Source organism: Eulemur rufifrons, chromosome 2 (genome assembly GCF_041146395.1).
Source record: "Eulemur rufifrons isolate Redbay chromosome 2, OSU_ERuf_1, whole genome shotgun sequence".
NCBI lineage: Eukaryota > Metazoa > Chordata > Mammalia > Primates > Lemuridae > Eulemur > Eulemur rufifrons.
The window spans coordinates 86,763,732-86,835,820 of NC_090984.1; the positions used below are offsets into that span (position 1 = coordinate 86,763,732).

The 72,089-nt window shown below is 42.2% G+C and overlaps 1 protein-coding gene across 5 annotated transcripts; it reads right to left on the bottom strand.

Annotated features, from left to right (window-relative positions):
* Window positions 1–16,567: 16,567 nt before the first annotated feature.
* OTX2 (orthodenticle homeobox 2) lies at window positions 16,568–29,361 on the bottom strand. Of its 5 annotated transcripts, none has more exons than XM_069487252.1 (5): window positions 29,105–29,361; window positions 28,886–28,952; window positions 24,037–24,252; window positions 22,834–22,985; window positions 16,568–20,969 (listed from the first exon to the last, which is right to left on the bottom strand). In XM_069487252.1, exons 3-5 carry the CDS (start codon window positions 24,131–24,133, stop codon window positions 20,349–20,351), a joined length of 870 nt encoding a protein of 289 aa, XP_069343353.1. In that variant the 5' UTR covers window positions 24,134–24,252; window positions 28,886–28,952; window positions 29,105–29,361; the 3' UTR covers window positions 16,568–20,348. The 5 variants fall into 5 exon arrangements, with proteins under 5 accessions (XP_069343353.1, XP_069343350.1, XP_069343354.1 ...); XM_069487249.1 differs by having other exon boundaries at window positions 22,834–23,009; XM_069487253.1 differs by having other exon boundaries at window positions 28,886–29,361.
* Window positions 29,362–72,089: the final 42,728 nt, after the last annotated feature.

Here is a 72,089-nt window from a genome sequence, read left to right on the forward strand (position 1 = left end):
AGCACCATTAAAATGACAAATTTCCAGCTTAGAGTGATCAAAATACCATCTGTGCCTCCAAGCTTTGGATTGCCTATCTGTTCAAAGTCAATAAAGATATATGCTAGGTTTGGGTTTAAACTGTATAATTTGTTAGCATTTGAATCAGTCAAAGTACACAGAGGTTGGTGAGTTTGATGACTCTTTCCATATATCAGTGTATAATATAGGAAGATAAGGATACTTCCCGATTTGCCATCATATGACAACTCCAGGCACAGATCCCTTTGTACTCCTCAGTATAGTGTCACTAACCATCACAAGGTGTCTCTTCCTCCTGAGGACAGTTACAGAATTTCTCCCAATTGCTAAGACTTTTACATGCCCTTTAGAATCCTCCAGGTGTGCTTTCTGCATCATCTTCTGAAAATCTCTAGGTTCACCCACCATAGGAAGAGCTTCTTACCTGGTGCATGGATCCAAATACTACCAAGTTTCTCCTCTTCCTCCTCCTCCTCTTCCCCTTTATTATACTCCTTCATTACATACCCCTTGCTACTGACATTTTGGCATTTCTGTGCATGCGACAATTTTTTCCACCTGACTAATTTCCACCTAGTCAACCTGAGTATTACAAAATCTCCAAAAAGGCAGACAAGGCTCTTTTCCCTAGAACATGGATTTTTAACCTGAAGTCCACAGGGCTACTCCCAACGCATACCTATCAAAGGTGTTCACACATAGAATTCTGGGGGTCCATGAACTCGGTTGGAAAGAAAAATGACATCTCTAATTGCATTAACTTCTTATGGAAATTTAGCATTTTCTTCCACTGTCAATACAGGCAACAAACTACAGTACTTAATACTTGTGATTTTTTTCTTGAATAGAGAGATCACAGATGTTTTCATCATATTTTAGTAGTTGCATATATCTCAAAATATTTTTTAGGCTCACCAATACTTCAAAATTAAGGTAGTTATTAAACTCATTACTAGAGCTTGTTATTTAAAGCATTAATAAAAATCATGTATTACTATATCATAACTTTTTCATACTATTTTGATAACTGTTATGAATTTCAATACAATTGGTTTCCTTTGTAATTCAATTTTTGGGTGGTTTTTTTTTTTTTTTTTTTTTTGCATTTAAAAACATAATTCTAACAAGGAGTCTATAAGCATCCCCAGACTGCCAAAGGAGTCCAAAGTGCAGAAAAGGTTTAGTGCCTGCTCTGGAGGGAGTCCCTGCTGCATTTAGAGCATATGTAAGTTCAAGTGCAATACCCTTGACAGGAAGACAAACTCAGCAGATCCCTTAGAACAAGGACCATTCTTCCAGCAGCAAAAAAATGGCTAAGAGCATGAGCAGGATCCAAGAGTGAGGTTTTAAATCCCAACTCTATCATTTTCTGGGACTATAACATTGGACCTGTCCCCTGAACTCTGTGCTATGTTGTTATCTAAAAAATAGGTTATTATAAAAATTGAATGAAGTTTTATATCTAAGTAATTAGCATAAGCACCTATTAGATAGTAAGCATTCAATAGATAAATAACAGTGATTATTAACAATAATTATGGTTAGTTATCATAGTCAATATTAATATTATAATAACAACTATGATCCTTTGTAACTTCCTCCTCAACTCTCTCAAAATATGTTTAAAAAATTTTTTTTGATAGACTTTATTTTTTAGAGCCTTTTTAGGTTCACAGCAAAATTGAGCAGAAGGTACAGATTTCCCTCAAGAAATGTTTTTGTCTAAAAACATTCATCATTAGAAGTATTCTGCAAAACAGTGATAATGACAAATTCAGTTCAATTCAATTCAACCAATATTTATTAAGGCACTCTTGTAGGCTGGGCTATATACTGGGTGCTGAGATTGTAAGATGGATAAGGCCTGGCCCCTGCCCTGGGAAGCTCATGGTCTAGCTGGAAAGATAATCATGTAAACAAACAATTATGATAACTTGTAATAAGTGCTAAAGAACAGTACTTGCAAAGTGTTGTGAGAACTTAGTAGACAGAAGGATTAGTTGGCCAAGGAGGGGGCGGCTGAGCTGGAAGGCTTCACAGAGATGGTGACATCTGAGCTGTCTGGAAGGATGAGTAATGGTTTAGCAGGCAGAAAGAATATAACATGAATCAGGGCACAAGTCAGAGAATTGCCAGGGAATGCCAAGAACAACAGTTTTGCTAGAATGTAGGGTTCAGGGTGGGGAGTAAATAGAGATGAAACTAAAAAGACATTTAACCCCTGGGCCAGGCCAAGTGTTGTAGAAACTTGCTATTCAAAGTGTGGTTCCAGGCCGGGCGCGGTGGCTCACACCTGTAATCCTGGCACTCTGGGAGGCCGAGGCGGGTGGATCGTTTGAGCTCAGGAGTTTGAGACCAGCCTGAGCAAGAGCGAGACCCTGTCTCTACTAAAAAATAGAAAGAAATTAACCAGACAACTAAAAATATATAGAAAAATTAGCCGGGCATGGTGGCACGTGCCTGTAATCCCAGCTACTCGGGAGGCTGAGGCAGGATTGCTTAAGCCCAGGAGTTTGAGGTTGCTGTGAGCTAGGCTGACGCCACGGCACTCTAGCCCGGGCAACAGAGTGAGACTCTGTCTCAAAAAACAAACAAACAAACAAACAAAAAAAAACAACAAAGTGTGGTTCCAGGAGCAGCAGCATCTGCATCACCTGGGAGATTGTTAAAAATGCAAATTCTTGGGCTCCATCCAAAGACCTACTGGATTAGAATCTGTATTAATGAAACCCCCAGGTGATTTGTATGCACATTAAAGTTTGAAAAGCACTATTGTAAAACCCTAAATGCCAGGCTAAGATGTTAAGATTTTATTTTGTGACCCTTATGTGTTTTAGGTCTGGTTTCTAGAAAATAAATCTAATAGCAGCATAAACAAACAGATTGCAAGGTGGAGAGCAGAAAGCAGGGGGGATAGATAAGAGATGCTGCTTCCCACTATACTCTATGATAAAGTTTTTACTGGCCATCTTCCCCAGGTGAAACTGGCAACCAGTCAGTTTCATGGATGTGCTCTGCTGATCTGAGGAGATGGGAATGGATAGTGGAGGCTTAGAGCATCATCACATTAGCCATTAACCAGAGGGGAGGCAGTTTTTCCCTGATACTGCAATTACTTGCTCTGTGCCTAGAATGTTTAAACTAGATAATATTTTGTACCTATCAGTGCTATTTTTGTAAAAAAGAAAATAACAAGGAGTTCTGCAATATACTTTCTTCTCTCTCCATTAATATTAGAATTAATTTTTCAGATGTTTGATGTAAATATCAATGGCCTAATGAATTAGTAGCATTTAATACTATTTAATGATTATTCCAAATATGTTAACTTTTCTTTCTTAGCAGAATGCCTTTCTAAAATGAAAGAATATTACCTGCAAGAAGAGCCCCCTTCTTGATCAATATTGTATCCTAATGTATAGCTGCATTTCTTTCTTTATTGTTGATGTAGGCAGCAGAATGATGTCTTGGAATTATATACAACTTTACACGTTTTGTAGTAGACAAATATCAGAAGGAGCTTCCTACCTAACCTAGGAAGAGTGGGAGAATAAGGAGAATTAGAGCTTAGCTACTAAACAAGTTCTAAATATACCAACCACATTCTGCCTCTCTCTCTCTCTCTCTCTCACACACACACACACACACACACACACGAGATAGTTTAAACATCTTCAACAGTTTACCAAGCCAGCTCACTTTCAATGAATCAAGGGCCTAACGATGACCACTAAGCTTTAAAATTGAGACCTAACAACAGTACTTTTTCCAACTAACTTTTTCTAAATAGCATAAAGGCGGTCACCGTTCTGCTCCCATCCTTATCTCCCCTGCCTTGGTGACCAGGGGAAATGCCAGCCATCCTCTGGTCCTGACAGAGTAGAAGAAAGGTGGGTGAGCTACGGATGAACTGCCGAGTCCATGCCAGCTGTAGAAAGGGAAATATCAAGGCCACAGCAGCCTTTTTGAGAACCCACTGATGCCAGGCGCCACAAGAAGGAAATGTGCATTGGCAGGTTTTGTTATTTTTTAACTTGACCCTGACAATACCTGCTGGGCTACCTGTGCTTTCTGCCAAAGAAGTGTCAGATGAGGGAGGAAGTTTACACACCTGGTGAATTCAACCTCACAATACCATTGGGAGGGAAGAGAGAGAGAGAGAAAGGCAACTACAGAAAAGAACAGAGCCAAGAAATAGAAACTGGTCGGGGGAGGAGGAAAAGCAAAGAGACAAACAATTTGGAGGAATTCTTTTATGACATTTTCCAAGATCACATTACACCACAGGGACAGTAATAATTAAGGATTATAGTAGCCCCAAAGTGTGAGAATACACCATTCTGTGTCTGAATTTTTTTACCTGGAACTCAAAAGGAAACTTTGCATCAGCCACTGTGTCTATCTTAGATTCTGATGACCTATTTGGCTGGGCTGCTAGTCTGCGGAGTTTCCAACCGCATGTAATTAAGCATTAAGTGGTCTCTTAATGGACTGTCTTTTCCAAAAGAGCCTTTCTTTAATTTATAATCAGTATGCCTGTAGAAAACACTAAGCAATTGCTTTTGCCCATTCCAGTGACACTTTGGCCATTCCTTCAACAGCTCTGTTTTTTTAGGAGTCGGTCTGATTGAGGCAATTGGAGAGGGTGAGGGAGGGGGTAGTTTCAAAGACATTCAAGCCAAAGCCAAGCTTGTTAGCAGCAACTGTCACACAACAGGGCCAGGACACATGACACCATATGGAGCTTAGGCAGCCACAGACTCTGAGACCCACATGTGTTCTCAGTGTAGAGCACCTCGTGTTCTCCAACCTCCCTCCACACACCCGGGACACCCAGAGAGGAACTGGGAGACTCGGGTAAGGAGAATCACAAACTGTGCTTCCTTCCATTCATTAGAATGCTGAATTCTTTTCAAATGCGTTTTGGAAAAAAACATGTTTTCATGCATTAGAGTGCTGACCAACATTAAGCTTCTGGTGTCATTTACCTTTCCATACACCTTTAAACCCACTGGTGTTTTCTTTTTGACTCAGAAGTTTGTGGCTCCCATAATCACCATCCATCATTACGTTCTCCCTTAAAAACAAATGTGTGCTCCACGGAAGCTGAAACGTTGTGTGTTTCAGACCTTGAACGATATCTGGTACAGAGAAGACCCTCAAATATTTGCTGAATGAATAGGTACATCTTTATCATGGCCCTAGTTTTCCTAAAGTCTAAAGAAAGTTCAAGTGGAAACTTAATTGTGAATAAATCTGATGCCAGAGAAGCCTTTCCTGTAGCCATTCTAAAATATATTTCAATGTCTCTAAGGCCAGAAAAAAATTATGATTTTATTATTAACGTAATTGTTAGTAATGCAGTTAGTGTCTACTGTTTGGAGAAATTTCCAGCAGACATGAGAAGCTGGCAATGTGTTTGGTTATTCTTTCAATGTCCTGAGGAGGTCAAAGCTGAAGTGTCTTCAAGGCAAATACTGACTGTTATTAAGTAACGACATTTCCTTGTGGAACAAATGCAAATTCATATCAACCTACAGAAATCCCTGTGGCAATAACACCATTAGTGACATAACTGTCAAGAGAATTTAAAAATAAGAGTAGTGTTTAATAAGCATAGAGTTAGGTAAATTGTAGATGGAAACTCATACCTAACGGGTCAGTTAGTAGTAAGTTCATCCCTCTGCTAATGCTGGACAGTTCCCCAAGGCTTCATTCCAGGTGTTCTTCCTTCCCTAGCTTTAAATGTTCTGAACTGGGGTTTCTGCCACTTCCCCTGAGGGACTCTTCCATAGCTTGTGAGAGGTCATCGTTGAGAGATTTCTCATTTTCATCTCTTTACTCCAAATTAGCCCCTTGGATAACCCTGGACAATTCTTCTGCCTGGCTGGTGGGTGATGCCTTTTCAGACACTTGTAGGTGGCTGTCAGGTCCTTGCTCCATTGCAGGCATTACAAAGGAGGTCTCGCCGCCCTGCCTGTGTCCTGAGACACGTTTTGATTTTACAATCTTAAACAAATTGCTTGCTTGCACAGACCTGTGTGCTGAAGAACTGCTGAAGCTGATGACTAAAGAAATCTTTACTCTTTGCAAATGTGGTCCATTTTGCCTATTCAGGCTTTCTTGAGATATCGGCCCCTCTAGCCACTTACTCATTTTCTCCATAATTCCTTAGAGAGCTGAATTGCCGTCTTCAGTAAATTCATTTGAACAAATCCATTACTCTGTTCTCTTCTTCTGCCATCAACCATACTAGTTGATTTGCATAAAGTCTTTTTTATTCCCAATTATTTTCTTACTTCTTTTTTAAACCACGAGCCCAATTTACAAGTCTTCATTACTTTATTACTAAAGTGCTTTACCTCCCATTTCCTATTAAATGCCAATGTTGGGGGGAAAGTGTGAAATGTGTTGGCAGCTCTGTTTGAGCCATGTTTAAAAAGAAATTGAAACCATGTTTTGACAGTGTTTTTAGAGATGAGGAGGGTGACAAACATTGCCCACAGACTGAATTAACCTACGTTATATGGTAATAAACATACCAGTATCATTCTCAACTACAGTGAGAGCAGGTTCTTGTTCAGAGTGCATGGAACTGAAAAAGAACTACTTGCAGTGAGGGAGAAATATTTTAAATCTTAAATGGAGAGAACTGGAGGGGTGATATAAAGGCAGTAGGGTGGCTTGTTTTGTTACAATTTGACCCCTTGCCAAATTTGTCTTTTCTCTTACTTCGTTCTTTCCACATATATTTGCAGATTTCTAAATCCTTATGGTTTCTTTGATTGTTGCACAAAGAAAGACAGACTATTTGTGACAAAGGCAAACACAACACAAAATGAATTTAACCATGCAGTTATGCTACATCTATAGTTTGATATATAGTTTATGATATTATATAATCTCTCTTCTCAAATTCTTCCTATTATATCAGTGTTCCTGAATGTATTCATTTGTAGAATTAATACAGTCAGTATTGGTTCATCAAGGCTTCTGGCGCTGATTCAGTTTTGCTGGCCAGGAACTGACTACAGTGAGAATGACGATGGTGATAACACTAACAGGGAACATGAATTGAGCACTTACTACCTGCCAGACGCTGAGCTAAGTGCCTTAATCCTCACAACAATCTGAAGAGTAAGAAGTATTATTTTTCCTATTTTATAGGTGAGGACACTAGGCTCAGAGGGCTTAAATAATGTTCATAAGGACAAATATCTACCATGTTGTAGAGAAGCTTAGATTTAAACCTGGACAATCCAACTACAGAGGCTGAATGCTTAAACACTATCTTAAACTACTCCCCTGGTGAAACTAGGGGCCAATTTCTTTAAAAAAAAAATGTACTAATTTACACTTTCTAAGGCACCGGAAGTCATATCTCCTTATTAAATAATGCATATGAGGGTCTACAATGTTGAGAGACCTAGAGCTATAGTCAAAAAAAAAATCCAATTTGTATATGAGGTTGGGATAAAATGAGCCAAAGCTCAGGAAAAGCTCAAAATATTCAGAAAACATAAGCAGGATGAGCATAGATTGCATTTCTACAAGGGAAGTTACAGACTTTCTTTGGCATTAAATCTACTCAAGTTATCAATGAAATACACAAATGTTAAAGTTCCAGACCTAAAATGAAAACTAACTTCTGAAAAGTAGTAAATTTACCAGTTTGGACAGATTTTTTTTTTTTTTGAGACAGAGTCTTGCTTTGTTGCCCAGGCTAGAGTGCCGTGGCATCAGCCTAGCTCACAGCAACCTCAAACTCCTGGGCTCAAGCAATCCTTCTGCCTCAGCCTCCCGAGTAGCTGGGACTACAGGCATGCGCCACCATGCTAATTTTTTCTATATATATTTTTAGTTGTCCAGATAATTTCTTTCTATTTTTAGTAGAGACGGGGTCTCGCTCTTGCTCAGGCTGGTCTCGAACTCCCGACCTTGAGCCATCCTCCTGCCTCAGCCTCCCAGAGTGCTAGGATTACAGGCGTGAGCCACTGTGCCCAGCCTGGACAGATTTTTGAAAGGCTGAGTAAACCACCTTGTCCAATGCCCTGCTTACTAGTTTAAGATACATGCAAATCATTTCAATATGGGGCAATCCATCTTATCATCATCATCATTACCATCATGAAAATGTGACAACACTAGGCCAAGAAACAGAGGCCTGGTCTCCTCCCCTTCTAGGCCCTGGGCTCTACACAGACCACCTCTCATGGGGCAGACAGGTACTAAGGAAAGATAGTTCTGAAATTGTAATCAGTTCCAAATACTCTAACCATGATGGTTTACCTCTTATCTGCCCAGGCAAATGCTGTGATTCTCTTTATGTTGCTTGCTTTATCAGCAAGACACTGAAGTCAAAGCCAGTCTTAAGTAGTAATAATACTTCAATGTTTATTCTGTGCCCTATTTCCTCACAATCACTTAGACAATCATACAGTGTTACAAAATGCACCACTTTATCAGTCAATCACTGACTTTTTATCATAAGGGGTGTCCCTTTACCAATTGTATACAGTGCACCCATCCTGTGGCTATTCTGTTTCCTCATTACTAATTATAGCTTGTGTTTATTTAGCGTATCCTTTTTGGGAGAAGACACCAAACAATGGAGTAGGGTTTGCAAATACCAGTTAATTAAAAAGGTAGGGTAGCAAACAAAGGATCTAGGAATGAAGTTATGGAACAACATAGTGGGATGTCTCTGTGACATTATTTGCTAAGGACTGAAATTCTGCACAAGTTAGTCTTTGATCCCATCCAAAGGAACTTATTGCTAAAAATACCTAAAATAGTTTGTTTTTACCTTTACCATCAACAACCCACTTCCAACACATGGACCTTTAACAATGTATTATTAAAACGGCTGCAGTACTTTGAAACCTCTTCCATTTTTTTCTGTCAATCCTGTCTAGAGCAATCTAGAAAAATCAAATAGGAACATTACAACTAGAGTATCGGAGTAGCATGGACAGAATAATTCCACCAAGCAGTAAAAGCATGCTTCTGTGACTTTAGGCTAGAGCTGAGCACCCTGGGATCTGAGGCTGAAACTGTTCCTTCTACATATTTGAAAAGTACAAATAGTATCAGTTCCCCTACAGGCCACTTAGCCTGGTTTCCCTCTGGGCACCAACACACGAGACAGCTTTTGTTCACCAGTATACTCCTTTTATTCTCCACTGTCCCCTCACTTTCCCCTGCCCCTTCTTGCCTGAACTGATGCTAAATGCACATATGGTGATTTGTACTAACCTAGTTGATTGCAAAAAAATAAAGCCATTTTCAAAACAATAAAACCAATTCTAGATAGAACTTTGCTTTTTATTTTTATTTTTTTTTTAAGAGGAGATTGTAAGATATTTTTTTTTAATATGGGAAATATTCATGATAAATTATTAAGTGAACAGTGCAAGTTAAAAACAATAGTTTCATATTTTTTCCCCACCCCCCCTTTCCCGAGTCAGCACCTTCAAGTGTTACCACTCCCCAAACTGTGCGCAATGCACTCATTGTGTAGGCATACCCCCATCCCCTCCCCCACCCCCACCTCAGTCTGATGTCCAATTGGTGTCGTTCCCAGATTTGTATTTAGGTGATGATCAGGGATGCTTTTTATTTTTTAAGGTGTATTTTTCCTAAAAGCTTGGTGATTGTTTGGCAAAATATCCATTTCCAGAGGCTTTTTCTAGTCATAGTCACAGTGATGTTGTTCAAAGTTTATTGGGCAGGGAACCTACACAGTTACTTTTCCAACCTTTCTAATTTGTATTGGAGTCTAAGCTCCCACATTTTGGCCCTTGGGCATTTTCCTTGATAAAGCCCTCCTACCTTCTAGTTCAACAAAGACCAAAGGCTTTGGATATGAAATTTTTAAAGTAACCATCGGAGAAGAGGCTTCAATTGTATTGGCCCAACTGGCAATCTGTGGAAGGCCACATGAATTGCTTAGAGATAACACCCTTGCCTTTCACCTTGCGGTCACTAGTTTGAACCAAGCAGAGATTAATAATGTTCAAGGGCTGTTATCATCTGGTGATGGCTTGGGAGCTGATATGAAATAAATTGCTAGTATCTTGTGTCCACTTGCCTGAGGTCACCCACCCGGTTCAGACTACTTTAGGGACCAGATCCAAATCTTAGCTACAATGGTTACTCTAAACAGAAGCCTCTGCACAACGATCAAGTGCTAAATAAATCCATAGATTATGCTTTCTCTTGCACTAATGGAAAGTATCCTCTCAGACAAGGTTGGAAGTAAGCTGGGGAGTTATGGGTAGGGGAAATGGGCAAAGTCTGTATATTCTGAATGATAGGCCAACAATGGTATTTAATTTAAATTCTACCCAGGGTTTCTCACAGGTGATTTTACTATCTGATCCTCATTTCCTCACATGGATGGTATAGCCATGCTTTCCGTCTGACTCAGTCAGAAGTTCCGACTTCTCTTACCTATTGTTTCATCCACTTTTGACAATCAATCATCAAGCTTTAAGGGAAATAAAAAAAAAAACTTTTCAACAAAAACATCTGGAAACTTAGGCATCCTGGTAAATTCCCATATGTACAGAGAAAAAGAGGGAAAGAGAGACAATTCAGAATAAATTTTCTGAAATTTTTAATTAGGGCCAGATAATGGCTTTGTTATTGTTGTTTTGTTTCAAGTAAAGAGGGTTTTTGGTCTGAATCATTATTTGCTTAAATTTTCTATGTTACATTTCATAAGTAGATACCATTAAAAATCACTCTTTAGTTGTTTTATTAATTTTGAATTTGTCATACATAAATAGCCTCATGGATAAATAATTCAGATTAGGCCTAACTGGGTAGAAATTAGAAATAAAAGAGATTCTTGGGATTATTTTGTTTTAAAAAAATTTCAAGCTTCAAAAAGTTAAGGGTAGATTTAAATTTTACAGGACTTCGATCTTATCCAGTTGTTACCAAGAATAGAAAGTTTCTATCTCCAAGTTTACCCAATATATGCATCATAAAGACCATGGCTCTTAATTCTACGTGGTTAGCAATCCTTTTGTGAATTTGATGAAAACTGTGGATTTTTCTGCCCAGAAATACTATAAACTATATTGAACACACACACACACACACACACACACACACACAATTTCCATACAATTGAAAGAATTCACCCATACAACAAAACCTATCCATGGACAAATATCCCCAAAGAATGCCTGAACCATAGGTTAAGAATCTCTGAAAGGCCGGGCGCGGTGGCTCACGCCTGTAATCCTAGCACTCTGGGAGGCCGAGGTGGGTGGATCGCTCAAGGTCAGGAGTTCGAGACCAGCCTGAGCAAGAGCGAGACCCCCGTCTCTACTAAAAATAGAAAGAAATTATATGGACAACTAAAAATATATATAGAAAAATTAGCCGGGCATAGTGGCGCATGCCTGTAGTCCCAGCTACTCGGGAGGCTGAGGCAGGAGGATTGCTTGAGCCCAGGAGTTTGAGGTTGCTGTGAGCTAGGCTGACGCCACGGCACTCACTCTAGCCTGGGCAACAAAGTGAGACTCTGTCTCAAAAAAAAAAAAAAAAGAATCTCTGAAAAAGATACCAACTCAGACATCTTTTATTAAAAGTTTGTACACACTCCACAACCTTATCAATATATACGAAGGAAAAGAAAAAAGGAGACAAAGCAATGTACCCACTTAAAATGGGCAGGAATCAAGAATCCTGGTTTAATCACCTCAAATTATTTATCTTTGAAAATGGTGAATGCATGTTTGTACCAAGTTTTCCACTTCTCCACCTCTAAATCAGAGAGCCCTAGCAAATGGACAGTTTTAAGACCAATTGAAGGTAAAATGCTTTTGGTAAAAGGTAATTAGCAAATAGACTGAGCCTTGTTAGCCTTCTAAAGCTTCAAGTGGTCAATTTAGACTAGAATTAAAAATAGAATCAATTTAATCAGCCAGAAGAGCTGTCAGATGCATTTCAATTAGAGACTTGCATCAACTTAAATTTTAAAATATTTTGTGATTAAAATAAACATGATTTCTTTCCAAAATTACCTAATTTCATTTTGGATTTCAATTTAAGTATAAATATGTATTATATATATTTTATATTTATATATTTTTTTATTTTATTTTTGCCCAAACATCTGCCTCCCATGTAAGAACGTCCCCTCGCACTAAGCAATTGAAAAAAGGTTGGCTGGAAATCTCGAACCAAACATAATTCAAAGGTCATCAAACTTACTTGGATTAGTAGCCAAGAAGGACTGAGGGGCGGGAGGAAAGTTCTATATGTGCACCTATAGTGTTTAAAGGCTCTAACTCAAAATTCATTTTAGGCCAATTCGTTAAACCAACCGTCTAAACGGGCCCTGGCACTGGGTATCCGACCTTCCACACGCCAGCTGGTGAATTCTCCACTTGGAACCGGAAGTCGCCTCCAGCCGGCTGCCTAGGCCCTGGGTGCCGGGGTGGGCGCACTTCCGCGAGAGCCCAGAGACTGCGCCGGCTATGTCTTGCGGGCCCCGACACACTCAGTTCCGGGCTGCAGGCCTAACCCGGACCCAGGAGACAGGGTTACGCCAGGCCCGGGGCCTTTAGGCCAAGCCTGTCTCAGTTCCCGCGTCTTTGCACCACAAGGAGCTGGAGGGAGGAAGCTTGGACTTCGGAGCCCGCCCAGCATGGGGCCGCAGTCTCGGCGTGCGGCGGGACTAACTCCCACGTCTGTTTGACTGAGGGAAAATCGTTCCCACCTGGCGTCGTTATGCCCACACCCACCACGCTCTGATCCTAGTCAAGACCACGGAAGCGATTGGAGGAGGCCTGCCGCCATGCATCCCCGGTATTCCCCGCTAACCAGCGCGGCGGCAGTGTGTCCTGGGGCTCGAGCCTTCGCTTCCGCCAGGCCTGGGCTAACCACAGCCTGCCACTCCGCAGGGGACAACTTGGCGGTCCCGCCACGTGCGGCCGGCAGCAGGGCTCCGGGCTCCGTAGGTTCCAGGCCCGCTTCTGGGCTGGTGCCCGTCGGAGGGCGGCTTTGGGATCGTGATCCCGATGTCCCACACAGGGGCCAGAAAGCTGCCCCTGAGCCTCCCGAGTAACTCCCTGCCTCTTCCGGTACTCTCTAGACTCTCCAAATGACTTTAGCTTGGCGGCGCGTGCCCGGGAAAGGGAGCCCCCCCACCCCCGGGACGATGCAGTTGTGCGCTTTGCAGCCAGAGAAGGCCAAGCCATCAGGGACCTTCGCTTAGTTATGTTAGAGGCGGGGATGGAGAATGCTGTGCCTTTGCCAAGTTTTCTGGAGAAACCCCGGAACCGGCACTCTCCCTGGTGTCCTGGCCGCTGCCAGCGAGTTCTTAACGCTGTCGACCGCGCTCACCCGGGCCCGAAGTTTGCCCCGCCGCCAGCAGGGGAGCCCTGCTAGTTTTCCCGGACGTGGCGGGCCATGTAGACGCTAACTGAACAACCACTTCAGGGATTGCACTCGGAGATGGCTCGAGGTAGAGAGGCGCGGGAGACAATCGGAGACGCCCTAGACCTTAGGTATCCCGGGAGAGGGCCTCGATCTGTTGCAGCCACCGCCTTTCGGGCATCGCTCCCTTAAGGCCAGAGGGGAGGAGCAGTGGCCAGCGACCCACTCCCCTTACGCCTACCAGCAGGTTTTTCTGTCGTCTTTCCAGACGCTATGCAGTTGTTAAATCAGTTAAATGAAGAACGCTGAGAGTCTGGCTCTGCCGGAAAGAACGCCTCATCTTAAGAGTATTGCAGCTAAAAAGTGGGTTGGTTGTAAGCTGATAATCAGGTAGCTGTGGTCAGACACCCACTCCAGAACCCTGGTACTCAGAGACCATGTTACCACACATGACGTCCATTAGGCCCCAGTAATCCGCTATCAACGCATTTTAGAAACATTTGAATGTTAAGGAGATTTTTATTAATGGTCCGTGATTCTAAAATGTGACTATTGGTTCTAGGAACAGATTTTAACAACTCAAGGCTGCCATCAGTGATTTTCTGGTTTCAGTGTAGTCTAAGGCCTCAGGAGATTTCAGTTGGGAGACTGGGGGCAGAGCCTAAGAGAGAGTCTTCCTCCCACCCAGAACTTGTCTCTAAAAGGTGCTTTCCGGCTTTTGCCTGGGGAACCTGGGATGTAGAGGGGAGCAGGCCTGTGGCTCCCAAAGGTGACATATGCTGGCCCCTTCATGGGGAGTCCAAGGGACACAAAAAAAGCAGTTGTCAATGATATGGCTGCTAGAAATGCATCTTATTTTTAAAGAAGCCCTCCGCTGGAAATGTTTCCTAATGATGTCAAATAGACAAGAAATTCTTTCTTTTTTTTTTTTTTTTTTTTTTTTTTAGACAGAGTCTCACTCTGTTGCCCAGGCTAGAGTGAGTGCCGTGGCGTCAGCCTAGCTCACAGCAACCTCAAACTCCTGAGCTCAAGCGATCCTCCTGTCTCAGCCTCCCGAGTAGCTGGGACTACAGGCATGCGCCACCATGCCCGGCTAATTTTTTTCTATATATATTTTTAGCTGTCCATATAATTTCTTTCTATTTTTAGTAGAGATGGGGTCTCGCTCTTGCTCAGGCTGGTCTCGAACTCCTGAGCTCAAACGATCCGCCCACCTCGGCCTCCCAGAGTGCTAGGATTACAGGCGTGAGCCACCGAGCCCGGCCCAGACAAGAAATTCTTAATCAAAAGTCCCCCTTTGCATATCTGCAGTAGACAAACCAAGGCAGGGGCGTAGGGAGGATGGTGGAGAATTCCATCTGATTCTTAGACACCTTTCTTCCTCGAGGTGCTGAAACAAGTCAGTTCTCTTTACCTAGTTACCTAGTTATATTTGCTGTGGGATTCTTTCTTGTTTTGTTTTGGTTTCAAAGTACTGAGTTTCCACTAAGAATTAAAGGTAAAGGGTGGGGGAGATTAAGGAATAAAAGTGAGTCATAGACCTCATGGTGTTTGACTTTCCCTCAGGAGAAAAACAAAATTGGAAGCCACCCTCCCCCTAGCCTGGCTGCCCTGGCACCTGCAGTTATCTTTGACCAAATGGGTTGGACTTATAGAGCTCCTTTATTTGAATTTGCTTATTGTTTGTTTGCAGTCAGCAGCAGGTTGGTTTTTTAAACATAAAACACTGCTTGCAAGAGAGGAAGTCTGCCCGTTTCTCTTTAACACCGGGAGTCCTCCCTTGGTTGTGAGGACTGCTGCATAGTAGAAGGCTTGTCAAACGCATGCCTGCTTCCTCCTCTCCAGCCACTTCTGCATACAGAAGCTTCCTCCAGTTCACAATTTGGTTCCGTTTCCTTCGAATTGCTTCCATCAGAGAAACTACCCTTTCCAAATAATGTCTAGATTTTGTTTTAATCAAATTTTAAAAATCCTTATTATTATTGAAGGTCTCATGTTGCTATTAACAGTCAGTTTGGAAGAGATGCTCCAAGCAATCCTATACAACGTGTCTCAATACACCGGGGCACTACGGTTTCACATGTAATGTTAATTCTGTCCGAGACAAATCCTATAATCTGTGCAGTTTCAGAGCCTAATACCAAAAAACATCGGGATGGGTTTTGTTTGGGGTTTTGCTCTCCCCATCCCAGGGGAAATCCCAGGGGCTCCCCGTCTTTTGTATCACACTCACCCAAGGGCGCAAATGGGGCGACTAGGAGAATCGGGTTTTATCAGAACACCCTGCGCCAACAGGCTCGGGTGGTTTAGGAGAGAAAATCAGAGGTGCTCAGGGCACTGGTCGCAGATCTGGGCATGTAGATGCGTGATGGGGGCTTGGACCCTTTAGTGGTACGAAAGGGAGAGAGATCGCCGTCCTTTAAGGTTTCAAAGGAAGGCAAAAACACAGGCGGAAGTCATGGCTGAATCCGACTCTGCATCTTCCCTTTCTAGTTGTTTTCTGCGACGTCTGCTTCCATTTGAGTGGGATGCGCTGGTCTCCAGCCCGACTCCTTTGTGTTCCTCTTTTGCATGATTAAAAACACGTTCCTGTATGCAATAAACCACCACCTAGCAGTGGCACGCCTGGTTTTGGGTTACAGCTTTGTCCCGGTAACAACAGTGAGGTTCTCACCGGGTATGAGATGCGGGTTCGAACATGTGTGCGCGCGCCAGAGCTGGCCGCCGGGGCGCCCGCTTCTGGTTAAGTGGAGGCGGGCACTTGACTGCGGACCCTGCCCTGCAGGTAACCGGAATGGGCTGCTAGGCAAGTTGGCCCTGCCCGGGACGCCGAAGGGACAGCTTCCCCATTCCATAAGCGGCCTCTGGCCTTCAGGGCCGCTGAGTGCTGCGACGAGTCCGAAAAGAAAAACAGAGGGCTCTCGGTTAAAAAACGAAATACAGGGAGGTGGGAGAAGAGGGATGAGCCAAGGGTCACTTAGGTAATTCCTCAGGCTTCCCCCGAAAGCCTCAGCTCAGAGCCGGGGCGGGGAGGGAGGGCAGGGGAGGGCCGAACTCCCCCAGACCCACTAGCTGAAGCACCTGGCTTTTCTGAGGGGATACCCGGGAGCCCCAGGCAGGCCCAGCTGGGCCGGGTCTGCTCGGACCGCAGGGGGCGGCAGACGTGGCTGGAGCCCCCGGTGTGGCGGCGGCCGCAGCCTCGCCCTTCCCAGCCCGGAGGAGCGGTCCCTCCCCAGCCGTCTGCAGCGCATCCTCCCGGCAGCGGGCCGGGCCAGGCTTGCTTTCGCCCTCTGGGGGGCCGGTGGACGCAGCTCGCTGTCCTCTCAGTCGGCCTGGGCCTTAGCTCCTTCCGGTTCAGGGCGCTCGCCGCCCGGCCGGGCCATGCCCGAAGCCGACCTGACCCCTGAACTCCGCCAGGCCGAGAGGATGCCCGGCGACGGGCGCCCAGGCCGGCGGCTGACCTGGAGGCCTGACTTGAGGGCTTGCGGGTGGGCTGGGGAGGGGCGGACGGCGCGCGGGCCTCGCGGCTCTGCCTGGGACCTTCCCGCGGCCCACAGCGCCCCGGGCCTAGGCGGGAGCTGGGCCCGGCGTCCCCGAGGCCTGAGGACTAGGCCGGGTGGGGCGGGCTGCGGCTCAGGTGAGGTCCTGGGTTCCGACCCGGGCCAGAGCCAGACCAGAAAGAAGGAAACCCGGCGAGACTAGGGCCTCAATCTCACCCCTGCCTGGCCCGCAGGGCTGGGAGTGGGGCCCGGAGAGCGGCGCCAGCCCGAGAGCCGGCTCGGGCCTCTGCGCCAGCCCGGGACCCCCGGGGCAGAGATGTGAGTGCTTTTCCTGGGCAACTCCGGTTGGGCGTTAAAGATTGAGAAAACCTAGCTCCTAAGAAAGAGCGCCGTGGACTGGGCAAAGCGCGCGAGCCGCTCGGGCCACCCTGCGGCACCACGTTCCCCCTCGCGGGGCCGCCCTGGGCCTCCGGGCGTCTTCCGCCTGGGGAGGTGGCGGTGCGGGGCTGAGGTGGGGACACCCACAGGAAAGGTGAGATTAGGGAAACCGTGTGGGAGAGGAGTGGAGGAAACTGACCATTATCTAAAACCTGGAGGTTTCGAAAGCCGGAACTTAATTGACTTGATTGAATTTCTCTTCTTATCTATGAAGGAAAGAAACACTCCCAAGGTGAAATACAAAGGGCCAAGAATCTTTGTGGGAAAGATAAAGGTTTGGGGCGACAGATCTTTGTAAGCCAAACTATCCCCACCCTCGTCTCTGCCCTCCGAAACGAAGATTATATTGCCGCCTCACTTGTTAATTGCGGATATGCGGTTGAAGTAGCTCCCTGACCCCTTTGGAGGACGGCGTTATTTCAGCACCAAGTATCACCATTATTGGGCTTATTAACTTCATTAAAACCAGTCTTGACTGGGAGTGGAACTCTCTGGTTGCCTTTAAGCTAGAGCTTGCTCTCCGCCCCTTTTCCCTCCCTCCGTTGCCTTCGGTCCCGGGGAATTCATTTCTGCTTCGCCTTCCATTCAAAGGGATTTAACTGCGTGGTCGCAGTTCAACGAAGTTGTGCAAAGGTGATGGAAAAATTAGTTTCAGGGGTTGCTCAGTGCCCTTCATTCTCACCTCCTTCTTTTAAGTTTCAGGAGAGAAACTGCAAACCGCGTTATTTACTGAGTAGCCTGATGTTTGTCGTCATTATTGTTTTTAAAGAAAGGGTAATCTTTCCCGACCCTTAAAGGGCCATCCCGGGAAAAAAAGGCAGTGTGAGAAAATGGTTGTTTTGGATCTGCTTTACTGTTGCATGAGAAAAGCTGGGAGATTAAGACCCTGAATCTGGGAAAAGTTTTAAGCAAAGATTCTCTCTCAGGCCCCAATTTCACTTACGGTGTAAACCATGGTAGGATGAATATTATCCATAGGTACTGGAAAATCTTGCCATCAGATTTTTGTCTTAAGTGTTGGTTGTAAACTATTGCATCTTGTATAGCAGTAAAACAACTTACTTCTTAGGGAAGAGTACATAGAGTTCAAGAGAGCATGCATGTGCAGCCAGGGAGGGAAACATGAAGTAGCCAGAAAACAAAATGGTTGCAACTGCTAACCTTCATTTAAAAAGTTACAATCAAGAGTCACTTAATTTTGGTCCAATTTAAGAGCATAGGAAGTTTAAAATGAAATTAAATATTGCTTTTACCTGAGGAGCACCATGATCATTGGCCCATTTGTCTTTTCTGGTGACTGGTTTACAAAATGCAGGTACAACTGAAAAGGGACCCATTTTTTTCCCTCAGCACTTTCTTTAAACACACACACACACATACACACAAAACTGACCAGGGTACCTTATGTTCAACTACTGAAATTATAGGTTTTAAAACTTTTCTGAAACTCTTTTGTTCAGAAATCATTTCTGCCTGAATTGTTTTCAGATTCTGATTACACTCCCTTTCTCATGTTTACCTCAGATTTTTTGGAAGTTAAAAAAGAGTCCCCTTAACCAAATAAGAAAATAGAAACAAAAAATTCTCGTCATTCTCATTTTTCCAGAGATACTCCAGTTCTTCCCCCCACCCTTATAAAACTGATCTATTTGAAAACATACTAATAAAGTGCCTAAGAAATCGTTCAGGTTTGTGGCAGGGAGGGAAAAGCAGGGAGAACAAGATCCTAATGATTGTTAGGCTCTCTAAATTCAATCACAGCAATCCTGATAAAAGTCACAAAAGTTTACATACCACTGTCATTCATATCTAGTCCATCCATGGATTAGCCCAAAAAATAAAAATGAAGTTTGCTAATTTCCTCTCTCCCCTAAGAAAAATGTGTTTTAGAAACGAGAGGCTGAATGTCGGCTTCTCATTCACATAGATAGTCGTGTAAAATTAAACTGGACCCAATGTTGTGCTAGAACCATTTTAATATAATTATACATATCTGCCAAATCCAGGAAGAAAAGGTTTATGCATATATAACTTTTCCAGTTAACATCTGCAAGCATAAACGACAATGATCTCACTTTAATAATTCATCAGGGTCAGAGCAATTGACCAATGTCTCTTTACTGCTAGGCTTACCAACAGTAAATTACAGATGAATTAATGTCCTTTTGTTTCTCTTCTCTCACTCTCCTTGTCCAGAGACATTTTTGTTGTAAAGTTTCAGTGCAGCTCTCCTCCAGCCAAAGGTAATCTTTTTAGATCAGTACTCAGTTGCTCTGAATTTTGCTTATAATTATAACCTATTTAATCACAGAAGAACTCCTGCAGAGGTGGAGTTCAAGGTTGCATACAATAACAGGAGATCACAGTTTTGAAGTCTAGCACAGATTAAAAACCACAGATGTACCATTTATATAAGACACACACTGATTGTCTCTTAAACTACATATTGACTCCTTATGAACATTATTTTTTAAATAAAGTAGTGCATCTAGGACAATCAGTCGCACAATTCACATAGCCCTGAAAAGTTTTTTCAGTGCCAACTACCAGTTGGTCATGAAACGTGAATGAGCTTGAGACACTGTTCATTCCTAAGATTCAACCAAGGATTGGCTAAAACATTGGAACATTTCTGCTTCAGAAGGATGTGACATTCCCCCCCTTCCCTCACAACTTAAGTTTTGTTTGACTTTGTTTCTTTTTGGTGGTGTTTGGTCGCACATGGCTAGAATGCTTTTGATCACTTTGCAAATCAGGAAAACCAATGACCTAAAACTATGACAGGATCTTAAGTAGATTGGTTTGTCCATTTCAGGTTGCTGGTTGGTAGGCCCCTCTAAGGCCCTTCATTTTTCCTTCTATGCCTCCCGGAACTTTGATCAGATGAATCTGAGCATCATCCCATCTAACTCTTTTAACCAATGCCTGGCTAAAACTGGAATGTCCAGCCCAGTATATTTAAAAATCACCCACAAAAAGAGGTTCTACAGGTCTTCACAAAACCTGGAATTTCCACGAGGATGTCTGATCTTTATAATCCAAGCAGTCAGCATTGAAGTTAAGCTTCCAGGAGGCAGTTTGGTCCTTATAATCCAAGCAATCAGTAGTTGAGTTAAAACCCAAGCTTGAAGCTCCATATCCCTGGGTGGAAAGAGAAGCTGGGGACTGATTGAGATGGCTGGTGACTGCATTGGTACCCATGGGACTGAGTGTGGCCCCTGGTCCAGGAAGCTGGTGATGCATAGGGGTCAAATAAGATCCACAGTCCATGCCCCCAAAGTAGGAAGTTGAGCCAGCATATCCTTGACTATAACCTGAAGCCTGAGTATAGGTCATGGGATAGGACCTCTGCATGCAGGAAGAGGAGGTGGACAAGGGATCTGACAGTGGGGAGATGGAAGCGGGGCTCCAGATAGACACAGGAGCACTGCTGCTGGCAATGGTTGGGACTGAGGTGCTAGAGGGGGGAGTGAATTGGCCACTTGTTCCACTCTCTGAACTCACTTCCCGAGCTGGAGATGTCTTCTTCTTGGCAGGCCGCACTTTGTTTTGACCTCCATTCTGTTGTTGCTGCTGTTGTTGGCGGCACTTAGCTCTTCGATTCTTAAACCACACCTTCAAAGGGAAAGAAACATCTTTAACATGATTTCAGTAACTCCCTAGGGACAAGAGTGGCTCCCAAATTGTAAGTCTAACCTACATGGACAGATCAGCTAAGCAGACAATCTTCCCCACCACTGAAGACCTATTACATGGCACTCTCATATAGACTCCCGGAATTGTAGGAAAGTTTGGGAGACTCTGTCTAAAAGTGCTTGACCCTGCTTTATTCCTAGGCCAGAACAATAAAATTTAAGATAATCCCCTAAATCATACAGCTAAAAACTTTCCACCTCACTTTCCTATTATTTCACCTCTAATACACAGTTATAGACAGAATAGACCCAGCTATATTTTGGAACACTCTTACAGTGGAACAGAATGTATCTATATCTTTTGGAGAGAAACAGAAGTGAGGGAAAACAATTCTGTTGTTAAATGTCAACAAGAACAGCCTAAACTCAAACAGTTTACAGTCCATCTTTTAGAGAGCAACTGCTAATATGGAAGTTGGTTCCATCGCCCTACTTTTTGTCTCTCCTAGAAGACTCATAAGAGAAACCTCCAAGGAGAAGACATGAATCTGTTGAGGAAAATGGTCTGAAAGCCATTATTTCCTTCTTTGTGGTAAGTGCAGTAACTTATATGTACTCTGCTTTGAGCTCCAACATAAACCTCTCTGCTAGTCTGAGACTCAAAGAGTCTGTGCCTTCTGAGTAGTGCCACTCAATACATAGATTCAGTTTCCTGTAGTATGTTCACTGGCTTATCAACTTAATCCTCTGCCTGCAACTTTGAAAATTCTCTTTATGTTTGAAAATTCTGTTCATGTTCTGCAATGAAGGAGCTGTATTTGGTGTGTGAGGGGGCTTATTAAAGAAACTACTGGCATTTTCTGGGCTATAAGTCCTTAGCTGTCTTCTTGAATAAGCTGTCCCCGTATGGGTCTCATAATTGTGGTAAACACAGTGCCACCAAGTCCAAGCTCAACACCACCAACCATTCAGAGCCATCTGTTTTCTTTTAGTGAGGACTTTAGTTCAAGCCTCACTTAAGTGCGAAAACTTCTTCCAACCTACTTTGAAAAAGCCTGTTTCCTGATTTGCAGTTCACACTGATGTCTGGCACTTTCACAAACATATCCTAGCTGAAGGAGATTCCCAGGTGTGTTATGTGGTTCAGGTGCTAAATACTCTTTCCAGAGAGCTCTGTATGGGGCTTGCTCTCCAGGCAAGTTGGAGTTGACTTTCCCTCTCCAGTTCAGTGTCAAGAAGAATAAAACAAGGGGGGTGGTGTCACTAAGGATATTATGTAGATATTTTATCTGTTAAATTGCTCAGAGCTAGCAAATTCTGTTTATTCCTTAAGAAATCAAAGAAAACACAGTCTTATTGCATTACTTAATAAAAGCACCAGCTGCTTTACAGCCTGACTCTGCCATCAAACTTAGTTATGACCTTGAACAAGTCATTTACTCTATTTCTTCATAAGCAAAAATATTTGGACTGTCCAGGAGCTAAGCTTCTTTCACACCTAAACCTCCATGAGAATAGGGAAGGATTTGCACACAGAGAAAGGAAAGGTTAAAATACCACGTGACTACCCTTGAAATCTGCTCAAGGCTGGGTCTGTGTACCCCAGGGGTTCTAGGGCTTGGCTTTATCACCTAGGCCGGAAGACCCTTGCTTACAGGATTAAGTCGTGATGGGAGGTGAAAAGAGGTGGGAGGAGAATAGCTTCCTGGCCCCTGAATGAGCATTTAGAGCTTCAAGCCTTCCTTTGGTTCTCTCAAAGACCAGGGGCTCTCCCCATCCTCAACATACACAGTACTTGGGGGAGGGACAGTTAGGAAGTATGGCTCTGTCTTCATCTGCCCTACCTGCACCCTGGACTCAGGCAGGTTGATTTTCAGTGCCACCTCCTCCCGCATGAAGATATCTGGGTATCGAGTCTTGGCAAATAGCGCTTCCAGCACATCTAGCTGTGCCCGGGTGAACGTTGTCCTCTCCCGGCGCTGTTTCCGTGGGGTGGCTGCGGGACAAGAAGCCCAGGGCCCTTTAGGGTGGGGGAGCAGTTTCTCAGTCACAGGGCTTTCTTCGGGTCCTCCAACTCCCCTACCCTCCACCCCACAGCACTCCCCTACCCTTCACAGCCCTTCGACCCAGACAGAGCCTTCCAATGGTCTCCCCATCCCTTCCTGGCCTTGGCTCTCCAGCCCAGCCCTTGACACACACTGCCCCTTCCACAGTAGCCCCTGCTTGCTCTTTCTGGCCTCGGAGATTTCTCCAACCATAGCATCACTTGGAAAGCTAACAAGACAAATGAAATGAAAGAAAAGCAAAAAACCAAAATCCTCCAAAATCAACCCCCAAACCACAACACAAACAGAAAAGCTATTCTGTAAAGTCAAAGGATCGCTGAGGACTGGCAGCTCGGACTGATGGGTCGAATCTCCATCCCGCTCCCATGGTTTTTAGCACTCCAAGGGCCTTTGTTCCTCCATCCTTTAAAATGGGGACATAGTTCATACTTCTACTTCTAGGATAATTTTAAACAGATATGATTGGTTTTTACTTTATTAAGCATCAGCATTTGGACACAGTCACACCTCTTGAGATTAAAGGTGCAAGGCCTGGAGGTCAGAGGGGAAGCCCCAGGCATGGAGGGGAAAACTGCAAAGCCCAAGGGCACTAAGGATCTAGGGAGAGAAAATGCAGCCTCTCCAAGAGGGCACTTCTGAGGAATTGGACATGGAGGTTTGGGCAGGGGCCTCTCCCCCAAATGACAAAGGCGGTAACTTTCCTTACCCCATCCAAATGCATGTCTCCTATTTACTCAAATTAAGAATAAAAGGATGTGATTGTCTCTAACTGTTGCAGACCCACCTACTCACTTCTTCCCAACCCCTGTTCTCTCCTCAGTCAGTAAATGCCCAGGGGTTGTGCCTTCAGAAGGAAAACCCAGTGGGGACCTTGCCTGGAGCTGGGGTGGGAACAGTGTGACTGCCAGTCCGGGTGCCTGGGGGAAACAGGGTGTCACATCCCGGTGGGGCGGATGTGGGAATGCCGAAGGGCTCACTTACCCGGGTAGCCCACGGAGGGGTGCAGTAAATCCATACCCGAAGTGGTCAGACTCAGCCCATTGACTGCGTAAGGCGGTTGCTTAAGATAAGACATCATGCTAAGGTTGTTTGGAGGTGCAAAGTCGGCCCAAATTGGGGAGATCCAGCCAGAAGGTCTCGATTCACCCGGAGTGGACAGGTTCAGGATTCTCGGTGGGTGGGTTTGGAGTGGTGGAACTAAGGGCAAAGCAAACAAACAAACAGAGGTGCTGGTTTACTGCTTGGGAGGCAGCAGCTCCTCCACGTTCCACCACTAACTAAAAATGGTGGAAGGCAAGGCAGAGGCTTTTAAAGGACTTGCATACTCCCCACCCCCCGGACCCCCAGCTGCTCTGGAACTAGAGGGGATGGAAGGAGACCAGATAAACCTGTCTTCCCCACCCCCACTCTAAACTTAAAAAAAAAAAAAAAGTACCCGAAGAAAGCAATTACAATCTGCCTTCCCCAAGAACAAAACCCCACGCCTTCAAATGCACACATTGCATTCCTATCCCTACATTTGCATAGGACTCATTGGCTGGCACTAGCTAATTGTCTCAAACAAAACTTGATTGGGGCCATTTGCAGAGACAAAGAACTCTTTGGCTAAATAAATAATGCTGATAACAAAGCCTATTGGTGAGAAACAAAGAAACAATTCAAGAAATCTACCTCTCCCCAGACTGTTGCCTTTCCAAGGCAGAGATTTTAATTATCTTAGCTTTTTACCACTTTCAACTGCTGTGAACCTAAAATGTCAGTGCATTTAACATCTAAAATACCAACTTACTAAACCACAAACTTGGGAAAACTACTCAACCACTATTATTCCACATCTGAAGTCATTTCCAGTACATTTTCACCTAATTAGTAGTCTGGGTAATTAGATTTTGAGGTAAGTAACAGATTTATTAGGGTTTTGGAGAACCTTGATTATATGTGTCTAAAGTACTAAAGCTAAACAAACAAGTATTTAACTTTTAATAGACGCCCATCAAATATTTAAACATATTGCAAAAAAAAAAAAAAAATTCTCCAAGATTGGCACAGGGCTTGCCAGAAATTGTGAAGTAAAGTTAGAATCCCACCAATCAGATAATGACAGGCCCCCACATTTGCAAGTAGAATGGGTGCACATTTGTAGTGCAAGTCGCTTCCATGTTGATTTTGATGTGTGGAGGCTGCACATCCTGCGGAGGCGAATTTTCAGACATTTGGGTCCTCAGCAGCTGCAGCAGAGTTTCCTTTTAACTCTAACTGCGTTTTGCACATTTTAGTTTTGACGAAAGTAGATACACAAACACCCAAAGTTGTGAAACTAACAGAATTTCTCCCTACCTTTCAAGTTTCCTACAATCCTATAAGAAAAAGAACTCAGGAGGGAAAAGAAAGGAAGAAAAAGAAAAGTTATTTACTTGCTTCAGCTGAGTCCCCCCTCCCCCAGCAAAGAGATCCAAAATAGATGTTAATATAGGCCGGCAGTTTACAAGTCTGGCTTTTATTTTCCTAAAATGTGGCCCTTATACTGCAAGGATCCCTACTTTGAAACTTTGACACTATGTGAGATTGCTTCAAAATGGCAGATAAGAAGACTAGGAGTTCTCTCTCACTTTTACAAAGGTCTTGCAGAGTTTTAAGGACTCTGGGTCTTCATATACGCATTAAGACATCAAGGCACAAAGTTCCACAAATGGAACTCGGTAACTGCAACTTCTTCCCGATTTAAATTCAGAACACAAAAGTCATGCTTTTCTATCCTAGGATCTAATTTAATGTAATTTTAGAAATGTCCTTCTTGGAGGAGTTTGTATTATTCATCAATGAAACTAATTTAGTTGCTCCTACAACAAAGACTTTATGTTTTGTATTCTTCTGTTTTCAAGATGCTGTTATTTGGAACCTGTGAAAATAATACTGCTTTTAAAATACAGTCATTTATTTGTTTAAATAGCCTCTAAGCTGGAGGTTTTTTGTTTGATACAGTCTTACTACCTTGGAAAGTTCTGAACTACAGTACTACAGAGAAACCTAAAATCATATCAAATGTACACATGAGAAATATGGACATGTTCTTCCATGTCGAGCTCTCACTCAATTAGAAATGCCTGACACTTCATACAAGAAAGTAGCACATTCCAACATAAAAGGAAGTAAGGGACAGAAAAGCACCAGGACCTAGATTTTTCTTGGAGCTCCTTTGCCCTTACCATTGCAAAATGGCTAAAATTCTCGGGATACACTATTTTCACTTTTTACTCCATTAATAGGAAAAGAGTTACAACAAAAACAAAACTACGAGGTACTCTCAACAGCCAGCCTAGGTATTCGCTCTCCAAAAAGGGGGCCCTGGGCCCTTCCATCTAACTTTCAAAGCCGGGTAAGGAAGCCTTTCTCTTTTCCTCTCGAAGCAGAGTCCAGAAGGGGAAAAAGAAATACCTTTTCAAAAATCTAAGCCTCAATATGACTGCTCCCGAGGTGGCCTCCGGAGAACTCACTCATACCCAGGAGCAGAAGGCGGTCGCGCGGCGAGTCCCCGCAGCCGGTTGGCACTCGCACCCTCGGGCGCGAGTGGCTGGGTCCGGCGTCCCTGCCCGGCAACCCCGCAGCCCCGCAGGCCTGGCGCCCGAGGTCCCGCTCCACTGCCCGCGTCGCCCGCGCAGCCTTATATCTAACGGTCAATTCGTGCAATCTGTCGCTTCCCCCCTTAGCCCCCCCCCTTGTTTTTTTTTTTTCTTCCAAGGAGCCCATCTACCAGTTGCTGTGTCCTCGCTCAACAATAATTACCTCGTCCGAGAATTAATTATAATAAATGTTTTCTTGATAAACTAACGAGATAATCCGAGGGGCACACGTCCCTTAATTACAGGCCGCCGTGCTCAGCTCTGCTTCTCATCCGGGCTGATTAATTTTCTGCATGATAGAAAGGAAACAAAACTACGCTGACTGGCGACTGGCCTGCTGCTGGGGAGACGACGAAGAGGAGGAAAGAAAGAAAAAGGAGATAGGTGGGCACCGCGGAAAACAGCCGGCGCTGGCCTCTATCCGGCGAACTCGAGTGAAAGTTTTGGCCTCAGGGAATCAAACAACTATGCCACCCGCGAGGGAGGGAGAAAGAAACGTGCCAAAAGGGTTGGCCTTGACTATTAATTATCGTTAGGAGAAAGCCCCGGTGTTAGCTTTGCGAGAGGTCTGGGAGTCTACCTTACTTTGGGGGGGAGGAGTTTCCTCTCCAACTCCTCTCTTGCGCTAATAACTTTTGATGACTGTAAAAAGTCCCGAGTTGAGCGGGAGCAATCCTGACCCCGAAGTTCTGAGGATGCAGGGGAGAATTTCAAGGAGCGATTTCCCTGTCCCCTCCCCGCGTAATCCACCGCTGCAGGGCCAGCGCAGCGCGGCCTTCTCCGCACGCACACCACTGCTATCTGTAAAGGAGGCACGAGCCCACTCCACGGAATTCTGACGGGAGCCTGGGGTTCCCAAAAATGTGTCCTGAAACCGGACACATGATTTCAAGAATCACTTGAACACAGCAACACGAAGACTTCTTTGCGGCGCGACACATCGCCCAGGCCCGGTACTGGCAGAGACCTTCTGACGGTCCTCACTGGGCAAACCGAGAGCAGAGGCTGGGCCTTGGCGAACCCCTGGGTCCGGCCCAGCCCGGACCCACGACACCTCATTGTCCTCGAGCTTGGGAAGGGAGTGCACGAGCGCGCGGGCGGACCCTGTCGCTGCCCCACTCGGAGAACAGCTGAGGAGCGTCGGTCCCCATTGGAAGGATTCCTGTTCCCGGCCCGGCCGCGGCCTGGGGCGGCGCAGGGGCCACTCACCGCCACTTCTGCCCGCCTCAGGTGCGCGCGGAGGGCTACGTGGGGCGGACTCGGAACCATCCACGGCAAAGTCACGTTGAAAAACGATTCTTCTACAATCGCTCGGCCTGGTGGCTCCAGTCTGAGACCGTGACAACTGTGTGTGTTGGGGGCGGGGGGAGCGGTAATTGCACTCCCAGGGGTTTTTTTGTTTGGTTGGTTTTTTTTTTTTTTTTTTTTTTTTGGCTGGGTAGGGGAGTGATTAAAAAGAAAAAGGAATCCTGGAAGCTTTTGGAAGAGGCCGAGGCCGAGGACGGAGCTGGTCTTGGCTGGGGGCAAGGGGCCCGAAACCAGCGAGCGGCGAGCGCCGGGCCGGACGAGACGCCCGCGCTCCCCGCCTCCTCGGTTATCCGCTCGGGTTTCCGCTCACGTTCATTGCGGACAGGCAGAGGCTCGAGCCGCGGCCGCCGGCCTGGCCGACCCGCAAGCGAGCGGGGCTTCCGGCGCGCGGGCCCAAGGAGGCGCCTACCTTTTAAATATAGTTGTTTCAATCCATCCATCTGTCTACATCTGCATCTTTTTGTCTCGGACTTTAAAAATGTCCTTGGGATCCATCCAAACCACCCTAACCAAATCTGGAGTGGGGGGGATGCCCAAACCACAAAGATCGCGGGGAGAAGTCCAGAATGGCGTTGACATAAAAACAAAGCCACAAACAAAACCCCTCCAAAACACCCCAGCTTAGACTCGCCGGGTTTCGACGACGTTTTGCAGAAGCGGCAGCCCCCAAGAGCACGCTCTCTCCCTCTCCCACTCCCGCTTTCATCTCCAGATCATACATTTTTTTTGCAATGATCGTTATTACACACTTCAAAATTTGTAAGAGGAAAAAAATACATCAGCCTACAAAAGAACTCCACGTTCACAGGGGTCCATCGGTCGGTCTATTGGAGGTATTGGGGTAATGGCAGACAGACAGAGGGACACACAGACATGGATAGACAAGACAGACGGACACTTACCTTACAGTCGCATGGGAGGTTAGAAAAAAATCAGATTATCCTTCAAAATTCCAAATAACCAGCTATCCTAAAAGAAACCAAGAGTATTGAGTTAGAAACCTTTCAGTCTTCACCCTTCCATAAAAAGTCAAACACAACCAAAAACATTTTTTTAAAAAGAACAGAAAACGAGGAAAGGGGCTAGAGTTCAAAACACGTATGGGCCCCTCCGATACATACAAAGTAGACGTGGTGAGTGAAGGCTGCTCTAGCGATTTTTATTTTTAATCACAGTGGAGGCTGAGTTGGAGCTGAGGTCGGTCCCGCTCTCAGGGAGATTTGCTGAGAAAGCGCCTCTCTGGCAACTTTTTGACGCAAACTCTCCAACCAATGGCAGGGAGAGAATGATTGACACATCTAAGCCAGAGGGAAAATAATAAAAACACACAACAGGGGGAGGAAAACAGGCCGCTGCTGCAAGGGGGGACGAGCAAGCCACAAATCCAGGCCTCCGACATTACCAGAATGTTCTTGAAAGACACTGGACTCCGCTTAAAATATACATTATGGGCCGGAGCATGTGAACTAATTGTGTAATTAAAATGATGGACAGGAGGCCTCCCCTTACCTTCTTTTCTTCTTCCTTTACTCCTTTTCTTTTTTGTTTTTTATTTTAGGGCATGGAAGAAAGGAAACCCATCCAACGTAAGATAGGAAGATAAAAAATACTTAAGTAAAGGCTGGAGAAGGGTGGGTGTGGGGATAACAGGGTTACCGCATTCAACGCCGCGCATAAGTGTGCGGATCAGAAGCAGAAAGCAAGTCAGGTTGAAGCCCGAAACCACGACTGTGCCATCTCAAACAGGGCCAGACCACGCTGAGGGCCAGAAAGGGTAAAGGAAGGAGGCCTGGGAGGGAAATGTGGGCATGTAGGGAAGAGAGACAGATAAGTCCAAGAACAAACTATTTTTAAAAAACTCAATGTCTTGTGTATTCTTAATGCCCTTGTAAATATCCTCTGGTCCCCGAGCAAGCGACCGGGACTTTCGGTATGCGCGAAAGGTTTTTGGAGTTGAGAAGCCCAGGGCAGGCTGCAAAGAACACCAACACCCATATCTAACCCCAGGGATAGTTTGGGGGAAGCAGTGGGGACCAGGTCAGTCCTCGCTGGATGCGAGTGTGGGGTCGGCAAGTTGTAGGGGAAGGAGCGAATGAGGGAGGCCCCCGCCAGGTTGGAAAGAGGGTTTCTGTGTTAGAACCAACGCCACCAATCGCCCGACCCGGCCTGGAGCTAACTGGGCTGGCGCCGCCCGAGCCCGGGGCTGAGAGCCGGGAGGCTGGGAAGTGTAGGGATCAGGGGACCCGAGACGGAAAGAGCGACCCAGGGCCCAACTTTTCCGCTGGCACAGAGAGCGGGAACCGGAGAGCTTTCAAAAGGATCTGAGTCCCTAGAAAAGCAGAAACAGCTTAGGTGGAGTATGGGGGCGGGGGAGGGGGGGCGGCGAGTGGAACTACTGAGTGCGTGTGAACGGGGGTGGGGGTGGGGGTGGTGGGAGCAGAAGACAGCTCTTCCCACACAACTTCCAGTGCAGAAAAACAAAAAAATCTCTTCCTAACCCCCCCACCCCCAACCACCACCACCACCGTGGCAAGTGGGCCCAAAGAAACAGCTCGCTGCCTTTAATTTGGGGACCTATGTTAATGAAGTTGGTAATTAATTCGTCGCTTTGTTGTCGGTTCTTATACTGTATGTGTAATCAAATGTGGCCGTCCTTGGGATTTACAGCAATTAACGAATTACTGGAGTGCGCACGAGGCAGCAAGCCCTCGGCAGCCGGGCTGGGCTGTGGCTCGAGCTCGGCCTGGGGCTGGGGACTCAGTGGCCGAGGCTCCCCTCGCAGGTGTCTCTAGAGCTTTGGGCCCTGGCGGCCCCTCGAGCCCCAGAGCGGCCCCGGGTCCGCCCAGCTCCTTCCCGGCCCTCCGCAGCAGCTCCAGTCCGGAGACCCGCTGGCTGTCGCGTTCCCAGGAGTCGAGACTTTCTGGGGGCCCGGGCTCGGGGGGGAGGGTGAGTACGGACCTTTTTTTCTCACCCCGCCCCCACCGTACCGAAACACCTGGAGACCGCCCCTGAAGCCCTTAACTGGGGCGGAGGAGGGAGGAACTGATGCCCCAGGCGGTATGGCCGGGGTGGCGCTGGCTGTTGGAGGCACTGGTTGGGTGCGCTGGGTTTCAGTGACAATGCTTTCTATGAAGGAAGGGCAAATCCACTCCGATCGCCTGAAGCAGTCTCCTTCTTACCCTGGGAAAAGACAGTGTTTCCCCCAGTTTGATCACAATGATGTTTAAAGCATCAAAGAGCGAAAAAGAAAAACGGTTGTTGTGGATCTGGTAGAGGGGAAGGGCCGGAGGGAGGCCTTGGGGACACTTGGGGGTGGGATGGGGTGGAGAAATATCAGAACACGCGCTTGGGATCTCCACGAAGTAAGTGAAAATTTTGGACTGGGAGATCCAACTGCTGTAGTGGCCAGTGTCGGGGGAAACCCCCCAGGCCCTATGTAGAGGTTTGCGACGTCCTCCCAGATGGCGGGGGCAGCTGAATCTCCCTGAATGTTCTCGGGTTCTGTTCGACAGGGGCAGATTTGCGCGGTGGGGCGTGGGAGGGCTTTTCCCCTTCCAGCGGGCAGCAGCAGACAGCTCCTGCTTCTCCTTTGCCCTCTAGTCTAATAACTTCGCAGAAATACGGGGCCAATAAACCACGAGTTGGAAATGGACAGTGTTAAATAAACAAGGGTCTCTTTAAAATTCTCATCCACTTCAGATGTCTAAAGTAAGATTGTGATGATTTTGTCACGGTTTGGTAAATTTACCCCTTTAAGAGGCTTTCATAAATCCCAGAACACACCTTCAGCCAGATTTGAATATAGATTTAGGTTTTAAAACCCAGAAGCTGGAAACACCGCTTTATCAAAGAGAATTTCCCTTTAGCTTAGCAATGTGCTGAAGCTCTTAAAAGATTGGATCTGAGAGAGAGAGAGACAGAGAGGAGAAAGAGAACTGGAGACAGAGAGAGGCAGACGGGGGGGAAAAAAGACTTTCTTTTTCTTTCTAGAGGAATTCTGCCCAGACTCGGCAGCAGTTGGTAGCACGCAAGCTTTCTCCCGGGTGTCGCCTGGAAAAGTTGCAAAATTGCTCTTCACCTGTAAGAACATGCTCTTTATCTTCCAGTCTCTTCTTGTCAATTTGGAAATTGCAGACAGCCCGGCTCAGGTACAGTCCCCACAAACCCTATTCTAGGTCAGGACAAAAGCCACTGGCTTTTGGGGAGAGGGGGCTGGGTTGTTTTACTGAAAACCTTAGACGCTTGTTGGGAGAAAAAGACTCCTTGGATGAAAAGTCTAACTCTTGATTTTCAGTAAGTTCTTGAACTTCCAATATACTTACTATCTGTTCAGTGTTTTTCCTCTATCCATGTTTAACTTCTTTTCTGTGTCCTGTGTCTTTTAATTTTTTTTCTATGAATCCGACTTATGGTGGCACGCGTTGTTTTTAAATAATTTTCTTTACCAAGTGGATGGTTTTTAATTACCACATTTACAATTATTTTGCTATGCATATGAGATATAAGTATTTAGAAGCTAAATTAAGAAAACTGATACACAGGGAGTCAAATTATTTGTCAGAACTTGCATGCAGTTTCCAGAGTATGGCTGATGTTCATATTTTGAAATCTAGATTCATGGCTGGCACTAACTGGGCTTTCTCCACCCCACAAGCCAGGCCAGTTTAAAATATTCCAAACTTTCCTCCAAGTTTATTAACTATGGTGGGGGGGGGGCGGTGGGGGGGGAGGGAAGAGGAGAGAGATCTCTGATTCTTCCAGGCTAATTAAAATAGAAGAAGAACAAAACCCATATTCTGTGAGAACACAGCCTCTCAGGGGGAAAGGAGCCAGTTAGACTCCCTGAACACTCACTTCAGAAATATGAAGATTAATTTCCAATCTTTTCAGCGATTCAGTGGACAGTGGGGGACCACATTTTGCCTTAGAACCACCACGATATCTAGAAAGAAGTCATTTTTCATTAGGTTTTTAGATATGGCTTTATTACAAACTTCGACAAGATTAACTTTAATTGATTTTTAAACGAAGATTTAAGATTGGCAATGGAGACAGAATTTGGGGGAAAATACAAGGCAACAGATCACTTATGAATTAAGCTTGGGTCGTTCATACCCTGCATTGCAATTGCCTCAGAAAAGAGGGTAAGGGAGAAAGAAACAACTTCAAAGATAGGATTGGGCTGTCTGGATAAAAGAGTAGGAGGCAAACTCCAAATGTGAAAAAGAGGAAAAGAGGACCATGTTGTTCCGGAATGAAACGGATTAAGATTGTGTGACAAGTGCGAGATGTGGGGCTGTGAGACATTTATGGGCAGAGTGTGAGCTGGGAGCTATGCGTCTGTCCCTAAGAGTGTGGGGACCAAGGATGTGTGCAGAGCAAGGTTAGGGTGAGGGATAGGAAGGGCATGTGTGAGTGTGAGAGACAGCAATGTGAGGAGGTGTGTGTGTGTATGTGTGTTTGGAGGGTGTGGACGGGAATGTGGATGGATAGATGAAGGGTGGTGGCTGTCAGTTTACATAATTTTCATCTCCTGGTCCTGAAGTTTCCTTGAAATCAATTCTACTGCAGGCAGCAGCCTTGAGCTTACAGAGCTGATATAAAACAACCATTACAGTCCAATATCTTGCCTGTTTGCAAACTTCATTTAAAACTGGGGGAAAAAAGACCCAGGAATGGTTTTGTAAGAAAGGAAAAAAAGAAGAAAAGAAAACCACAGTGAAGCTTTAAACTAGTTTGGGTAAATCTCTAATCTTTTATTTGTAACCTTTTACAAGCTTTATTTCCCGTATATGAAAAGCTCCTTTTATATGGGCACGACAGACTTTTCCTTTGGATTTTTAATTAGAGTCCATCAATTGTAGCCATATTTAAGAATCAATATAAAGTAATCCTTCGAGATGGGATAAGGTTTTAATCGAAAATCTAATTTCTCACTCTTTGCAGATCATTTTAAGAAGCTGGTTGATTAAAAAAAAGAGTTCAATTTTTAAAAGACATAACACCTAAAACCTGGAAAAGATCATGTCTACAAGAAACCTACTGATGTTGCCTTACAAAGAAAAAGTCTGGCTGTTGTTGGGAACTTTTTTCCTACTTAGAATTATTTGACTTATTTTTTTCTCAAACACTATTCTTTAATGTCGCTCCTATGAGAGTATTCACATTGAATGGGGAAAGAAAAAGATAGAAATTGTTTGTTTGAAACTATCTCTTATGCAAAAGATAGTAACTTAAATTTTTTATTAACAAAGAAAACATGAATCTTGACAGATCTCTTTCATTACATGCTCCCAAACGCCCAAGATTAGAGAATGAATAATACACTTTTCATTTTTGTCATGAATGCAAACTTTCCACTTTCACACCCAGGGATGAATATTTCTGAACAATTTTAAAACTTCAAAATTAGAATTTTGCAATTTTAATTTGTTTGCAACAATTGAAAAGTTGCTTATTACAAAGGCATAGAATTTTAAACAGTTCTACCACACTCACTGGCTTTCAATTTGTCTTTTAGAAAAGGAAAAAAAAATGAAAGCAAGAAAGGAAAGAAACAAACAAATAAAAACTAATTGTAAGTGCATAGTCCAGACACTTTTGCTCCTGAATGATCAAGCTGAGGCATTTGTTCAAAGGCCGCACATTATCTAGATGTGCATAGTGCTTTTTCTACATTCACCGCTTAGTTTGAGATCTGCAAATCATCTATAAACTAGAGGGGACCCCAAAAAAGTTTACAGGCAAATTTTCGGATTCAATTTTTATTTTTGTGTCCATTAGATAATTCGAAAAAAATGAACTCATCATACTTGCTTCTTAAAATCTCAATGAAGTGGGTTTGAACATATTTGATACCTATGCTTTTCTTTTATCTGCAGAAATTTCAATTTATTTAAAAGCCTGGCGTTTAATGCACTACATGACCGCATGAATTTTAGAGAAACCCTCTTGTATTTCTCCGTAATCGCGTCTAATGAAAACCTGGGATTTTCCATTATTAAAAAAAGTGAAAATATAATGCATCTTCATTAGGAAAATTGACTGCTGTGCTCACGACAGTTCTTAATTGAAAAGGCAACCTATTTTAATGGTGTGGTTGAGAAGAAGATTACATACTTTATCCAAACACAAAGACAATTAATAATGAGAAGCAGGCTGCTGCCATTAACTCTAATGCAGTTGCATCAATGTCAGTGAAAAGTGCTCATACCTGAGATACACGTTGCAAACTCCCCCGGCTCCCTCCTTCCCCAATTCACCCACTCTTTAATTTGAGTTTCTTAATGTGCAAGCGCCAGGGCCGGCTGTGGTCAGGCGGGCTATTTTCTGGCAAGTGCGGCGCGGGGCCAGGCGTCCCTGCCCGCGGGTCGCTGGGTCCCAGGCTGCACCGCCCCGCCGGAGGCGCCGGGGCTCCGGGCTCTCTGCGTAAACCTCGCGCCCTCCCATTTGCGCGCGCGGAGCCAGTGAGGGCGGCCGCGGCCCCCGCGCGGTGGAGGATTTGGAGGCTCAGAGCCACCTGGTACATATTGAGAAGTTTAACAAACCGGACTTGGCTGCCTCGGAAACTGCGTTCTGTTCTGATACATTTACGGGAAAGTTACAGGAAAAAAATCTTGTAAAATTTAAGGGTATGTTTGGTGGGGACAGTCTTGAGCGCACATGGTCATCCCGCGGATCAACCAAGTTTTCCAAAGCGCCCTCTCTCCACCTCTCGGGCCAGGGGAGCAAAGCGTGCATGTGTGCGTGTGCGCGCGCGCGTGTGCCTCTCTGTGTCTGCGTGTGTGCTCGCGAGCGCGTGTGCTCAGGAAGGGGGGCATCCCGACCTTTCCCAGACCCTAGCAGGTCCCGATTCCAGGCTGGGAGAACAGGTCAGCAGTCTCTGGTCTTTTCCCCTTGTGGGCGAGGTGCGGCCAGCTGAGACCTCGCGCCGGCCACCTCGGACCCGGGGCGGCGAGCTGGGGGAGCCAGCGTGGGAAGGGAAGTCCCGGGGCTCCCACCCTTGGCGCAGGACGAACGGCGGCGCTTGGTGCCGGGCCCGTTCCTGCGGCCGCCCGCGCTCTAGGGCGCAAGGACTGGAAGGCGCGATCTGCCCTGGCAGACCCCAGCCCCCCGGGGCGGGTGCAGCTTGGGGAAGGGGCAAACTCTCAATCTGGGTCTTTACGAGATGCTTGGGTGCTCGCGAAGGGCTAGGCCCCTTTTGCTTGGCGTCGTACTGCCCTCGGAACCGGCTCTACTCGTCCTTCCCCAGCGCAGTCTCCAAGCCGAGGCTCAGGAAGCTGGGGAAGGGGGCGCTCCCCAACAATATCATCTTCCTCCTCCGCCCCAGTGTGATCCAGCGCCCGACTGCAGGCTAACAGGCGCACCCAAGCCAGGCCATCACTTCCCTTCACCAAAGGGCAGGTAGTGAGCGGGCACCTTCCAGGAGTTTTCCAGATTTCTCACTTTCACCGCCAGCCATGCTGCGCAGTGCCAGGGAGACATATATTGCTGGGGTCTGAGCCTATGCAAGTTGTCTGGGAGAGAAGAAAGAAGAGAAAGTAGTCAGATTTCTGATGCTGCCCCGTGGACGCGAACAAACATCCAGCCTCCTGAAGGAGGAAGACGCAAGGACTCCATCCTCCAAGGCCCAACTGCATAGATACTCCTCACTTGAGGGATAGACTGACAGGAAAGCTCCTTCCGCAAATGCAATGCACCGCTGCTTCCCTCTGCAGCCCTCAGTGTCTTGGGGCCGGCTCCGTTGTCCCTCAATCAACCGTACCCCACTTTCCTCCCTGCTTCCATCTATTCATTTACAGACTTCCTGCAGTCTTGCCAATTCTGTGATTCTGCCCACAGGTTGCGGAGCCTCTCGAAGGCTCTGAAGATAAGCAGAATTGGAGTATTCCCCAGGAGCCCCAGGCTCCTCTTCTCCTTCCCTTGGGGCAGGTGGGTCTCTGGAGCACAGTAACCTCCCTTTGGTGAAAGCCAGCTAACTGCTACTTGTCCTGGTCTAGGAATCTTCTCCCCTCCTTTCCGACCTCAGTCTATGACCAGCCTCCCGGAAGGATGTATCTAGAGCGTTTGCTGTTGCTTTCAAATACCTTTTTCAGATTGCAAAAGTTGAGGTACTCCGGTTACTGTTTATCAACCAAGCCCTGGTTTCTGCTTTGAGGAGGCCATGTGTGTCAGCTGGGTGTTAAGGAAGGAACCAGGTCTCCTGGACCAGTAAGAAGTGATTCTCTTTTTGGGATAGCTTGAACCCTACATATCTTACTTGCCCAACAACATAAGAGCAAACACAGACTCCCTTTATTTGTGAATCTGTTTCTCGGCATTTAACTTATGGATGCTTGGAGGCATCTTCATTAGCACATGTCTGACTTTGGATAGCCACTCAATAATGACATTCCTAATCATTTATTGAATACCATTTAAGCTAGTTCAGCAACAGACAGTAACTCTTAGCCTAAACAGCAGTTTTCTGGCAGCTTATTCAGCTAATGAACAAGCAAAAAGTGAAAGATATAATTGCTTCCAATACTTAGCTCCTGAATATGACAATGAAAGTCATCACTTAAGGGACACACAGACCACACCAAATATAGATCAAATGTTCTGGGTTACTTTTGAAAAGCAGGGTTTTTTATTTGTTTGTTGTTTGTTTTTTTGGTTGTGTTCCCTTGTGTTTAATAGACAAAATATGTCACAGAAACACGGAAGAAACAGGCATGGTCTATAGGTGTTGAGTGTCAACAGAATCATGGGCTTGAGTTTATTCTGACCTTTTCCTACTGTTTCAACCAAAAAACAGAAGTAGCAAAGGCCTGGATGAAGGTTTTCTCTAACAAAAAGATACTCTATAAACACTACATAGTCACTAAAGAATAGGTCACCTCAAGTAAACCTTTTTCTATGACAAACAATTGGAGGAAAATCAAACAATTCTATTATCAAAAAATATTTTTGAATGTCCTGGTAGTTAGTATTGGTAGATATAACTTTGGTCAACTCTAGAGTCCTAATGAAGATATTCCAATAAAAGCAAAAAAGATTTTACATTAGACCACATATTCTTAAATCTGATTACACATTTGGATCAGTTTGGTCTATTAACCAATTTGTGCATACATGGTAGAATGGATAAATTCATTTTTCTTATGCAAAAATTTTTATTGAAACTAATTTATCTAAAGATGTGTGATTATCAATCCAAGAAGTCTCCAGAACACAAGTACTTTTTAAGAAGTGGATTGAAACATGAACTCACACTCACTCATTCATTCATGTGTTCATTCTACAAGCATATTTGGGGGCCTACTATGTATTAGGCCATTGTCAGGTGCTGATATGTCTAGAGACTCATGCTCTTTACTGGAAACTAAGTTTTATTTTTCTGATTTCAAAGAATCAAATAGTTATAATAAACATTTGATTTAAAAGTTTATATTACCCACTCTCTTCCAGACACAAATTTAACCTGAAGAGATCTGTCAGTTGCTCAAGGTTGTAAGTACTCATTTTGATCATCCATAGTAGTGTTCCTAGGGAAAGCTGTAGGAGTTGTTTGCATGAACTGACAAAAGTAAATGACTCTTAATATTCAAATTTGATTTGTTTCTAAAAACTCCCTTTCTTGAGCCAGGCATGGTAGAACATGTCTATAGTCTCAGCTACTCAGGAGGCTGAGGCAAAAGGATCTCTGGAGCCCAGGAATTTGAGGCCAGCAAGACCCCAACCTCTAAAAAGAAAAAAAAAAAAAATAATAATAATAATGTAAAACCCTTTCTGGGTTAGAAATAGTTATTGTTTATTTATTTGTTGTTTTTGGCCATTTTAGCTTCAGCTAGTTGACAGTCCTTGAAGTTGATGGATTTTATTTTCCTTCAAATTTAGGATTACCCAAGTAACAACTTACGCTCAAATACAGACTTTCTTATAAAGATTGTCTCTCCCCTCCCTTTTTCAATGCTTCCCATCTATAAAACAGACATCACCATGAAATTTTCCATAGATCATGGATAGAGTTATTGAATATGGTGATCAAATAACAGATTAGAACTGAGTCTCTATAGAAGTGGCTAGTGTATAAAGCCTCCTCTTTCTGATGAACTCTGACAGGAGGAATTAGATGCTACCTCTTAAAAATCAGTCTTACTGACCTATGTCTGCTTGGATACACTAGAGTCTTTGAGCTATGTCTTCACCGATAATATTTTATCTTTTGAGTATGATTTCTGGGTCATGGCACCCATACATATCCTGTGGTCTATAGAGAGGCCATATTGATTAATAGTCTTCATTGCAAATTATTCAGAAGGTTGGGTTTTTTTAATCCTAAAAACCTCCAAAACCTCATTCTTTATGTTCCAAATATGGTCTTGTTAATTTCCTTCACAGCTAAGAAGATATGAGAGCCCCTTTGTTCTGGAGCTGCTGATTCTGGTATTCAAGGTGTTTGTTCCAGGGATTGCACTTATGATTTTAAAGTGCCATAAATTCTTCAAACTAAGCCCCTATAGTCCTTATACGACCTTATAGGCTTAGATTGTTCAATCTTAAGAATGAAAAAAAAAAAATTTCCATGAGATTAGGTAGCTATTCATATTATAAATATGAATTTATTAAATTTAACTGGCAAAGAGATCTGTTGCAAGTAAAGAAGGTGAAAATACAGGCTTAAAATATTCAGGGCTGAGAATAGAACATTTAATTTCTGATTCTCTCTGCAGGTGGGGTATGAAATCGAATGCTAGCATTGCTGATGCCAGAATGCTTGCCTATTTTTACACTTCCGTAAGAGATGTGCGTAATAGAAAGGGATACTTATTGAAGTACAACAGGGTTTATGTAAAAATCCATTAGGCTTAAGGAGGGCAGTATTTGCCTTATGGAAGAGAATGGATCTCTTCATGCCCAAAAGGTATATGTGAAAGATGGTGAAATGAAAAGGAGATGAGAGTCCAGACACTCCATCAGCAGCCTTACCCTGTGACAGACCCAGAGGCAACTCCAAAGCCACCAGGACAACTGCCTGTTCAGTTTGCCAAAGAGCCAGATGCTGTTGCTTGGAAGAATCTCTTCCACAGCTTGATGTCTGGGTCCTGTGATTGCCATCCAAAGAACAGTGGTGGGGCATGCTGGGATGAATGCAATCCCGGCATCCCACTACAGTGTTTTCTTTTTAAAAAAGAGTCATTTTAAATCAAATAAGTTTTAAAAGTCACATATTATTTTTGAAAATTTAAAAAGGAAATTGGAGGATAAATAGTACAAATCAAGGCTCTATATTTGAAAAAAAGCCTCTTCAAACTCAATTTTGCTTATGGGTCATATTTAATTATCCCAGGAGGATTGGGACATTTAGATGAGACAAAAGACCATCCACCATTCACAGTAATGAAATAAAAATCAACACAATCTAGAAGAATGATGATAGGTAATGTTTATTATTTATGCTATAGCTATGATTATTTACAATATTTATTTAAATGAAATAAAAGATATTCAATGTTAGTTTTGTAATAAGATTTTGATTGTGGGTGACACTGAACATGTATTTAAATAAAAAAGGCAATAAGGAAAATGATTAGTGATTTTTAAGGGGAAAAATCATGCCTAACAGAATATCTGATGAGTCATTAATATCTCTTCTTAAATATTATCAGTATTGTCACATGAAGCAACATCCCTCCTTTTCAAAATATGTGTTAACATTTGCTGTGTTGTAGCTAAGTGAGTAATAGCTGCTGTATGTCTTTGAGTCATTCAGACTACTTCAACAAATGAATGTAATTTGACCTAGTGTACAACCAAAATCTTTGCTCTTTTTGTGTAATCTTTTATATTTTGTAATTATAGGAATTTTTCCCCTTAATAGTCCCAGATTTTGTCTAATAGCCTGATCATAAGTGCCTGAGTACCATAGTAAATCTACAATTTCCTTAATCATTGTGATCAATTTAATCATGGCATGATTAATGCGGCCAGGGTAATAGGTAACAGTTAAAAAGATAATCAAAATATTTGGATAGTAATAACTTACTATCGAGCAATGTTTCTCAACCAGGGGTGATTTTGCCCCCCAGGGGACATTTGGTAATGTCTGGAGACATTTTTGGTTGTCACAACTGTCATCTACTGCGTAGAGACCAAGAAAGTTGCTAAACATCTTGCAATGCAGAAAATAGCCTCCACAGCAAAGAATCATCTGGCCCAAAATGTCAGTAAGGCCAAGGTTGAAAAATCCTGATGCAGAGAAATGGATAACATGTATGATAACATTGACGTTTAAACCTTTGGTGACTACCAAAACATAAATAGCTATATAGTATTACTTATCTAGATAAAAAGTCAAAAACAAACAAACAAAAAAAAACACAAAAAACTCAGTCACTCAAATATCTTCATGTTTAGTATCATATAGACAGGGTATAAAGCATAACATTATTGTCTCTTTCTGTAAAATGTATATCTCATTCTCACTTCAATTACTATTTAAGCACATCTTGATAAAATCAACAGTACCTTGAGTTATCGTGTTTCAGTTTCATAAACAGGATGTTGACTCAATGGGAAAAAATATACATTAAACATTTTTAGCTTTTAATCTTTTTTCAATTCTAAAAGTTCTTTGCAAAAAAATTGGAAAATATATAAACTTATAAAGAGGAAAATGAAAGGAATCTTTAATCTTACCATCTTAAGTTTTTAGTTTCTTTGAACTCAAACTTATACATATGGGCATTGATTTCTTTTTTTTTTTTTTTGAGACAGAGTCTCACTCTGTTGCCCGGGCTAGAGTGAGTGCCATGGCGTCAGCCTAGCTCACAGCAACCTCAGACTCCTGGGCTCAAGCGATCCTCCTGTCTCAGCCTCCCGAGTAGCTGGGACTACAGGCATGCGCCACCATGCCCGGCTAACTTTTTGTATATATATATTTTAGTTGTCCATATAATTTCTTTCTATTTTTAGTAGAGACGGGGTCTCACTCTTGCTCAGGCTAGTCTCGAACTCCTGACCTCGAGCGATCCACCCGCCTCGGCCTCCCAGAGTGCTAGGATTACAGGCGTGAGCCACCACGCCCGGCCTGATTTCTTAATATAGGAAAAATACTGTTCAACAAAATATTTCATTTTAGTTACATTTTCATGATATTAACTCCTCTGTTGAGCGCAATTTTGAGTAGTTTTCATAATTTTTCTGTCAATACCAGTTTGCCTCCCCCCCATCTTTTTTTTGAGTGTGGATTTATTGGAATATTTCTTTTTTCATTTCCTTTTCTTTTTTGTAGTAATATGTTCAGTAATACTCAATGGAAGGCATCTCCCCATAGAGAAACTTGCTTGAACCTCATACCATCATCCTGCCTTATCTGTTTGTATCTCACAGGGCTAGTATTCTTTAACACTATGTATGACTTGTCTGCTAGTAATCTTTTCTTAATTCAGATGTTTATGCTGCAGAGCTAAAGTTGTTTAACAGGTAATACATTTGCCTCACTTAAATCTATGAGTAAAGATACAGTTATAAGGCAAGACTAGGGTGGTAGTTACAGTTACCAGTGGTCTGGGCAAGGAAACACAGGCACAGGGAATGAAGCCCAGACAGAAGGTAGGGGAGTCCAATATAGACAAATTACAGAAGCAAGAGGACAAATGGAAGTTAATGGAATAAAGTACAGTCTTTAAATAACAAATTGAGCAACAATAAGTTTGTATTAGCATTTGGGCCATGCTATGCTCTAAATGTTTGTGTCCCCCTGAAACTCATAAGTTAAAATCCTAACCCCTAACATGATGGTATTAAGAGGAGGGGACTTTGGGTCCCCACATCTTAATTAGATCACCTCTTACACCTCTTAATTAGGTCATGAGGGGGAAGTCCTCATGAATGGGATTAGTGCCCTTATGAAAGAGATCCCAGAGAGACCCTTGCTCCTTCCATCTTGCTTTGAGCACACAGCAAAGAGGTGCTCTCCATAAGCTAGAAAGCAGATCATCACCAGACACCCAATCTGCCTTGATCTCGGACTGCCCAGCCTCCAGAATGGTGAGAAATAAATTTCCATTGTTTTTAAGATACCCAGTTTATGGTATTTTGTAGCCCCTGTGGACTAGGATAGGCAGTTACATAAGACAAAACCTTTGCTTTATTTAAACCATTAATCTTTGGTTTCCTCCTCAGACCCACATTAATTTTTGTACCTTTTGTTAGGGAAGCAGAGAAAAGATTGGAAGTGGCCCATAATTTTCAGAATTAATTTTTCCAGAATTGTTTTTTTTAATAAAAATAGAGGCTGTGTTGCCCAGGCTGGAGTGCAGCAGCTATTCACAGGTGTGAGCCCACTACTGATCAGCATAGGAGTTTTGACCTGCTCCATTTCCAACCTGGGCTGGTTCACCCCTCCTTAGACAACCTGGTGGACCCTATGTTCCTGGGAGGTCACCGTATTGATGCTGACCTTAGTGCGGGCACCCGCACAGCGCACTGCAGCTTACAACTCTTCGGCTAAGTGATCCTGCCGCCTCAGCCTCTCAGGCCCAGGCCACCACACCTGCCTGTGCCAAGATTTTAAAACCAGGGTTAGCTTTCAAGCTACCTCAAGTTCTGTCTTGCACAGTTGATAATGACAATTTTATGGAACGCCCTCACCCTTTGATATAAAACAAAAGCTTCACTGGACAGTCTTTAGAGCAGACCGTCTTTCCTTTTTCACTAAATAGGTCTCGTTCTTGGGTAATTAATAGGTGGCATATTCAAACAGTAACAGGCCTATCTGGGGATGATGCCTCTTATTATTGTTTGTTTGTTTTTTCTTTTTACATACTCTGAGCAACAGGATTTAGAAAAAGCCTACCCTCTTGTGTCTGCAAGTTCAGGCACAGGAAAGCTAACATAAAATAGGGGGGGGGGGTTTGTTGTTTTGTTTTGTTTTGTTGTGGTCTTTGTTTTTTTAGCAAAGACCAAGTTCGGAGTGCATAAAGTGGATTTTTTTAAAGGTTGCAAAAGGTTCAGTTGAAAGAGAAATGAAACATACTGTGGAATGAAGAATATGTCCAGTTAGTAAAAAATAATATAAAGGTGCAATGGGAGTGTGGACCTTTCTCATGGTAACGAATGGACAAATCCTTTTGTCAGTAAGGATACAGAATTATTAGTTCTGGTTGTGTTTGGGGTCTTCCTCCTCATCATCTGATTAGGGTCTCTGCTGGGCCTCCTCTAGGTCTTGTCCTGGCCATATTGACAGCTGGCCCATGGTAGCCTGGCCACTTCTTGGAATCAGGGCTGATTTAGGAGTTACAGAGAAATCCCAGTCTCTGGGTATTACTCAAAGTTTGAAATTTAATGCCAAGTGTCTTCATCAACTTTTTATCTACATTTCTGGCTATTTCTGTTCCTATTTATTATGCAAAGATCAGGGATAGCTGCTTATCTAATTCTGTCATTGTCTTTAAATTTCTATGACTGCCAATTATAAAACTCATTTAGTTTTGTTCTGCTGCTATGGAGGAAGGGGTCTATACATCCACCCCAATGTTGATAAGAATAGAATGGTAGCTACTATGAGCACCAACTGTAGTTTTGCATTTCACATGAGACCCATTTGTGTGTGTTTTGTATACATAATATCTAAATTCTTCCCAAAATATTTTTAAAAAGAAAAAAAAAAAAAAAGAAAAGAAAGAAACACAGCATTCATGGACCCAGGAGGCACTCTACTCTCAGGACTGAGTTTTTTTTTCTGAGACAGGGTCTTGCTCTGTCACCCCAGCTGGAATACAGTGGCATCATCATAGCTCACTGCAGCCTCCAACTCCTGGGCTAAGGAGATCCTCCTGCTTCAGTCCCCAAGCAGCTGGGATTACAGGGCACACCACCATGCCCGGCTAACTTTAAAAAAAAAAACTTTTGTACAGATGGGGTCTCGCTATTGCCCAGGCTGGTCTTGAAGTTCTGGCCTCAAATGATCCTCCCACCTCGGCTCTCAAAGTGTTAAGAGTACAGGACCTATCTCGGTCACAGTTCTTTAAAATACAAAGAATGTGAAGACCCCAAAGTAAACAGAAAAAGCTATTATGTTAGAAATGGTTTATGGACATCCCTATGAGCATAGCACATAGTTAAGGGACAGGTTTGTTAAACTTGAAGAATGGCTAAATTGATGGTCCAATTAATGTCTTGAAAAGCTTGGATGTTTTCTAGAAGAGGAATTGGATAGTAGTTTTCCATAACTAGAGATATCAAAGATGATGAAAGAACTCAGCACAGGAGCAATTTAAGCTGAGCACACAGACACCCCCCCCCCCCGACTTAACCATTCCACTGGTAAAACACAGATATATGTTTATTGGCAAATTTATGTGGAATCCTGTTTGGAGATCTCTAAGAAGAGATTTGTAAGCTTTGGTTAAGTATCTTTATTTACACCTGCCTGGAGGTAATCAAGCAATTTCTTAAATTTCCTTCCAGTTCTTATTCTATGATGCAAACATAATTTTAAAATTATTTTTATTAATAGCTGAGGGAAATATTTATTTCCAACCAGTAAGTCCTAAGAAGGCCTTCTCATGTTTTGAGGCTGTACGTTGTTTATGTTGGGAAGATTTACCAGCTTAAAATTCTCCCTCGAGAAAGCTCAGAGTCCCAGAATGCATAGTTATTGGATATTTTTTGGTATGTACTTTAAAATAATTTTTCTTGTTCCTTATAGTCTTAGCACAATTTATAATTTATTTACAAACTTTTCTTACATGCCGTAGGTTAGGTTTTATCCTTCACAGCCTAGCACAAACATTTAAAAAAATCTAAACCATTTGTTACATCTTGAATTCTTTTTATTTATTTATTTATTTATTTATTTTTGAGACAGAGTCTCACTCTGTCACCTGGGCTAGAGTCCCATAGTGTCAGCCTCCTTCACAGCAACCTCAAACTCCTGGGCTCAAGCAATCCTCCTGCCTTAGTCTCCCAAGTAGCTGGGACTACAGGCATGTGCCACCATGCTTGGCTAATTTTTTCTATATATTTTAGTTGCCCAGCTAATTTCTTTCTATTTTTTAGTAGAGACGGGGTCTCGTTCCTGCTCAGGCTGGTCTCGAACTCCTGAGCTCAAACAATCTGCCCACCTCGGCCTCCCAGAGTGCTAGGATTACAGGCGTGAGCCACCTAGCCCGGCCTTGAATTCTTTTTAAAATGCTAATTTTGGCTGGGTGTGGTGGTGCATGCCTGTAATCCCAGCAACTCAGGAGGCTAAAATGGAAGGATCCCTTGAGGTTAGGAGTTGGAGACTAGCCTGGGTAACATTGCAAAGAACTAGACTGTAAAAAAAAAACCAAAAAACAATTTCCATTGTTTGAATTATCCCGAACTCCTGTCCTCAAGGGATCCTCCCACCTCTACTTACCAAAGTCCTAGGATTATAGGCGTGAGCCACTGCGGCTGGCCTATTTGAATTATCATATGGTAAAACTGACTTTTTTTGGCATATGGTCCTGTGAAATTTTAAACATACGTATAGATTCATGTAACCACCACCACAATCTGGACACACTGAACTCTTTTAATGTAAAATACCCTCCATATTTTAACAACTCTGCTACTGAAATCCATTCTTTAAACACATAGTGGAATATATTTACTAGAAAAATATAAAGTAAAAAATATATATATATAAAGTAATTAGTGTTTATGCACAATATAGTGCTTTACTCAAGATATTCTTAAAAGATCCAAGTTGCTAAATCAGACCCACTGTGTTCAAATAAATTTTGTACAATTCTTTAGTATTATAACAACCGCCATTATTAACAGACAATGGCATATACGCATATCCATATCAATATGAATATCAATTCCCCATAATTTCGAAGACTTCACAGTGTCTCATAAGGTTTTTAACTTCTTAAAATCTAATTTAATCTATGACATGAATTTACAGTCAGATTATTATTAGTATAACTTAGAATATTTTCACTTATATAGTTGGTAGAGAATCTACCTTGATTCTGTTTTATTTTATTCTTTCTTTAAAAGTTGCTTAAGTCAGGCTGGGTGCGGTGGCTCACTCCTGTAATCCAAGCACTCTGGGAGGCTGAGGCGGGAGGATTGCTCAAGGTCAGGAGTTCAAGACCAGCCTGAGCAAGAGCGAGACCCCGTCTCTACTAAAAATAGAAAGAAATTATCTGGCCAACTAAAATATATATAGAAAAAAATTAGCTAGGCATGGTGGCACATGCCTGTAGTCCCAGCTACTTGGGAAGCTGAGGCTGAAGGATTGCTTAAGCCCAGGAGTTGGAGGTTGCTGTGAGCTAGGCTGACGCCACGGCACTCTAGTCTGGGCAACAGAGCGAGACTCTGTCTCAAAAAAAAAAAAAAAAGTTGCTTAAGACAGATTGCAGAAAATATGACTTCTATCATAAGTTATCAAAACAAAGCAATCTCTTCACCATACCAGATTTTATGTATCCTAAAAATACTACACTCAAGATGAAAGAAATAGATTTGGAGATTCTACTCATATTTTACTGGCTGAATTAGATACAATAAAAAGTTTTGGTCATTCTGACTTCTGTAAATTTCTAAGGGGAATTAATACTATATGCAGAGCCTTTTCGATAGGCCACAATGAGTCAGATCCTATACAAGGTCAAATTTGCCTACTATTTGTAGATCTATAGCATGTTAATAATAATAATAATATAGGTAAGATAGCATTGATTTTTGGTTATGTTGTCTCTATAGATAGATGAAAAGATGTGTTTATAATTTTTAAATAGCCAAGTTGAAAAAGTCAAGAGTTTGTGCTTCAAAAATTATAGTCAACACACTGAATTATATTCTGTTAAACATGCCCCTTTCTTTCCATCTCTTCTTCAGAAAGGGAAGTTATTATAAGACAGTAAACATAATAGGGTTAAAAATACCTGTAAATTTAGTACCTAGTGTCAGAGAAGATACCACAATAGTCAAATGTAATGAGGTTAGATTGTGTGTATTCCAATTTTAGTCATTTGCTTTCAAAGCTATTATTTCACTGTTACTGATAACCTCTCTTCAGGTTTTTTTAAAAAATTACCATTAACATTCACTCACTTTCTGCAGGTTTTGAACAATTTTTTAATCCAACAAGCTATTTTACCTTACACAATAGATGTGGTCTTAGCCAATAATCTTCATTGTTAACAACATCCAATGGCTTTTTAACAATTATATGACATCCATTGTGTTCCATTTTCTTTCTGTGGCAGTAATGCCCTCTCAAGCATTCCAACTAGTAAGGTACACAAGGTATCGCTTTCATAAAGCTATGCTAGCTGTCTGTAATTCAATTATTCAACTCAAAGACTTCCTTCAATGCTGCAGAATTGTCTCGATACTTCCCCATTTCTGATGTTAACTTGAGCTGTTTGCGGTTGCTTGGATTGTAAAATGTTTCTTTATCTATTTTGCTGGTTTTTAAAAACCATTGCACTTGTCATGAAGAAATGGTTTCAGATTTTTTTTTAATCCTTAGGAATGACCATAGAAGTTATAGGTAGCTGTCATTTGTATAAGTATAAAGAAGAGCATCTTGGAGGAAAAAAATATCAGCATCTCTACTCACGAAGAAAGCTCAAACAGTACCACCCGTGCCAGCGCTCATTGCTACCCACCACCTCCTTCTTTCTAGGAGTAAATCTTACTTGTGCCATTGATTATTTACTTATTATCTTAACTCCAAATACACTCAAAATGCAGTAAAGATCAGAAACTATAGTAGTCCCCCTTTATCCATGGGAGATAGGGTCTAAGACCTCCAGTGCATACTTAAAAGCTTGGGTAACACTGAACCCTACATATACTATGTTTTTTCTTTACATACATACCTATGGTAAACTTTAATTTATAAATTAGGCACAGTAAGAAATTAACAGCAATAAGTAATAAAATAGGACAATTATAACAATATACTATAATAAAAGTTATGTGAATGTGATCTCTTTCTTTCCCTCTGGAATTTTCCATTTGATATTTTTCGACCTCAGTGGACCTTGAGTAACTGAAACCACATAAAGGGAAACCCGAGTGAAGGGGGAACTACTGTGGAGAAGATTAAACCCCTCTACATCTTATAGTATTTACAGTTTGAAAACCCTCCGGGCTTTACCCCACAATTTCATCCTGGGAAAAAGTAGAAATAATGTTAAATACAGTATCAGGGAAGAGTCAGTATGTAGTTCTTTGCCACTAATTAGTCACGAACCATTTCTTCTCTTATAAAAAATTGGATACTTTTTTTCCCTTTCTCTCTGAATTGTTGGTATAGAAACCATAGATGTCAAAAATCCCTCTCATAGGTATGGTTCTACAGTGACTGAAATGATGGATCATTTGGTTGAAATGATTTTGCCTTTTTTTGTCCTCAAGGTTGATGGTTGTAACTCTCAATCTGACTACACCATTGTTAAGGTTCTGAGCAGTAGAATCTGACATTCTCACCACAATCAACCTGCTGTTGCTACTCACAAACCTAGCAAACTACCAAACAGCAGTTCTCCATGGAATATTGGCTGTGAATTTAGTGCCTGCAGCATTATTCCTGGTGAACTATAATAGTTATGCTAAAAGGATGCTTATCAGATCGTGGTTGCTGCACAAGCCAGCATGGTTCAAGGAGTGTGTATTTCATGGTCACAGGGCATCCTCTGACTCTAAAAGACAAGGCGAAAGAGCCTAAGTGTCACATAAGGAAGACCACTGCGGAAGGAAGACCAGATTGCATGTATTTGAGTTAATGTTCAAGAAGTACCAGTCTCTGCTTTTTAGAAAGATCTCTGCTCAGGGAGTCACCTAACCTGTTCTTGAGGTTATTTGTGTACATCTGTCTTTTCATCTCAACTAAAGCTAACGTGGAGCTAACACTTCTTTTCTCACCCACGTGTGATAGGGATATGTCAGGTGGCACCTCGGACATTCAGTAGAATAGGGAGTAGAAAATCAGGTGAAAAAGCTGGGACTTTCTGAAGAGATCAACAGGTTGTGTATTCATCAGATCTCTTTAATCTTTACCACTCAGATTGAGGTATGTAAAAACATGTTCAGATAGCTGGGTGTGGTAGTGTGCACCTGTAGTCTCAGCTGCTTGGGAGGCTGAGGCAGGAGGATTGCTTCAAGCCAGGAGTTTGAGGTTGCTGTGAGCTAGGCTGGTGCCACGGCACTTTAGCCGGGGCAACAGAGAGAGACCCTGTCTCAAAAAAAACAAAAAAAAAAAGTCCAGAAAAAGGACTCAACATGGGGGGAGAGAGTCAGAGTCTGGTGTGACGGGGCCATCGGCAAAGAAATTCCTAAAACAATAAGTGAAAAAGGGAAAAAGATGAAATTCCAGTTCAACTAACCCAATTTATCTGAGTCCAACTAATTTTTTTCCCAGAAGAATAAGGGAGGTTACACATATGAACTATTTAATATAGATTAATTAATGTTATAAATCTAGATTTAAGATGAAACACTATGACAACAAAAGAAATGCTAAGCACTATGCTTATTTACATGCAAGTACTAGGTGAAGGTAAACAGTTCCTCATTAGTTGAGGAATCATAATGTGTAGAGATTTTTTTTCTTCTCTGAATTATAAAATGTTAATTTGAGTATGGTAGTTCATGCTTGATTTTATTCCTTCCTTCAGCAAATGCTTACTAAGCACCCACAGTGAGCTAGATGCGATGGGGGCTGTATCGAGGCATAACCCACGGGAATACACAAGCAAAATCCACAGTCTGCCTGTATTGGTCAGGGTCCTGGCACTCTAGGATGGTAACTGGCAATGCACTCGTGCAGGTAATTGCGGAAAGTTGAATGAAGGGACTGTTTACAGATGTGTTGGTAAAGGTATGGGAAACCACAAGAGATGGTGAAACACATGGGACTAGCGACATTGGAGTGCCATTACCACTCCTAAACCTAAAGAGGTAAAGGGAAGGGGCAGGTATTGGAACCTAGGACTAGCTGTAGCTGTAGGAGAGGGCCACCTGAGGGGAGCCGAGGCCTTCAGGAGATGACACACTCTATCCCAGCAGGGAGGGGACTGGGCAACAAATATTACACTCTCTCCTCCCACCCTCTGATTTCCAATGGTGGCTTTCATTGGTTTAACTCAACCAAAAGCCAGAACCCATTGACATAATCCACAAAAGTCAGCATCCTGCTGTACAGAGCAGGGTGGAGAAGGGTAGAGGATGTTTGTAGAAGGTCAAACAGCATTTCTAGCATGCTGACTTGAGACATACATGGAAAGAAAGCTACAAAGCAAGTCAACAATACAGAAGATGTCACAAGATAAAAAATGATAAGTGGTATAGACAATTGGTCTTGAGTGAGGAGTGTGGTATGACTCAAGGAAGACCCCTAGAAAGAAAGCAATACTTTCTTGGTTGGGCCTTTAAGAGTAAGAATTAGATTAGCAGAGAGGAATGTGGGAGGACAGGGAGAACTGACAGAGAGAACAGTGGAATAGAGTCATGTGAACAGGAAAAAATATGGTGTGGTGGACAGATTATATCCAACTGGCCAATGCACAGAGTAGGCAGATTCAGGAATGAAAATGCAAGGGACCTTCTGTGAAAATCATGACCCACATCCACTTGAGAAATTTTTAATTCAGTGTTTTTATTGAGTGGCTACTATATCCCCTTTACTCTGCGAAGCTTTTGGAGAGAAGAGGACATCAAAAAGAGTATATCTAGCCCCAAGAACTTTCACTATCACCTGTCATTCAGATGAAATGGTGAACTAGTTAACCACAAAATAGCCAAAATGCCAAAGTGAATGGTGCTTGGTGTTCAGGAAAGGAGTAGTCCAGCATGAGTAATTCCTGAAGTGTGTTTATTCATTTTTAAAATTTATCCAATAAATATTTTTGGAGTGTTTACCATGTTCCAGAAACTAGCCATCAAAGATACAGTTCCTCAGTTTGATCCAGTTCCAGAAAGCAACAGTTGAGAGTTTGACTCAGCCTCAACCTCACCTGGTTTAGACAAGAACTAAACGAAGTGTACTCTTCCAGTCTATTCTAATGAATCTACAACAGGTGCTCACTAAATGCCTGTTGACCAAATGAATGAGACAAATAACTAAAATGAAGAAGTGCTATAAATTTCTATGATGTATTGAAGCAGTGTGTAAGATGGTCATTTATACTGATTTCCGAAATCTAATCATCACGAGACTCACTATGAAAACAGGGACTGGGTCTGTCTTGTTCCCTGAAATAATCCCGGCTCCTAGCACAGAACCGGGCTCAGGGCTACAGCACAATCTATACCCAATGAATAAATGGTGAGATAGAATAATAAATAAACACATACTTGAGTATTTTTATAGTAACGTTGCTTGGGGTGGTGGCCCCTCCCTACCCTTGGGGGGTGTGGTTATCATTAAGTAGTCCCTCAGACTTTTAATGGCTACTTGTTGTAAGTGCTTCTTGACTTTTCCTCACTTCAATTTCTTGTGAGTTCCGGATGTGCCATTGTTTAATAGCTTAAAAATAAGGGTGGGGGAAAAATCATGTCCTGCATCACCCTTGGAAGGCGATCCATGAGAGCAACGCGGTGCAGATACAGGGCTTCTGTCTCCAGCCTCTGGCCCAGGTCGTGTGCCCCTCAGGGGGCCTTGGTGCCACTTACTGCGGTGTAGGTGGCTCCTGGGCTCCTTTCACTTTTGTTCCTTTCTTCAAGCATTCCAACTTCTGTTCCCACCGCCATTAAAATCATATTAAGTCGTTCTGAAGTGCTTCCCATAAACACCAAATGAGAAGTACAACCGTGAGAACAATTATCCACCTGTGTAGAATAGGTTATTATTTTAATTTGTAATCTGAGTGACATTCATTTTAGAGAAGAGAGTATTGGGGTGTGCACCCTCCCCAAAAGCCCCATTTACTCAACAAAGAGTGGCGCATTTTCTTTTTCCTTAATAGGTAGCTTTAACCTCACTGCCTTGTTAATTATGATACCTGAGGGTAAATTCCTATTTACTGGCTTTTAAAAATCACATTTTTTTTTTATTTGCCATTGGACACAAAGAGAGGTCTAGATTCGAAATTATTTTATGGCTTATAGAAGCTGAAAATCAGACAAGATTAATATTGGTAGATGATGAATATGTGGTAATTTTAACTTTAAAGTAGGCAGGTCTCCTTGCACAGAGCATTGCATTTATACGACCAGATTTCTCACCCAGTCGGCTTTCAGTTTAACAATTCCTGCCTCTGTGAGAAGATCCAGGGCTTTCAGGTGTCCCTAAGATCTGGGAATCCCTACTGCAATCCAATTGTGGGTGAGGTGCTCTGTGCAACAAATCCTTGTGTTTATATTTAGAAAGAAACAGAAAATGATTGTTAGCACTGACGGCACCCTGCTGACCTGAAGAGGGAGTTTGTGATGAGAGAGTTTTCAGAATCTTGTGCCTGAGATAGATGAATTCTTTTCACTTGAACAAAAGATTATTTATGATGAAAACCTTAACCCATATGCTCTAAGACAGACTGAAACATAAAAGAGGAGAAAGAACTCTGAAACATGTGGATGAAAAAATGTTTTAAACATGTGTGCTAGGAATAGAATTATGCATATGCTATCTTCGGTTCTGAGTATTTGTTCTAATTTGTGAAATTCTTTTTTTGTTTTAAAGGTTTTCTCTCTGCTAAATATACCTAGATATCCATATGTAGAGATACCTTTGCCAGCATTCAGTTTCTAATTGTAAATGCAATGGTCTAAGCAAATTTTTACTGCAGATGAGGAAATTAAGCTGGTATATTTAGTTTTTCTTCCATAATGATTATTGTGGATGCTATAAAAAATTAAAAGTACATTTTTTGGCCGGGCAAGGTGGCTCATGCCTGTAATCCTAGCATTCTGGGAGGCTGAGGTGGGAGGATCGCTTGAGGTCAGGAGTTCAAGACCATCCTGAGCAAGAGCGAGAACCTGTCTCTACTAAAAATAGAAAGAAATGACCTGGACAGCTAAAAATATATATATATATATAAAAATTATCTGGGCATGGTGGCACATGCCTGTAGTCCCAGCTACTCGAGAGGCTGAGGCAGAAGGATCGCTTAAGCCCATGAGTTTGAGGTTGCTGTGAGCTAGGCTGTTACCATGGCACTCTAGCCTGTGCAACAGAGCGAGACTCTGTCTCAAAAAAAAAAAGTACATTGTTTTTCTTTTTTTTTTTCCTTTTTTTCTTTTTCTTTTTTTTTGAGACAGAGTCTCACTCTGTTGCCCGGGCTAGAGTGAGTGCCGTGGCGTCAGTCTAGCTCACAGCAACCTCAAACTCCTGGGCTTAAGCGATCTTACTGCCTCAGCCTCCCGAGTAGCTGGGACTACAGGCATGTGCCACCATGCCCGGCTAATTTTTTGTATATATATATTTTAGTTGTCCATATAATTTCTTTCTATTTTTAGTAGAGACGGGGTCTCACTCTTGCTCAGGCTGGTCTCGAACTCCTGACCTCGAGTGATCCACCCGCCTCAGCCTCCCAGAGTGCTAGGATTACAGGCGTGAGCCACCGCGCCCGGCCTCTTTTTCTTTTTTTTGTTTTGAGACACGGTCTCACTCTGTTGCCCTGATTAGAATGCAGTGGTGTCATCATAGCTCACGGCAACTTCAAACTCCTGGGCTCAAGCGATCTTTCTGCCTCAGCCTTCCAAGTAGCTGGGATGCAAGCCACCATGCCCAGCTAATTTTTCTATTTTTTATAGAGACAGGGTCTTGCTCTTGCTCTTACTCAGGCTGGTCTTGGACTCCTGAACTCAAGTGACCCTGCTGCCTGGGCCTCCCAAAGTGCTAGGGTTATAGGCATGAGCCACCGAGCTTGGCCTAAAAGTACATGTTTTGAACATAGTTGACATACTGTAGCATTCCAATTTGTGGAAAAAATATTTTTTCCCTTTGGAAGCTTGTACAGATGAAAAAATATGCTTTGGACTGAAATATGAGATAAGGAATCATAATTGAAAAACATAATTTGGAATTATTTAAACATTTTAGAAAATATTCTAAACCCCAAGAAATTGCAAATTTATGAGAAATAAAATTAACTAGATTTTTGTTATTTCCCATCACCTTTATCAATAAGTAAGAAACAAACATGGTCTATTTTTTCACTGTTATTGGGCAAGCTGTAGGTATTTTAGCAAATAAGCAAAAAAAAAAAAAAAAAAGGTGACTTGATATGACAATTTAGACCTTTTAAATGCAATTGATAGAATATAACAATTTCAAGTAAAACGTTATTTAAAATGATTATTTCAAAAATCATCTCTAATTCTGTGTATGGTTGGGGCGGCAAAGTTGCAGTAATGAATGGACCCAAACAAGTAATGGCTCAAGACAATGGAAGTTTATTTCTCACTCATGTTAGAGTCCTAGGAAGATTAACAGATTGATCAGTAGTTCTCCTCTGTGCACTCATTCAGGATACCAGGCTGACAGAGTCTCTGCCATCTTCAAATTGTGGCTTCTGTAGTCACCATGGTTATCTCCATCACAGCCAGCTGGAAGGGAGAAAGAGCACAGAAAAGTGAGACTGGGAGGGCATTATGGGCCAGGCCTGCAAGTGGCACACAGGACTTCTCTTCTCATTCCATTGGCTGGAACCCAGTCACATGGCCATCTAACTGCTAATGTAGTCTAGCTCTGTGCTTAAGAAAAAGGGTATACAGACTTTGGTGAATAGCCAATAGCTTCTATGACAGTCTAGCATCCTCCTAGCCTAGCAGTGTGTGATGTATAGTATTCCCTCGATTAATATTTCTTGAACTGAGTATGCATATATTATTTTGCGAATGTGTATCTACTTCTACAATGTAGCAATGGGACAGTCATGCTATTTCCAGTCTTGCTACTGTGACTTCACAGTTTATTATTTGTTCAGGTAGTCATTAATACTTATATCTCAATTTGTTACAAAAAGAATTAAAAATATAATAATGTGGCAAGATAAAATAACTTGTCATTAACTAATAAATATTTTTCTATGGTTCTGAATAGGCTTCATAATTGCAATGCTGCAATTAAATTTTTTAAGGCTTATGCCTAATATTGACATTTTTGCTTTTATACATATGATACAACATAAGTTTAAAGTGAATATTTTTGTATACATAGATGTTTACTTGGTCGAAGGAATTTTTTAGAATAAATGCCTCTAATTGAAAATATTGGCTCAAAAAGAATAAACAATCACATGATTTTTGTGAGGTATTTACAGTTTTGGCAGAAATGAGTGCACAGCTCAAAGAAGCTAAAACTTCATGAACCTGAATGGCCGTTGAAACAAATTTCTCTGCCTAAAATGTGCAAAGTGGTATCAATTGTTTTAATTTCTATTTCTTTGATTGTTAATGACATTTCATTACTACTTTTAACCTCTTTTGGGAAGTAGTTCTTACCTACTTGGATTTGAAGACCGATTGGGTGCTATCATTAAATGTGCTACTTAGAAATAAAATTTTCATTTAAAAAAATTTTAAGGAAAATACAAATCCAGGGTTCTTCATCTGGAATTTGGGTATTTTTAAGAGTCCATGGACTCTTCAAGATGCTTCAAGTCATCATGGTGCTCCTGAAATTGTGGAAAAAATGTTGTGAATAGGTAATTTTATACATTTTCCTGGTCATAGAGTACATATTTTTTAAAAAATCAGATCCTCTTCCTGCTTCCATTCTACTTCCTTTTCATGAGCAACATAAAAATTTGCATCTTTCAGAAACAAACAAACAACCAAAAAAAATGTGAACTTTCTCTCTAGGACTTTAGATTCCACTGAATGCTAATGATACACCAGAAGTGCCTGATTTCTGGGTTTTAAAAAGCAGAATGAAGTGCACAGCAAAGGAAACAATCAACAAAATGAAAAGACAACATATGGAATGGCAGAAAATATTTGCAAACCATATATCTGATAAGGGGTTGATATTCAAAATATATAAGGAAATCACACAACTCAATAGCAACAACAAGAACCCCAAATAACCAAATTCAAAAATGGACAAAGTACCTGAATTGACACTTTTTCAAAGAAGACATACAAATGGCCAACAGGTTTATGAAAAGGTGTTCGACATCATTAATCATCAGGGAAATGCAAATCAAAACCACTTGAGTCTTCACATCTGTTAGGATGGCTATTATGAAAAAGATAAGAGATAACAAGTGTTGGCAAGGATGTAGAGAAATGGGAACCCTTGTAGGCCATTGGTGGAAATGTAAATTGGTACAGTCATTATGAAAAACAGTATGGAAGCTCCTCAAAAAAATTAAAAATAGGACTACCATATGATCCAGCAATCTGACTTCTGGGTATATATTTAAAGGAAATGAAATCAGTATATTGAAGAAATATTGGCATCCCCCTGTTCATTGCAGCATTATTCACAATAGCCGGGATATGGAAACAACCTAAGTGGCCATCAATGAATCAATGGGTAAAGACAATATGGGATTATTCAACCATAAAAAAGAAAGAAATCCTGCCATTTGCAACACCATAGATGAACCTAGAGGACATTATGTTAAGTGAAATAAGCCAGGTTCAGAAAGACAAATACTGTGTGATCTCACTCATATGTGGAATTCATAGAAGCAGGAAATGGTTGCCAGGGGCTGGGAGGTGGAGAAAATGGGATGATGTTGGTCAAAGGATATAAACTTTGAGTTCTAAGATGAATAAGTTCTGAGGATCTAATGTACAGTATAATGACTATAGTTAATACTGTATTGTACACTTGAACTTTTCTAAGAGAGTAGATTTTAAGTATCCTCACCACACACACACACACACACACACACACACACTGGTAACTATGTGTGGTGATGGATATGTTAACTAATTTGATTGTGGCAATTATTTTACAATGTGTAAGTAAACAAATCACATGGTACAACTTCAGTATATGTAATTTTTATTTGTCAATTATACCAATAATTGACAATCAATTATTCCAATAAAGCTGTAAACAGTAATTTGCTTTAAATGGGATTTAAATAAACGCCATATGTTTTGCTTGGTTGGAAAAAAAAAACACTAGTTTAGAAGAAGCTCTTCCTTTTAATTTTAAGTTATTAAGATTCCATGGCTCTGTGACTCAGAGATACTGGCTGTACGTGACTAACATCTCTAGATTTTAGGAACTTTGTACACAACTTTGTTCAACGATAATGTATTGTTATTTTTGAAGGATTATTTCAAACATCAGAAGACACAGAACAAAACAGTGGGAAAAATAAAAAACAATAGTATCAACAAGAGAAAGCCTTCAGTTCACAGTAAATTTTCAAATTAAACAGAGTTACACCTGGAGGTAGAAGTAAAGAAGAGGCAGAAACACAAAGTAAACATGGGAGAAAGGTGAACATTTTTGATCCTACATTTACAATAAATGAGGAGGGGAATGATTATATAGTGATTTTCATCTCTCAGTAGACATACACCCCACTAGAATGCAAGCTCTGTGGTGGCAGGAATGTTGCCTGATCATGGATGTACCAAGCACTGAAAACAGTGCCCATTAGAGTGGTGGGCATTTAGCAAGTATTGAAAAAAATTTGTAAGCCAAACAATTTCCAAGTGGGAAATTAATACATACCTTAAAACCTCATTGGAAAAGTGGCAAAAAAAAAAAAAGATACAAAATGGTAAGTCATGATTGATTGATTAACTGATTCAACAAATATATTGGATGTATGCAAGTATTGCAAACACCGCAGTTACAAATGGCACACAGGCTTTTAAGGTCAGTGGCCACACCAAAAGAGGCCTGGGAAGGGGCGAGAGAATTTCACCCCATTGTAATCCCCAATGCCATCATTTCCTCAAATATGTATTCTCTGAAAAGGAAAATTGGTGTCTCTGTTAATCTTAAAGAATGAATAAAAGCATCTTTAGAAAACTCTGCTTTCTTATAGATTTTAAATATATAATCTAAATAAAAAGAAAAAACTTATTATTCCAACAAAGATTCGTGATAAGTCCCTTATACTTTTCTCCTTCCACACTGCTTGCTCATTCTGTGTAGAATTCTGGAACTGCTATTGTGTAAGACAAGGAAAATAATGACACCAATAATTATTATACAGGGTAGGAAATGTTAGAGGCCCCAAGAAACATTTAGGTGAAGTATTCTGAGGGTTTGGAAAAAGGAATGATCACTCCTTCTATCAGTCAGTAATTTTAGTTGCAAACAATAGAAACTGGTAGTGGCTACTTTTACAAAGGACCTCACTGGAAGGGTATGGAGTTCTTCATAAAACCAAACAATGGGTCAAAGAACCCAACAGTGGCCAGGACTGGAGGAGGGCAGCTGCAGGGATCCATGAGCAGTGACAATGGGTGGGTTCTTCAGGGCATCAAGTATTTCCATGCTTGCAATACTCAAGAATCAAATTGGAGGGGGAGAGAAAGAGAGGGAGAGAGAGCGAGTGCATGTGCACTACCAAGTGTGCAAGTACCATTCTGATTGGCCTAGTGAGGTTCACATCTCTACCCCCTCACCAGGAAGGCTGGAGCATTTTGAGTTACAGTTACATCAAGATTGTATTCATCCCCAAGATACTGCATCCTCAAAGCAAAATCAGTGTATCATAGAAGTATCAGAATCATTCTAGAAGAATGGTGAGTGAATGATGCCAGGCAAGAATAAAGCCATAGCTGTCCACAATACTTAGTGGGCTTGGGATAAGGGAGTCAGAAAAATCATCATGAAAGAGTTAGTATTGGAATTAGGTCTTAAAAAATAAGTAGCATTTGAATATATAGGAATGGGAGGAAGAGTTAGGTTTGGAGACCAGAGATCATGGTATAAACAGAGGCATGGATCATGGGCCAGAGAACAGGGCCTATCCTACAGAGGTATACAGGGAAGAGAGAATGGTTCAGTTTGGATAGAGTGTAGAGTAAGAACAAGCCCATAAAGAATCATGAATGCCAGCCCAAGGAGTTTGAATTTTACTTTGTAAGCAGGGAATGGACTGAAATTTTTGAGAGGGAGATGTAGCTATGTAATTAGAAATTGAAATTACCTATGTAATTTTTTTTTTTAAAGGAAAGTCTCTTTGGTGACAGGGGATGCATGGGAGGAGAAGAGATTGGATGCAGGAAGACCAGTTTAGACATTACTGCAAAAGTTTGGTCTAGAATAATTAAGGAACTGAACTAGTATAATGACTGTGGGAATGTAGTTGAGGAGAGAGGCACAAGAAACATTATAAAGGCAACATTTAGCAACAGGGTTTGCTCTCAACCATTACCACATGAAATGACACTAAATGTAGGATGGATGATTCAGTCGTCAAATTCCAGGAAATATTGTTCACAGAAATACTAACAATGCAATTTAGCCACCGTTGCTTCCCAAGTTCTTTATAAGTTAATCAAATATTCTTCATGATTAAAATTAAGCTATTTGAGAAAATCCGTAACTGCATGATATGATCGTATGTCTTGAAGCTTCAAAGTGAAGGTAATCAATTAAAATAATATGTATCTACCTTCCATTAGAAACAACAGGAAAGACACTAACTATAGGGCAGTGGTTGGCAAACTTTTTATGTTATAGGCTAACATTTTAGGTTTTGTGGACCATATGGTCTCTGTTGTAGCTTCTCAACTCTTTGCAAAAGTAGCCATGAATAATATTTAAATGAATGAATGTGGCTGTGTTCCAATAATATTTTATTTATGGACACTGCAATTTGAATTTCATAGATTTTCACATGACATGAAATATTTTTCTTTTAATTTTTTTCTACCATTTCAAAATATAAAAACTAAGGTTACTGGCCATAAAAAAAAAAAAAGGCAGTAAACCAGGCATGATGCTCATGCCTATAATCCCAGCATTTTGGGGGGACCAAGGCAGGAGGATCACTTGAGGGCAGGAGTTTGAGACCAGCTGGGCAAAATAGCGAGATGCCCTCTCTACAAAAAAAAAAAAAAAAATTTAGCCAGGTGGGGTGGCATGTGCCTGTAGTTCCAGCTACTCCTTGAGCCCAGGAATTTGAAGCTGCAGTGAGCTAGGATTAGGCCACTGCACTCCATCCTGGGTGACAGAGTGATACCCTGTCTAAAAAACAAAAAACAAAACAAAAGAAAACAGGCAGTAGACTGGATTTGGCACTTTCTACTACCAAAGCACTAGAGTCATTATCTACTACCAAAGCACTAGAAACCAAGACCAACATATCATGTGTCAACAACAATATGAACCTATATTGAAAGTAGTAGTTGCACTAAGAGAAGGAAAATATGAGAACAAATTAATACTTCAACAATTCATTCTGCTCTGTTTTTGTTTCAAATGAATGGAGTTTTCCTTTAAGCTTTCCTTTCTAATGTAGCGTGATGTTAATATTTGTTAAAATACAAGTTAAGTTAAAGTAACAAAAGCGTTCTAAAATACAATGGTTTGGACAGGATAGAAGTTTATCGCTCTCTCAAGTAACATTTTAAGTAAAAGTAGTCTAAGGCTTACAGGGAGGTCTGGTGACGTCAGAGGTACAGGCTGCTTCTATCTTTTTCTCTATTATCCTCAACCCACAGCTTTCAACTCACAGGCTAAAATAGCTGCTCCAGCACCTACCATCACATTTGCATCCCAGCAAGTAGAAAGGGGAGAAAGAAGAGACAAAGACCACACCCCTTTCCTTTAAGTGACAGACCTGAAATTTGTATATATTACTTCTTCTCATATCCCATTGGTCAGAAGTTAGTGATATACCTATAGCTAGCTGCAGAGGAGGTAGGAGTTGGGAAATATAACCTGGAAAGCCATATACCCAACTAAAATTAGGAGTTCTATTTTTAAAGGAAGATGGATAGAATAGATGTTGTAGAAATATTCTAAGATAGTGGGCAGTGTCTGCCAAGTGTTGTGCACTACTAAATAATTTCTATATTCTATATAGAGATCATTTTATTGCTTCAATTAGGGGAAGGGAGTCATTCTAAATACTTTCAATGATTAGCTTAAGTCCTAAAAATAGAAATTGATTATTCTGGTGACAGCTTCTTTTCCAATGTTTTCACCTTAGTAGTTTCCATAAAATCAGAAATTCATTTAATAATTATTTTTGAGCACCACTTGTGCCAGGCATCTTTCTAGGCAAATAAATGCCCCATTTTCTATACTACTAACAACTTTTATTCTAACATATCATCTCTGTTGAAGACATTACCTTTAACATGTAGTAAAGGCTCCTAAAAGCATGGAGAATGAAAATTGGGGAGACCTGGTCTTAGAATACAAAGTAAAAGATGGTTGGAGGTTAGGGGGGTCTCCAGCCCTTCAAAATCTCCATCAGCCCTAAAAATTCACCCCTGGTAATCGTGGACTCCACACAACACCCTGTTTTCTGTGCAAACAACGTTTCAAGAGAAGTCCTCTGTCTCCCTTTCCCAACAGATTGTCCCCCTTGCCCCTGTCCTTTCTGGAAATCCTAGACCCACTTCTGGTGGGGGGATTGGGGCTGATATCTGGTGCAAGCTCTCTCCCAACCCTCCCAATGGGAAGATAACAGCAGATCCTGAAATAAGAGCCTACCTGCATGTGTCAGTATCTTTCCCAAGTTGTATTTTCTAAAATGAAAGAAAAGCAAGCTGGCAAACACTAAGCACTCCACTGGCATGACTTCAGAATGCTTGTGATTAAGATATTCTGCTTATTGTTAGTCAAAGATCTAGGCCTGCCTTGCTCCACATAAATAGAAGCTCTGTTTCTCAGCTGCCTGCACGCATCCTCTTACATGTCCTTAGGGTGCTAGAACAGCGGGACTTCTCTAAATGGTTCTTAGACTCGAAGAACATGAAAAGAAGCGGCAAAGGGCTCCTGAAAGCATTTACATTGACGAGTAATATGTATCGACAGTACATTTTTCCTTTTCTTGCTGTAAAGTGAAAGTCTTTGTGCGCCGCTTTCCGTTGTTAACACCCAGGGTCATTGAGGCAGCAGTGGCATGGGCAGCAGCAGGAGTTGGCTGAAATTAATTAAGCGAGGCAGCTTGGACGGCACCATCCTCACTCCTTGGCCACTCCCTTGTACTTTAACTGGTTGGGATGTAAGGGGTAGGGGGCGGGAGGGAAGAGTGGGGCGGCTGTGCAGGGTGGAAGGAACCAGAAGTATTTGTTTGGGGTTCAGTCACTTGTCAGGTGGTTGGAGAAGAAGATACAGATTTTTTAAAAACTTTTCGGTTTCTATAGCGTGAATCAGAGCAATTAAGTACCAATAACAGCTAACACTTAGCGAGCTCCTGATATATGCCAGACACTGTTCTAAGTGCTTTATACATCCTTTTCTTATTTGATTCTCACAATAATTCTCCGTGGCAGATGCTCTTATTATTTCCATCTTACAGCTGATGAAACCGAGGCTGGGAGACGTGACAGCTTTAAGCGGTGGTCCCAGAATTCTGTCCTTGGCAGTCTGACTCCAGAGCACGTGCGCCCTCCACTACTCTGCACTGCCTCGTAGAGAGTCGAACGCCTGGGCACCACCCACCACAGTTACATTTTCGATTTTGGTCACAGGTGATGATGTAGATTTATATTTCCTAATGGAAGGGGAAATGAAGTTAAATCGTAAAGAAGAGAATGCTCGAAAAGTACAATGTTCAAAAAACTGCAGAGAGTTTGTGTCTTTTTCCCCCTGACTGCCTGCTAGCACATTTCCCGCTGTAGGGAAGTACCGTATAGCAGTACTAGACTGTATATAAAGCAATTTATTATTTTTTTGAAAAGTGATAATGGCCTTGTTTTCATCTTAAGAGTTGAGAGTGGCAGAAGACCGATAGCACCCTCAGAAGCATGCACTCAGCAAGATTCCCTAAATAGTTCTTTCCTCTCCAGTCCTGACCCAGTAACCTCTGGGCCATTCTATTCCCTGGAATCTCCTGTATAGGGCCCTGAAGAGTATGCTGATGCCTGCAACATCCTTTTAGGATTTGAAGACCTGTAGACAAATGGCTCCTGGGGACAGGGAACGTATCAAAACGTAATCCTTACTCATAACAGAATTGAGTTTGGTTTGAACCCTGCAATCAAGGAATGAAAGGTGAGTGCATTAACCTACCATGTTATCTGTATAGGAGTTTTATATCTTAAATGGAACAGACATCCCTGCAAAACAATAATGGACTGAGATTAATGAGTTACAGGTGACCCTCAGACATGGGAAGGCTGACTTTGGATAAGGTCAAGTGCTTATCTGAATTCACCACAAGTCTTGGATCTGGGGTAAAAATAAGGACGAGAAATACCCCAGGGAGAGGCTTTCTTCACCCTGAGTTTTGTGCTCTTTCTTACCTTCTGCGAAATTCTGCATTGGATTCGATGAGCCCTTTTCTCGTGGCATTTCCACCCACCTCTCTGGCCTACATTAGATCTCAGCATTGTGAGAATAGTATGAAAACCCACAGCAATGCTTTTCAAATTTCTAGGGTTTGAGGATGTGTGTTGTAGACCAATTATTTTTGCAAACATAGCATTGAGTCTTTTTGACAGAGGCTTTATAAGAGCAGCAAAATGGAATCTTTATAACTGTAGTCACTTTTGCCTGGTACCGACTGGAGGATTTGCATTTGTCTCATCATACAGTGCAAATATGTGGTGGTCACGATGACTTTGGTGTTTATTACTCTGGTCCTTGAGCCAGTTTTAATATTTCTATTTCAGACAATGATTCATTCCCAGAGCAGTGCTGTATTCTTTTGTTATTGAAAACACATTTGACCATCTACCTCCAATAATTAGGTGGCACTGTATATTTATCTACTGTATGCCCCATAGAAAGTATCTGCTGGCGTCCATCTCAGGACACTGCCAAGAGGGTGAATAGACTGGGAGAAGCCTAGATGGGGGAAGGAGGGACAGACCCAGCTCAGACTTTAGGAGAAGTGCAATGTGAAAAATAGAGCGATCCCTTGGGAAGGTGAGCATACACTCACCTAAATACAAAACACCAGCACATCTCCACTGGCAGATAGAATCCCGGTCCATGTGTGTTGTCAATAATAGAGACAGTGGCTGGGCGCGGTGGCTCGTGCCTGTAATCCTAGTACTTTGGGAGGCCGAGGCGGGTAGATTGAGTTCAGGAGTTCGAGACCAGTCTGACCAAGAGCAAGACCCTGTCTCTCCTGAAAAAATAGAAAGAAATTAGCTGGACAACTTAAAATATATAGAAAAAATTAGCCAGGCATGGTGGCACATGCCTGTAGTCCCAGCTCCTCGGGAGGCTGAGGCAGTAGGATCATTTGAGCCCAGGAGTTTGAGGTTGCTGTGAGCTAGGCTGACGCCATGGCACTCTAGCCCGGGCAACAGAGTGAGACTCTGTCTCAAAATAAATAAATAAAAATAAAAATAAATAATAGAGAGATACAAAGAGACAACCCTCACGCACCCTACCCCTGCCAGAACTTGGAAAAAGAGATGCCCACTGAGAACAAAACTTTAAAAAACGGGTGGACTAAAACAGAGCATAAATATGCAAAGTTTTCTTAGGGCCCTAAGAAACCTGATTAAATACATTAACACATGCAAAGAAAGAATGTGTTAATCAGAAGGGGGTTGGTCAACCCTGGGAGGTCGAAAAAAAGAAAGTCCTCGAGGAAAAAGTTAGCAGCGCGCTGGTCTAGGCTTTGCTCTTGGAAAGCCAGACCTGGCTGAAGTCTTTCCAGACTGGGTTAAGCATCAACTAAACATTTATTCAGACAAATCACTACGGAATACCTACAATGTGTCAGGCTCTGGGAGAAAGGAGATGACCTCTAGGAGCTGAAGACTCACTTGAGCCAGGTACGCACTGAAAGGAGAGCACAGCAACACGATGAAGGAAACTGTAGACTGAGGACTTATGGGTCCCAGGAGGAAGACTTGTAGCCCTAGGTCTGAGAGACGGGATGTGTGGGAGTTAAACAGTGCCAGGTAGAGGGTAGAAAGGCGAGTACTTCAAACAGGGCAAGGAACCAGGCAGGAAAGATTTTGGTTTGCAGCCGATGTGAGGGATGGAAAGGAGGTGGGTATGGCTGGGCCCAGAGTGGTTTTAGATAAGAATAGATAATATTCATTGAGTTCTTAGTGCCAGACACTGTTGAAAGCAGTTTACTCTTAGGAAATTATGGCACAATGCAAGTAAATAAATTCCCTGATCGGGGAATGAAAGGAATGGGGATTTGAACCATGGAAGTGTGGCCCCAGGGCCCACACCCTTATCCAGGTCTTATCCTGAAGACATTTTGAAGTAGCCAGACCATTGTAGGGCTAATATGTTGAGGATTTTGTCTTCTCCTAAGAACAATATTCAGTTTTAAAGGAGTGACTTGCTCAGATGTGTGCTTTGAAAAAAATCATTCTAGCTACAATGTGGAGAAGATTCACCTAGCTACCGTTTTTCTAAATTTCTGATTATGATTTTGCTTCCTATGTAAGTCTTCTGAGAAAGAGGGAATGCACAAATCATCTGGACTGCAAGAACTTTGCTCAGCAAGATGACGGTTTCTTACTATAAATTGGTATGCCAGCTTTTGAGCATGATCTAGCCTTTCAAAACTCTTGACTGTAGGGAGAGAGTATGTTGCTCCTGTGGTTTTGGGTATTTTAGTTTCTGCAACATTTATTTCTCAATGTAAATTAATAAAACAGTACTCTGATTTGATATATCAGACTTAGGAGATAGATTAGGCAGTTTGCCCTAGGAAGACTGATTTACTTTCTAAAAATATGAGGTTGCTGGTTTGTCATAGTAGGATTGGGACTTATCTAGACCACAGTAAATTCACCAAAGCGATGACTGTGCCCATGGCTGCTCAGGAGGGATCCTGTTGCCTTTTCCCCAAGGGTGACAATTGACAGCTCACAACACTCAACCTCAGTGGGGCTGTGCACAACAGCCAAAAGTTGTCCTTGCCTTCTTTTCCTTCTTGTTCTTCCTCTTTCTCCTTCTCCTCCTGCTTTCCCCCTCCTTCTCCATACAAGGTTTTTGGAAACCTAGGCAGGTGGGCAGTATTAGGAAAGTCTGTCAACTTATATTAGGTGCAGAGCACCCTGATGTGAACCAGGAGGAACAATGTAGGGTTTCAGGCCTCAAGAAATTGTGATATTAGAGAAATAAGAGAGACACCCACTTAATGTAACCAGGGAGCAAGAGGGCACTAGACTTTAGTTTCACAATAGGAGCGCTAAGAGCCATATAGGCAGAAGATGTAAATCTGAACAACAGTGTAGAGATGGTATTTAAAGCCACGTGACTGGTAAAAGCCTCCAGGAATTGAATGTAGTTAGAGAAAAGGAAAGGTCTGAGCCCTAAATTCTGGGTGACTCCACCTCTTAGAGGCAAGGAGGTGAAGAGGTGCCCGCTGAGGAAACTGACAAGGAAAAACTTAACACATAGGAATAAACTTGCCCCGGAAAGCAAGTTAAAAGTGTTGGGAGGGGTATGGGAGGAGGAAAGTGCTTAGCTACATGAAATGTTTAAAGTACAAGTAAGATGAGGACTGAGAATTGACCAACAGATTTGTCAACAAGACTTAAACAAGGGCAGTTTTGATGGAATGTTTGCTGTGGGGAGTGCAGAGGTGTTGGTGGAGAGCAGCTGATTGAATTGGGTTCAAGAGAGAATGGGAGGAGAGACATTACCAGGGAGTATACCCAATTTGGGGGAGGAGTTTTATTGTCAAGAGGAGCAGAGAAATGGAGCAGTAGCTGGAGGGAGATGTGGTATTAAGATATTTTTGGTTTTTATTTTTGATAAAAGAAACAAGAGCCTGTTTATATGTTATAGCAGTGTTCCAGTAAAGGGAGGAAAACTGATGATGCAGGAGAGAGGGGTGGGATCCAGGACATGAGTGGGGGACTGGCCTTGGCTGGTAGCCCCCACGATCCATCCAAAGCCACAGAAGGAAGGCGGGGTACACAGGCTCCGATGCTGGTGGTAGGGGAGACTCGGTGGCTATGTGGAATGTCGTTTTGGGTGCTTCTGTTTCCTTAGTGTAATAGGAAGCAAGTGAATGATCATGAGTGAGCAGGTCATGGAGAATGGATGAGAGAAGAGATGGAAGTTGTCGAAGAGAGCAGGAGAAGAAATGGACTAGGACAATGAGTGACAGCTGGGCCGCATCATGGCCCACAGGATGTTATAATGACCATAGGTTCAGCATGAGACCAGCCAGCATGGTTGAGTGCTTTTCTCCGGCATGTTTAGTGGCAGGATGCAGGCGTGGACTAGGCAGAAAGACGGAATGAATCGGGGGAGAGAACGTGCCGGTGCAGAGCGGTGAGAGAGGAGCCAGGGAGCTGCCGGAGCTTGGAAGAGCATAAAAATAACGATGAGGCATGGAATTTAAGCAGGGTAAGGAGGAGGAAAGTGAGGACGTGAGACGGGTGAGGACAGGGACAAGGTGGTAGGATCCACCGTGTAGGGACTGTAAGTCTCGGTACAGTCAAAAAATATATGCTCCAAATGGCATTTCTGGCCTTTATACTAATAAATCTCTCAAAATCTAGATGTTCAAATTTCTTTAAATTATGATGGAGATAAAAACCACACACACACACACACACACACACACACAGAGCATGTACATATTTTTCTTCTTTACCAGGAATTAGGCTTGAGTCCCATGCCCAGGTGTGTGGTCTGTCCATGATTCTTTAGAGAGTTTTAGAGAATAAGAGGAAGGCCATAGAGAAGCCAAGATAAGGTGGAAAGTCAGGAAAGGAAAAGGCAGGACGGAAAGCCCTTTAAAGACAATGTTTTACCTGAGAATTCAGTTTATGGGTGATATCAAGAAATGTCTTTGTGGGAAATATGTGGTAGAAACCTGATAATCACTTCATTAGGGAACAAGGGTCTGACATGCTGACAGCTGTCTTTGTGTAGCGACCGCAAGCTAGGTAGATACCTGAAGCTTATCCTGCGGGAATTCTCCTGCTTATGGATTAAGTCCGCTTCTTTCCCCCTGCCCTCTGGTCTTCAGCCAAGGGTTACTAGTAGTTCAGACTTTTAAATCAGAAATGGGCCTTTTAAATCATTCAGACCAATCCTTTCAGTTTATAGTTGATAGAATTGAGGCCTAGCAAGGTGAAGTCTGTGTTCCTATATTCTGTGGTGATACAGAGCCGTATTCTGGCCTCTGGCTGTGATCAAAGTATCCGTTTCTTCCATGCTTCTGTTGGAGACTTGTGTCCTATCCTGGCTGCCCTTGTCCTGTATTAAAAGTGAGATTTGGCCGGGCGCGGTGGCTCACGCCTGTAATCCTAGCACTCTGGGAGGCCGAGGTGGGCGGATCGTTTGAGCTCAGGAGTTCGAGACCAGCCTGAGCAAGAGCGAGACCCCATCTCTACAAAAAATAGAAAGAAATGATCTGGACAGCTAAAATTATATATATAGAAAAAAATTAGCCAGGCATGGTGGTGCATGCCTGTAGTCCCAGCTACTCAGGAGGCTGAGGCAGTAGGATCGCTTGAGCCCAGGAGTTTGAGGTTGCTGTGAGCTAGGCTGATGCCACGGCACTCTAGCCCGGGCCACAGAGCGAGACTCTGTCTCAAAAAAAAAAAAAAAAAAAAAAAGTGCGATTTGCCCTGGAGTTTGAGATGCCCTCCTCATGACCCAGGAGGCAGTCCCTAGCACAAACTCACTACTTCCTGCACTATTATCCATGGGATGGAGCAAGAAACTTTTGTTTTTCAAATTGGATATAAACCTTATTCTTGAGAACAATCCAAGACTGGGCATGAGGGGAGAAACGGTTTTCATCGTTCTTTAGAATAAATTTTAGACAAGAGAAATAAAAATAACAACAGTGAACTTTATTGGAAAGAGCTTGGGTTTTGGAGTCCCACAATAATAGTAATAGTTTGTGCTAAGTGTTACATCTTTGCTGGGCATTGTCCTCTGTCACATCTTGGTGTCACTGATTACTAGCAAAGTGGCCTTGGGCAGGTTCCCTAATTTCTTTGAACTTTATTTTTTTTAAACAAAAATATGAGAATGCTAATACTTTTTCACATGGTTATTATTGTAAAATATTAAATTTGATAGGCATGTGAAAGTATATGGCATATAATAGGTGCTCAATAAATGTTAATTATTCTTTCTACCTTCCCCCTCAAGATTCCTGAGGTTTAAAAATAACTTTCCAGGTTTTGAGCTGTTGAAAAATTTTAACAGCAAGGCTTGAATGGTTATGATTAGACCCATTTGATATCGTGTATTCAATTTTGTAATGTAACCTGATATCAAGAGCCAAGATCTTTGTCCTGAAGGGAATTTCAATATTCTGCAAAGTGGGGCTGATTTAATAGCTATTAATTCTGAGGGTATGTTCAAGTTCAAAGTCCGTCTGTTTTAAATGTAAATTGCTCTTTTTCATGTATTTTGTATTGGAATTTAGGAACAAATGCTGTCACTTTTCTTTTTCTTTGCATGGGATTGCAGGCGCCTTTATTATCACAGAGTCCCTATTATTGTGATACCTCACACAGGAAATGCACACTCTGACATTAGGCACCAAATTGCTGAAATGTCCCGTGTTTTCTATTCATTAAAGCCCTAAAGCACTATGTGCAAATTTCCTTACTTTAATTACACACCTCAGGGATGTGCACGCCAAAAAAGGAGCCAGGCAGACAAAAAGTCAGATCTTTGCCAAAAAACCCCAGCCCCCTAAACTGGTAAACATTTATTTTCAGCTGGGAAATCTGCTATTAATTCATATAGTGACTTTCCCAGCTGAAATAATGAGCCAAGCCAAGTGAACCAAATGTTCGCAGTGAGCAAACATGAACAGTAGGGAATCAGCCCATCTCTTATTTACATGTTTGTTCCTTCAGCAGTTAAGGAACATTTGTATATTTCCCTTTTACCTGGGAGCATACTAATGTTGACGCTTCGAGCATTTTAGTTTTCTAACAGAGCTTGTAGACTCTATTGTAGATAGGTGCTTTAAGAATTAAAAGAAGAGGAAGACCACCAAACCAAATTATTTATCTGGGCTTAAAAGCAAAGTCTTCCCACTAGCCTCACTCACTTTCCCACTTTACTGAAGGCCTTAAAAAACCAGAATTAGAGAACCATGAGATTTTGGGAAAAATGTTGTGGAATTTTAAAAAAAAAATAACAAAAATCCTAAACTTGTAAATAAAAAAATGTATGGTTCCATTAGGCAAACTAGAGATTAAAATATTTTATAAAAAATAATTTTTTTAATTTTCAGAGAATCTTTTTTCATTTCCATTTAATCACAAGCTTTGGAATGTGGAAAATAAGAAAGGAAATATCCATCCACATACACTCTATGCATATGAAAGGTAGAGTATTATTTACACTTTCTTTCTAAGGTCTGAATACACAGAAAATGCACTTAGATTGTAGAACAGCAAGATTGCCCTTTGTGTGTAAAACTTAGAATAAAATAGTTTGTATAGAATAGCATGCATGAAGGCTTCATGGAAAGCAAAGAAGAAAGGAGAAACAGTTAAATTAACACAGGGAATAGCAAAGTAGAAGAGTCAAAAAGTCAATATATTGATTAATTCCTATGACGAGGTAGAATATCTACTCAACAGTCAATTAACCGCTTAACATATTTCTTGATGTAAAGGAAGTTTTTAAAAAGTCCCCAAACTCATATAAAGCTGTAATCAATAATTTGAGTTTTAATGCCTCTCAATATAAACTTGGATGCAGAGTTATAATCTATTTGCAAAGGAAAAAAATGCTTTACATTGCAATGAAGGTGTGGTTTTGATTATAACATGAGAAAAAGTAGCTTTTAATTCACAGCACTTTAAAATCAAGGGTAACTACCTTCGAACCTTTTTCCTAAATGAAATTTTTAGCAGATATATGATTTTTTAGCAATGAATAAATGAATAAAATGGACGAGAATATTTCTTTGTTCTATAAGAAGAAGCAATGCCCTATTAATTTTGACAGACAACTTGGCGTTAGCCATTTTAAAATCCAACATGGAATAAAGTTATGCATTACTAGTCTCTCTACATTTTTGTCAAGAGATGAACATTTTGCCAGATTTTTAATAATATGCCAAGGGCTTTGTCAGTTAGTTTATTTAGCCCTGCGTGGTTATGCCA

Coding starts and splice junctions, on each gene's coding strand:
- OTX2 (XM_069487249.1), bottom strand. CDS start 24,133: ATGATGTCTTATCTTAAGCAACCGCCTTACGCAGTCAATGGGCTGAGT. Junction 23,010..24,036: donor CCCCTCCGTGGGCTACCCGG/GTAAGTGAGCCC, acceptor CCCACCCTAAAG/GGCCCTGGGCTTCTTGTCCC. Junction 20,970..22,833: donor TGCCTGAGTCCAGGGTGCAG/GTAGGGCAGATG, acceptor TTCCCTTTGAAG/GTGTGGTTTAAGAATCGAAG.